Source organism: Schistosoma haematobium, chromosome 4 (genome assembly GCF_000699445.3).
Source record: "Schistosoma haematobium chromosome 4, whole genome shotgun sequence".
Classification (NCBI taxonomy): Eukaryota; Metazoa; Platyhelminthes; class Trematoda; order Strigeidida; family Schistosomatidae; genus Schistosoma; species Schistosoma haematobium.
Window position 1 is genome coordinate 29030579 of NC_067199.1, and position 72089 is coordinate 29102667.

General features: G+C 35.6%; 2 protein-coding genes across 2 annotated transcripts in view; both read right to left on the reverse strand.

The window, feature by feature from the left end:
* Positions 1 to 4134: 4134 nt before the first annotated feature.
* On the reverse strand, positions 4135 to 54324 carry JMJD6_7 (jumonji domain-containing protein 6; the record flags this gene model as incomplete). The annotated part of the gene is made up of 18 exons (XM_051219354.1): positions 4135 to 4214; positions 5445 to 5714; positions 6624 to 6815; positions 8992 to 9205; positions 13756 to 13945; positions 18135 to 18375; positions 19894 to 20188; positions 25789 to 25950; positions 28815 to 28869; positions 32666 to 32931; positions 36625 to 36788; positions 40588 to 40873; positions 42032 to 42230; positions 45088 to 45329; positions 47529 to 47789; positions 50070 to 50267; positions 50328 to 50506; positions 54294 to 54324. The coding sequence occupies 18 exons, from the start codon at positions 54322 to 54324 to the stop codon at positions 4135 to 4137; spliced, it is 3525 nt and encodes a 1174-aa protein (XP_051066714.1).
* Positions 54325 to 68853: 14529 nt separating this feature from the next.
* JMJD6_2 (jumonji domain-containing protein 6) overlaps positions 68854 to 72089 on the reverse strand; it is an 11826-nt gene continuing 8590 nt past the window's right edge. The window contains exons 6-8 of the mRNA XM_051216151.1: positions 70960 to 71214; positions 69939 to 70196; positions 68854 to 69026 (exon numbers count right to left, since the gene is read on the reverse strand). Coding sequence (XP_051066715.1) covers positions 68975 to 69026; positions 69939 to 70196; positions 70960 to 71214 — 565 coding nt within the window. The 3' untranslated portion in view covers positions 68854 to 68974. The remainder of the gene's footprint in view (positions 69027 to 69938; positions 70197 to 70959; positions 71215 to 72089) is intronic.

Sequence of the window (72089 nt, forward strand, 5' to 3'; positions counted from 1 at the left end):
CATAATCCATTGTGTTAACTTCCACTTCAGGTCTGATAGTTAAATGATAGTGAAATGTCTAAATAGATAGGATTACTTACGTCATAACCACACCAACTTCCGAAACCTATAGATCTACTGTAGGTTAACAGTTTTATTATTTTCATGAGAAGTCCCTAATTCGTTCTTATAATAAATTATCTAATGGAATTTTAATAGCAAACAGATTTGAAGCTAACTTCATAAAACAATGAAATGCATAATACTACATTCCACTAAACTCTGCATGTAGCTCTCCTAGAGATACCGCCGCTCCCAAGCCTGAGTAAAGGAGGAGGGTTGGGGATGAGGTCGGCAACCCTATCCCGTAGAAAAATGTCATGCTAAAATACGCCAACCAGATTCAACAAATTAATCTCTTCCCTGGGATTTGAAGGAAGAATTATGACGCCTCATGACGAATGAGGATATGTGTTAACCCAATCCATTGTGTTAACTTTCACTTCAGGTCTGACAGTTATATGACAGTCAAATGCCAAAATAGATAGGATTACTTATGTAGTAAAAACTTTCAATTCATTTGAAAACGTACATGACTTTTAAATATTCTGTTAGTCATAACATTTCAGAACTTTTTTTTACTATTGATTGTTAATAAACGAACTCCCATATGAATTATGAAGATTGGATAATACGTTGTGATCAGAAACACATATTGGATAGTATATTTTAAAATGTATATTTTCATATGTGTTACTTATTTACGCCTGTTACCCCTGACCATGAAGTTCATAATTCAACTTAACGTAAACCTGATTCAAGTTAACATTGCAAACTAGTCATTAAAACACCAAATTTTGTATAACCATCCTAAGTTCACATGCTATGACTTTAAACGATGAACACTGCCGTAAATCTGGTGTTAAGTATGTTTTCTATTCTCCATCCATATTCACTTCTCTCCGACTCTTTTGCATATTGTTTCATACTACTTATTTACATTCAGTAAATAGTAGTATTCCTAGTAATTCCTACACATATGCTTTATCGCAAGTTTGTCCTGTAAGATTCTGAGATGTTTACATATACTTATAACATCTATTGCTTTTATCATCATAATTACTTTATCTCAATCATTGTAACAGTTATCCACGATTTTGTACATTTGCTTAACCCTTGTTTAAACGCAACGGTTTCCACATTGTTTGCACTTGGTTCGGTTTTTGCTTGTTGATAAACTGTTACCAAGTTTAGACGCAACTAACAGCTGTCTTTTGCACTATCGAAGCCATTTCTTATTTCATACAAAAGGACACGGTAAACGCAGTAGACACCTCATAAGATGAGATTTGTAACTAAGTTTTGTATATTATTCAACAAAGAACCGCCATTTTAGACAAATCGTTGAATCTCCATTGGATGAATTGGACGCTTCGATAGAACTAACACCTCGCCAGTTTTCGCATTAATAACTGGCATTTATTCATTGAATATTCTCCATTCATACATTAGTCTTTTAATATGACGGGGATTTTTAAACAATATGCAAAGTACATTTTATCATAAGCTTTCACAATCTCATAATGGGTTGAAAACACCTAACACCTTTTCGTTTTTGTCCACACATTCAACATCAACCAGTATTTGTACGTTTTGTCATAGTTATATGTTGCATAGGAAACCATGGTGGATGTGTGAGTGAGAAACTGATTTCAACAGAAAAAGTCTTGCTAGAACCTATTGTAAAATTTTTATTTTTCTTCTCTTAACCATCCATCTGTAACTTCTTCAAAATATATAGCTATTTCAGATCAATTCGTGTTGCATAGCTTTGATAAAGCTGATTTTAATCCAGAAGTCAGAGATTACGAGATACGGTTTGTTACATTCTCGTTGCCTATCACTTATACTTAAAACGATAAACCACTACAATTCACACGCCGTAAAATAGGAACAAAACCGACTGGGACGAGTGAAGATCCATTCACTCGAAAAGACGATAAACAAAGTCGGAAATACCCGCACTAGCATATTCATTTGTAAATCAATTAGATTATTGATTACAAAATAGCCACATATGAAAAATGCCCAGAATCATGACAAATACTGCACCGACTAATCACCATACTAAATTAGAAACAGAACTAATGTTGAATAGAAATCACAATGAGTGGTAAATGTAATTTTTCTTCTCATGCCGTCATATCACGGTTTGCACATATTTTATACGCAATAAACACTTCCTTCGCGTTTTTCGATTGTAGAATTGAATGAAATATGTCTTGCACCAAAGTACAAAAACGTTTCTATATTCTAGCTGGTAATTCATAAATCATGCACACCTAAACTGCCTTCATTTATTTCAACGCTATTTTATTTATTAAAACCGAGAACTTCCTTAAACTATGAGAGAGCACGACTAAACCTTAGACTGACTATCTTTAGATCTTTGAGAAGTGCAGTACCTCAAGAATCAGCGCTTGTATAAATGCTCTCTCATGTGTATGTATATATAAATATATATACAAAGACCAGAATTGTTTTTATTCAGGGAATAAGACTTGCAATATATGCTGTTTAAATGTCTAGTTACCAAAAGAGCTTTCGATAAGAAAGATCATTTATCTCCAAATATTGGATATTCGAAATTCATAGTCAAACCGCAATCCAATATATTTCGTTCTAAGCTCACACCAAAAGCTTCGAAATGAAATTTCAGTCATCTTAGACATAGAAGGTTCCATCAGATCATATTGTTATTCTAAGTTCTTACTTTGAGTTTGTGAGCAATTTAGTTTCTTACGCTTCCAAGGGACAAGTTGGCTCTTACGGTCTTTATTCGTTCAAACTAATTATTCTTTTAAATGGATACACGAACTAATTGATCGAAAGCTTCCCATACTCCATATTCTATTTCAGAAATCGTCGAAAATGTGAGAAATTAACATGCGTTCATAACCAAATTTCATAACTGCGGAGAGTCTCATTCTTCACAAAGAGTGGAATTCTGGACAATAAATGCTTTTAGTAACACATCTAGGTATCTTTTATCTAGTGAGTGTACATTTGGAGTCAATCCTCGGTCCATTTCAAGCAATCCCAAATTATTTCAAATCCTGGATCATACGCAATGCGCAATATTGACAAGATAGAGCTTCCACTTGCACGGTTATAAGCTTTGAATTTAATAATACCTGAGCACAGAGACCAATCGATCCCTTGAAATGACTTCACAGTGGTAATGGACTGTGTTTACCCTTAATGAAAATATTCTCCAGGTGATACAAATTCAGTTGACGTAATAACTCTGAAATTAAATGTTTTTCAATAGGTGAGGTTAGTTTGATCATTATAAAAACCAGTCAGAAGCACCAATTCTCAAAAAATAATATACATCTGACATCCATATTGCATTCCTTAACAGTTTATTCCAACAATTTCAACAAGAGATATAAACTCATATCCGTAGAATTTTCAATCACTATTGAATGAGATTGTTAGTCTGTCACGGTTTTTAATGACTTCACAACCACGTACATGTACAAGTTTTTAGTTCGATATGACATGGTCACTAACTAGCATTTATATACGTTTCACATTTGGATGTCTCTCCTTCAATCATTTAGCATGGAATAACGTTTAACTCATTTCTTGTTGGAATTATAGTGACTTTAAAACAGTATAAATCTTTACTTTGTAAGTACATCATTTACTCAAATACATGGATTTTGTGCCGTCATTCCACGACAGAGAATCTAATCTAGGTCTACCATCAAGTGTGCAGTCATTTTGCTTTTCACTTTTACAGAGCTTTACATGACATCACTATGAATTTTAAAATCAAACTAACTATTCACTGAAACAGAACACACTTCGAAATTCGGTTCTTACATTGGCGAGTAACAGACCCAAAGGTTTAACTTTCAACTATTTTGTTACTCAAACGATATTTGTTATCATCAAAGCAAAAGAAACTGAAGTTTTACAAGCATGTAATTAATTAAAAATAGGTAAATTTTTAGATGAATAATAAGACAACAGTATAAATAGAAATTAACTGACAACTACATAATCGTATACAACCTGAATCTAACACGACTTAAATTCACCAGTGTTTAAGCAATGTTCGTATTTCCGGTGGAGATAATTGGTTGGTTAAAACAGCTTGATTTTCGGACATGTGTAAGTCCAATTAGCTAACAACATTTGGTTGGCATAGATTTGGTTGATGCAAACTAAAGGTAAATTATATGAAAACAAGTAAGATTATACTGTTCTGAACGAAATCACGTATGAGACCTACTTACTGATTTCCACGTTATGTGTTGTTTGTAATGGACAAACTTTAAGTCTAAATAATCAAAATTCTATTGAAGTAAGCTATTTAAGTGAACATATATTTGTTTGTTTATTATCATAAATACTATGTTTCTATCAATCCCACTGGTTTTATTGTATATTTAATAAACGAACTAGATTATCGAATGGATAAACACTGGTTATCAACATCCACTAATTTCAAAAGAGTGAATGAATCTCAATCTGTATAAACAATGGAAATTATATCACTTGTGTTTGTAGATTATGATAATGTGTCCATATTCAGTTATGAATCTTAACTACAGAAACTGACTCGAATAGCGACATATAAAGGAGGGTAGTATGACGAACATGCAGTACTAACGGTGTAAGTAATACTGTTTACCGAGAAAGAACTACACACTGCATTTACTTGTAAAGCAATTTGCAAAACAATTCATCGAATACACCATTAGCACATCTTCCTTGAATTATCTTTTACAAACTTCTTTGTTCTTTCATTCCCGTTATTACTCCAGTTCCTTTTGTTTTTCTTTCCTTGCTACGCATTTTTCTCTTCTGTCTGTAAGGATCCTACTTCCAGTTCCTGAAACATTCTACTTATATCTGTTCATATAAGTAGAACACAATACACCACATATAGTGGCAAAAATATTGTCTGGTTGCATGAACATTTTTCAGTTCGGTCCTACAAATTCGAAGGGAGACCTTGAACATTCAATTGATTGTGATCATTGAACTAACACACATGTTGATTTTATGGCCATTTATAGAAACCTTAGAAATCTACCAGGATCCTCAATACAAAAGCTTTAGTTATCCATTAGAGGAACTCTGAACTTTGTACGCAAATGGAGTATTTCCTAGTTTATCACTTACATTATCCTTAACTCATTGTAATTATCTGATTTTCATTTCACAAATGTCAAATTTTTTTATCAAATTATCCATAATTTTATCTCACATTTGTTTCACTTAATCCTTCTGGCACCTTCAACTATAAAAGCAAAATATATCAGATGTCCTACTCTACTCTGACTGATCCAACATCAGTTCATTCGCTTTAAGTTTTAGTTCATATTTGTGCATTCAATTAAACAGAGTGATGATATTTCCGCTGAAATTCGTAACTCCATATCCCTTACCATTCCATTGTTCAGCCACTCGCATCTTGCAAAATGACTCAAACAGTGTATTGTCAATTGATCCAGTTGATGAAATCCATGGTACGACACTTGCTGTAATGATTTCAGTTGACGTATTCAAAGTGTTTTGATACATGAATGAGTTGATTGAAATCCATGTTTTTCCAAAGTTCTTACTCATCATTACACCTCCACCATTTGCTCCCAAACCGAACAATATGCCAAGTGGATTTGTGTACGCTATAATCTGTTCAACAAATGGTCCCATGTCTAGAAATTAAAAGTTAGGTATAATAAGATTTCCATTATTCGTATCAGAGTATTACTGAACAGAATGTTTGACGAATATGTTTCTCGTAAATTCGTACTAAGAATATCTTCAATCAGTGAAATTTGAATAATATCAATGAACATACAATGTGAAAATCATTTCTTACTGAAGGTATTTTCTACCACTTTGTTAATTCGATCCTTCAAAAATCTGAATCAATTTGGAAATGTTCTTCATTTACATAACGTTTTAGCTTGTAGAGTTGGACAATTTTTTGACATCCGAATGTTCGCTATAGCCTCATGTGATGTTTATTAATCATTGTGGGTGATGAAATAGTGGTTGTTTATTAGTGACCAAATAATAAGTTTGAAAAGTCTAAATATGTACGTTCCTAACAAAATCAATATCCGTATGATTGTTTAGTTTGAACTTTGGTTAGACTAAAATAGTTCGCATATCCAGTATATTCAACATTAGCTAACACAAGAAGCACCGCAGAAGCAATAAATGGTTTTCTATTTAGAAAGGTCTATTTTTTATTCTAGCAAAGAAACATCCTTCAATTTATTTGTCTCAATCATCTTGAGATGCTAATACATCTTTAGATAATCTAGAAGGTAATATATTTCGATTCTAACCCACTAAAACACACAAAGATATAGATTAGATGTTGTATATATAGACTTTTATTTGTTAATTTATTAATGAATGAAGGCTAACATTATGGTGAAAACGACCATGTAATACTCACAACTTGGAGAAATTCAATTCGTCAAGCTTAGAGTTGTAATGTATTTCTGTCGAAATGAATATTATTGCAACGAATCCCTGAATAAACTTAGTCTTTCAACTATAAATAATAGCATTCGACTAATAACAAAACTGAAATTTCTATGATAACTTACCGATCCATATTCTGTCAGGTAATTTGCTAATCATAAAGCAACGTTTCTCCAAATCGAATGACCCCTTCATATTAAATGCACGTCCACAATAAAACAGACGATCACGAACATTTAAGAATGTATCTGACTGACGACTAGGCAACGGCACAGCAGGATTCCGCAATGCCTTGTAATGAGGTAAATCACATGGATCTGAATACAGAAGTTAACATCAAGACTAATGATTATCATATACCACAGCATCATAATTTGGCACTTGTTACTGATCCATTTCATATGAATAACATTATATGCGTGAACCGTTTTGTCGAAGATGAAACAAAATGATACTCAATAACATTCATTAACATATGATGGTCCTGTAACATGTCCAAACCTACTCACTCAAAAAAGTATGTGTACATCATCCTATAGTTCGGTAGTGGATATTAAATTTATTTAGAATCCACCTTTGTATTGTTTCATGGAAGTTCTCAAGTGTGTCTATCCAAACATGCGAAACTTAAATCTCCTTCCCTCCCTTAACTGTTCAAAAACAGGCTTCTGTACCTACATCAAACCTACCATAAAAAGACCAGTTTTGATTTACTTTCCAAAGTAGCGTGACTACTGTCTTTTTTATTATCTCGATTGCTTTATATCCTTTCCTCCAATTGACAAGGCAAATTACGATGAAGCAGTTAAGAACATATCGTGCTAATATATTGTATACTTCTAAATAACAAATTAATGAGTTCTGATGTGTATATTTTATTCAGTAACTATTACTGTTGATTTTCTAAGTTGGTTGGTACCATGTGCTTGAGAGTTATGCAACTAATGTTACGCCATAATAACATTCATTATTGAGAATGATCATCATTGACATTAATACACAATGATCGTAGATCTTGTTTGAAACTCTGAACTGCTAAGTATTTGACTATAAGAGGAATTTGCGGGATGTTACTTACTACTCAATTTATCGATAAATAGACTAGGAGAAGTTCAAGCAAAAAGTAAACCGTACTTGCAGTGCACAGAATGTTTTGAGAATATTTAAAATTTTGTCAAAATCTGTCCAAATGCATTTGGTTTTCTGTCTGATGTTCATCTTTGCATAAGTATATTGTTCCTATCCTGATATTTTAGTAATATCAGTCGGTTGACTATCGGTGACATTACAACACTCAGTTATACGAAATTCTTAACAAAAGGGAAAAACTCTGAATTATTTACAACTTTTGGTAAAATTAACAGTCTGTCTAGTAAACTGATGAGATTCGAAACAACTGGACAGACTATGTTGCATTGCACAGTTGTCTTGTTTAAAAAACCAAGATCCTTGACTTAATGTGAGAAATTTCGATTTTTCTAAATCATTTTGGCCAACACGGATAAATGTCTTAATTAATGTTGATATATCTTGTCAATCCAATTCCTTACAATACAGTCCAATAAAACGTTTACCACGGAATGTTTCCATGCTAAGAAATTATCTATACATTTGTCGACACAACTGGTTCTTAAAATCAAGTTGCGTTATGCTGATTTTATCATAGTTGAAAAGAGCAAGAACAAAGATTTTGCAGAATAGCATGAATTAATTTTATTTAGTAGGTTCTCGTCAGCTGCTTGCAACCTGTGATATTTAAAATTATAATGACATAATGCATTAAAGTTACTTACATGAAAGAGTTTGGTTGGAAGACATATTCATATAGTATAGCAAGAGTGTAAATTAAAATTCATAGACTAAATGTTGTAAATATATACCTTGTGTGAAATAACATTCTAAAATACTAATTGTGACAACGGTTCGAAGGGCTAGAAACAAGTGATTACATAATTCGTAAACATTGATAGGAATAAAACGAGTAGAGCTCAGTTGATAAAATGAGATTATTAATTTGGAAAATAGTTGAAACAAAACTCAATGATGTAATAAATGCAAGAAAGAGTTTAGAGAAAAGGAAAAAAAGATTAAACGAAAGAATATTAGTCACCAAGGCAAAGAGAGATTAATAACCGTCTCCTTTTGGACACATAAGTCAGGTTTCTGACACCTGATGGAAATGGCTTCAGCAAATTTCAGAAGCGAGCTCTACTCATTTTATTCCTATGGAAATAAAATGAATTCATGCTATTCTGCTAAAATCTTTGTTCTTGCTCTTTCCAACTATGATAAAGGGAAATATGTGTATGAAAATTCATCATGGTTGTAACATTGCTTTTGGGTAAAAAGTAAGATGGGAAACAGTCATCGAAATAGTGGATTTCACTTATAAACTGGTGAATAAATTATATGACATAAACTTATTTTTTATGTTGCATTCACAAATCGGTAGCTATAAATAGTTTTTAAATAATATACAGAAATAAAACTCACATGAGTATGTATGGTAGTCAAGTTCTACATGTATATGAGATCTAAATTTGTAAAATTTTGATCTTACACAGCCACTAAAGACAGAAATATTGCGTTCATACGGTTTACATACAACTTCGATTAGAACTGGGTATTTTTCAACAGATGTCCGAGACGATTTGAATTTCAATCGGAAGATAGCTGTGTAGCTTTTACCAAAGTATAAATGACCAGTCTAAATAGAGGAATAAAAGAAGTGATGACAAACAAGTGTTGTTTCTGAACAAATTGGACGTATATAAGTAGTTCAAATGATTAACAAATATTGAGTTTTTTTTTTCAATCCAACCATAAGTCTAAGCTAATGTTAAAAAAACCACACATATATCGGTCTATCAAGTGTCTTCAAAATAAACTGCCTAGAATAAGGTTAAATGAATAATTGTGAATCTCAAAACTGAATATGAACAATTCCATTTCATAGTATTATATGAAAAACTTAAGAATACAAAGACTACAGCTTCAGTTTTACAACAGTACAAATGATTTAAAACTGACATATGTAACTCTGTAGTAAATTGGTTTTCCTAAAATGTCAAATAAGTTCAGCTAAAAACGGACATAGAACATTACAGTAGGATTTCTATTGATTATTGTCAAACACGATGTATGTAATGGAAATATTGTATCGTGGCCGGGTTCGGTTTTAAAAATATTATCGCTTTGACTGTGATCAAATTTACCATGCCGTTCAATCAACCAATTTCGCATACAGACTGTTCTCTTATAAATATATATCTTCATGCTTGTATAAGGTAGCATTTATGACTGACCGTTTGTGAGAGCCCACGCACTTAGTCCTTTTATCCGCTTAATTTGTGATTGCTTAAATTTCTTGAATCTTCGCATACACATGCATATATGGTGGCTTGTTAAGCAGCACTCATTAATTGATCTTCATCACCTTGTGAGTATCAGTTGTTCTATTTGAGCGTTGCCTGAAATAAGCTTACTTACTTACTTACACCTGTTACTCCTCGTGAAGGAGCATAGGTCGCTCACCAGCATTCTCCATCCAACCCTGTCCTGGGCAATCCTTTCCAGCTCCTTCCAGTTGTTATTCATCCTTTTCATATCTGCTTCTATTATCCGACGTAATGTGTTCTTTGGCCTTCCTCTTTTCCGCTTCCCTTCAGAATTCCAAGTTAGAGCTTGCCTCGTGATGCAGTTTGACGATTTGCGTATTGTATGTCCTATCCATTTCCATCGTCTTTTCCTAATTTCTTCTTCAGCTGGAAGTTGGTTTGTTCTCTCCCACAAAAGGCTATTGCTGATGGTATCCGGCCAATGGATGTTGAGTATCTTGCGTAGACAGCTATTTATAAATACTCGTACCTTCTTGATTGTGGTTGTTGTAGTTCTCCAAGTTTCAGCTCCATACAGTAGAATTGCCTTGACATTCGTATTGAAGATTCTCACTTTGATATTGGTTGAAAGTTGTTTTGAGTTCCATATGTTCTTCAATTGTAGGAATGCGGCCCTTGCTTTGCCAATCCTCGCCTTTACGTCTGCATCCGAACCTCCTTGTTCATCGATGATGCTTCCCAGGTATGTGAAGGATTCTACATCTTCCAGAGTTTCGCCATCAAGGGTGATTGGATTGCTGTTCTCCGCTTTGAATTTGAGGACCTTGGTTTTCCCTTTGTGTATACTGAGGCCTACTGATGCAGAGACTGCTGCTACACTGGCTGTCTTCATCTGCATCTGTTCGTGTGTACGTGATAGGAGGGCTAGGTCATCTGCGAAGTCCAGATCGTCTAATTGATTCTGAGCTGTCCATTGTATTCCGTGTTTTCCTTCAGATGTTGAGGTCTTCATAATCCAGTCGACCACCAGAAGAAAGAGGAAGGGAGAGAGTAAACAGCCTTGTCTGACTCCGGTCCTTACTTGGAATGCATCCGTCAGCTGTCCTCCATGCACTACTTTGCACTGTAGTCCGTCGTATGAGTTCCGGATAATATTGACAATCTTCTCAGGAACTCCGTAGTGTCGAAGAAGTTTCCATAATGTCCTCCTATCTACACTGTCGAATGCCTTTTCATAATCAATGAAGTTGATGTATAGTGACGAGTTCCATTCAACTGATTGTTCGACGATGATCCGTAGTGTTGCAATTTGGTCTGTGCACGACCGATCCTTTCGGAATCCAGCTTGTTGATCTCGAAGTTGGGCATCTACTGCATCCTTCATCCGGTTCAGCAACACTCTGTTGAAGACTTTCCCTGGTATTGACAGTAGTGTAATGCCTCTGTAGTTTTCACATTTGCTCAGATCTCCTTTCTTTGGAATCTTGATGAGGTGTCCTTCTTTCCAGTCCATCGGCACTTGTTCCTCCTCCCAAATCTTTTTGAATAGAGGGTAAAGCATGCTTGTGGTTACTTCGACGTCTGATTTCAGTGCTTCAGCTGGTATGTTGTCGGGTCCTGCTGCTTTCCCGTTCTTGATTTGTCTGACGGCCATTCTAATTTCTTCCGTCGTTGGTGGGTTGACCTCTATAGGAAGATCTGTGTGTGCTGCTTCGATGTTCGGTGGATTCATTGGAGCCGGCCTATTCAGGAGTTCCTCGAAGTATTCTACCCATCTGTTTCGCTGTTGTTGAATTTCAGTGATTGGCTTGCCTTCTTCGTCTTTGACCGGTCTCTCTGGTTTTCTGTATTTCCCTGATAATTTCTTCGTTGTATCGTAAAGCTGTTTCATGTTTCCTTCTCTAGCAGCTTTTTCTGCCGTCGTTGCTAGTTCTTCAACGTATTTCTTCTTGTCGGCTCTAATGCTTCTCTTCACTTGCTTGTTTGCTTCTATGTATTCAGCTTGTGCTTGGACTTTCTCTGCTCGTGTTCGGCTGTTGTTAATTGCTGTCTTCTTGTTCTTCCTTTCTTTGATCTTATCCAGTGTTTCTATAGAGATCCATTCCTTACGATGGTGTTTCTTTAGACCCAGAACCTCTTGACACGTTGAAGTCAATGTTTCTTTGATGCCTTTCCAGTTGTCCTCCATGGTAGTTTCTTCTTCCTTCAGTAGATCTTGAAAGGCTTGGAACCTGTTGTTGAGAGCTATCTTGAATTCATTGAGTTTGACAGTATCTCGAAGGAGGGCTGTATTGAACCTTTGTAGTGCTGTTTGTCCACTTGTCCAGTTCTTTTTTAGCTTCAATTTTAAATTGGCTACAACTAGGTGGTGATCTGAAGCTACGTCAGCACCTCTCCTGGTTCTCACATCTTCCATTGTCCTTCGGAATTTTTTGTTGATGCAAATATGATCTATCTGGTTCTCTGTAGTGTGGTCCGGTGAGATCCATGTAGCCTTGTGTATACGCTTGTGTGGAAATATTGTGCCTCCTATGACTAATTTGTTGAATGCACACAAATTTGCAAATCCTTCTCCATTTTCGTTTCTCTGTCCCAGTCCATGTCGTCCCATAATATCTTCATATCCAGTGTTGTCTATTCCGACCTTGGCATTTAGATCTCCCATCAGAATGGTGAGGTCCTTTCTTGAGCATTTCTCTATGATTGACTGCAGCCGCTCGTAGAATTGATCTTTAATGTCGTCGTTGCTATCATTGGTGGGTGCATAACATTGGATAATATTCATTAAGATCCCCTCCTTCTTTGTTTTGAATGATGCTTTGATGATTCTGGATCCGTGGGATTCCCATCCTACAAGTGCATTTCGTGCTACTTTGGACAGCATTAGAGCAACTCCTTGAGTGTGTGGAGCATTTTCCTCTTCGTGACCGGAGTATAGCAGCATCTCTCCCGTAGCTAGCCTTTTCTGTCCAGCTTGGGTCCAGTGAGTTTCGCTGATTCCCAGTACTGCCAAGTTGTATCTCCTCATTTCCGTTGCTATTTGGCTGGTCTTCCCGGTTTCCCACATTGTTCGAACGTTTCATGTACCTATAAAAATTTTTGCTCTGGTTGTTAGAAGGGGCATCGGCCTCGTGGCTTCCGAAGGAACTCGGCTTTCACCATGAAGCGTCATAATTCTTCTAAATGAAGACCTTCTAACTCTCAGGGCAGAGTTAAAATGGTTTGAATTATTTTTTCTGGCAAGCGTTTTTTTAGCGAGTTAGTTTTCTACGGGATGGGGACGCTAACCCCATGCCCAACCCTCCTCCTTTACCCGGGCTTGGGACCGGCAGTAACTCTAGAAGAGCTACAGGCGGAGTTTGAAATAAGCTATTGACACTAATTTATTATTTCGCCTTCTGGAAATAATACTCCGTCAAGGAATTATAATGACGACGGTTACTCGGGCGATTATTAGAAATCGATAACGACAACAGAATGTTTTACTTTAAGCAATAATTTTTCTAGTAGAAATCTGACTGGTCATTTCAAGTCTGAAATGTTGATTATCTAACTCACAAGGATGCTACATTTTGAAATGTAAATGATACTTCATTTTCGAATAATTGGAAAACTTTAATATACTGCCATAAAGAACAACCGATTATTCATTTCAGAAAACCTATGTGAAGTTATTTCTCAAAATAGAATTCAGTTCATGTGAGACTTTGAAAAACTGTTTGCAAATCTTTAATAATATTTTTACAAATGACATGAATGTTACCAAAGATTGGGAACAAATCAAAACAATCGGAAGCAAACTATTTCTGCTTGTCAATGCCTTACGTTCCTTTCGTTTAATACAGTTTACGTTTACCATGTTCGAATCTGTGAAATTTTGTGATTTAACTTCAATATGCAACAAAACACATAAGCTTACTGTGAACTGAACCGACTTGGATACTGGATTTAAAGCAGTTTTCAATGTTATATCATCTGTATTCCCCGTTTTATTAAATACGTCAATTGACTGTATCTGTGGACTGAGATAGAATATTATTGACTGTCTTTCGCATTCCAATCCGGTACCGTTCATCATTTGAACCAGAGTTTGAAGATAAACTTCATCGCTGTGTACAGCATTAGAAACAAACAATTTGAAAATAAAGTATTGAAACAAGCTACCCTGATCATAAAATGTGGTAGTAATTGTACTACAAAATATATAATGTAAAATATAATATTGACTGAGAATTATGCACAGTTGTTTTTGTGGATCGATTTTAGAGGTCTAAAAATGACTAAGTATTCATCAAATAATTTGTATTATACTCCACGCTTTATTTGATCACGAATTCACACTTTAATTGTGACCAGTGAAGTTCAGTCTTTGTTGGGTGTGAGGAAAGTACTTGTCATAGACAATGGAAGGTCGTAACGCAATCTCGCTACTTGATTAGACATGTACATCATTATATATATGAATGGTTTAATGACCAGTTTTCTCATGTGTGCAGAAATCTAAATGTTTATGCTTGAATAACTGACAGGATTTTGAGATATAAGACATTCATTGAATATCCGTTAAATAAATGAGCTGCATTTCCCGCAGATAGAATTACCTCACTTGTTTTGATGTTCTTTTTTCTGAAATACAACTACATTTTTGTTGTCTGACCACTTACCTGTTTAATCAGATCACTAAAATCTTCACGCGTCCTCAACTATCTCAATATTCTATTAAACCAACAGTGTCATCATGAAGATGTTTTGAATGAAAGAGTAATAGTTTCAATAGAAGGTGTGTTGTTGACACCTTCTAAAAATGAGGAAGAATAAAAAGGTATACTTGATATCTGATTAAAAACCAACAAACGAAATTTCTGATGATCAAAGTGTTCTGTTAATTAATTTACGGTTGACTATGCACTTGACTGGATTGATCCACATGAAACAAAATTATAAATGTTAGTCAGGTTTACTTTTGGTATTATTCCATTGGTTTGGAAATCATATGGTTCAACATATCACAAACCATCCATAAATGGGACTCTATTTATATGACTTATAATTAATAGTAAATTTTGAAAGAAACCACGTCTAGTAGAGGATAAATTTTATAATTTTTTCTTGAGACATATTTCATATAATTAACAAATAAAGGTCAGACAAATTATCACAGCCATTGTATCCTCTCACATTTGATTCTTTCGACGATTATATTTTACGCATTCACCTCATAATGCTTCTGACCAGCTAGAATTCGGCTAAACAAACAGACCGAACAGTTTTAGTATGAACTATGAACACAATTGAAAACACATTCTGAGTTTGAATAATTTTTTCTGTCAGCGTTTTTTTAGCGAGTTAGTTGTCTACGGGATGGGGACGCTAACCCCATGCCCAACCCTCCTCCTTTATCCGGGCTTGGGACCGGCAGTAGCCCTCGGAGGGACTCCAGGAGGAGTTTTCCAGGCCTTTCATGATCTGCTCAATGGAGAAGGAACTACTGTGGAGAGCAACTGGAAAAGGATCAAAGAGGCAATCACTTCAACATGTCATGAGGTCCTGGGTCACAAGAAGCACCATCACAAGGAATGGATCACTGTTGATACACTGGATAAGATTCAAAACATGAAAAACAAGAAGGCAGCAATCAATACCAGCCGAACAAGAGCAGAAAAAGCCAAGGCACAAGCTGAATACACAGAAGTTAACAAACAAGTGAAGAGGAGCATCAGAACCGACAAACGCAAATATGTGGAAGATTTAGCAACGGCGGCGGAAAAGGCTGCAACAGAAGGAAACATGAGACAGCTGTATGACACAACAAAAAGCTCGCTGGGAATTATATTAAACCAGAACGATCGGTAAAAAGCAAGGAAGGAAAAGTAATCACCGACATTGAAGAACAGCAAAACTGGTGTGTAGAACATTTTAAGGAACTCTCAGGTCGACCAGCTCCACTAAACCCACCCAACACTCAAGTAGCACCCACAGACCTCGCAAGCGATGTTGGTCCACCAAAAATTGAAGAGATCAGAATGGCCATCAGACAAATTAAGAGCGGCAAAGCAGCAAGACCAGACAACATTCCAGCAGAGGCACTGAAAGCAGACGTAGCAGTAACTGCAAAGATACTCAACATTCTCTTCAGCAAGATTTAGGATGAAGAACAAGTACCAACAGACTGGAAAGAAGGACACCTGATCCAGATGCCGAAGAAAAGCGATCTCAGCAAGTGTGATAACTACAGGGGCATCGCTCTTCTCTCAATACCAGGAAAAATATTCAACAGTGTGTTTTTAAACAGAATGAAGTACTTCATAGACGCCCAACTTCGAGATCAACAGTCTGGATTCCACAAGGATCGATCGTGTACCGACCAAATTGCAACACTAAGGAACATTGTGGAACAATTAATTGAGTGGAATTCACCACTCTACATCAACGTCATTGACTACAAGAATGCATTTGACAGAGTGGACAGAACAACACTACGGAGGCTTCTTCGACACCACGGCGTGCCTCAGAAGATAGTCAATATCATACGGAATTCCTATGACAGATTAAACTGAAGCATCGTGCATGGAGGACACCTGACAGACTCGTTCGAAGTGAAAACTGGTGTCAGGCAAGGTTGCTTACTCTTAACCTTCCTTTTTCTCCTGGTGATCGACTGTATCATGAAGATCTCAACATGTGGGAGGAAGCATGGATTACAGTGGATAGCTAGGATACACCTGGACGACCTAGACTTCGCAAATGATCTGGCTCTTCTATTGCACACGCAACGACAAATGCAGAAGACGACCAGTGTAGCAACAGCCTCAGCAGCAGTGGGCCTCAACACACACAAAGGGAAAAGCAAGATTCTCCGATACAACACAACATGCACCAATCGAATCACACTTGACGTAGAAGCTTTGGGGGATATAGAACCCTTCACATATCTGGGGAGTATCATTGATGAGTACGGTGGATCTGATGCAGATGTGAAGGCGCGGATCGGCAAAGCAAGAGCAGCGTATTTACAACTGAAGAACATCTGGAGCTCAGAGCAACTGTCAACCAACACCAAGGTCAGAATTTACAATACAAATGTCAAGACAGTTCTACTGTATGGGGCAGAAACCTGGAGAACTACGAAAGCCATCATCCAGAAAATACAGGTGTTTATTAACAATTGTCTACGCAAAATACTTCAGATCCATTGGCCGGACACTATTAGCAACAACGTACTGTGGGAGAGAACAAACCAGATCCCAGTGGAGGAAGAAATCAGGAAGAAGCGCTGGAAGTGGATAGGACACACATTGAGGAAAGCACCCAACTGCGTCACAAGGCAAGCCCTCGCATGGAATCCTCAAGGTCAAAGGAAAAGAGGAAGACCAAAGAACACATTACGCCGAGAAATGGAGATAGACATGAGAAAAATGAACAAGAATTGGATGGAAATAGAAAGGAAGGCCCAGGACAGAGTGGGTAGGAGAATGCTGGTCGGCGGCCTATGCTCCATTGGGAGTGACAGGCGTAAGTAATGGCCATTCTGAGTTAAAACAGTATTCCTTACAATCAAAAACAGGTTAAGCCGGCGGAACAGTTGAATATATGACTTTATCAAGTAAGAAATCACTGATTTTGAACTGAACGATATAAAAGCCGAGAAACTGGAAATTTTCACATTATGCTGGTGTAGCAGAACCACACGAAATGTATTGCCTCCCGTCGCCAAAACAGTAGTTTTTATAATGGTTCTAACCTGAATAATTGATTTCGATTATTACCCTGACCAAGTGCAAACCAACACCGCGGACGAAAGGTTGGAATTATGTAGACTTAAATCGCTGAGATGATCTCAAATATAATATTCATGCAGTTTTTACATATAACTTAAATTACTAGTGACCTGCAGAAGGTGAATAAACTCATGTGAATTAGCAACACTGTGTGAAGTGAATGATTTGAGTTTGACATTAATCTGTATCACAAGGTAATTCGTTTTCAAATCAAATTTTATGACGTTGACTTAATGGTAGCTTGGTAGTCAAGTAACACAATAGACTGATTAAGGTATTTCTTGTGGTAGTGTTGTACAAATGGCTACGAACTGATGTCATTTCATACTGATATTGACATCGTAAGTTGTAGGTGATTTACACTCGGTTTAGATGCTGATAAATAGATCCTGAGATGCACTAGAAGACTACTTAACAGAATAATTAAAATCTACTATTGTAAAATCAACTCATTTGTAATAGGGAATCAATTATATGAAAGTATAAACACTAAACGAAGGTTAGGATATTTTGAACAAACCGATCAGGGCAATCATTGGATGCAACCAGTGATAATTGAGATGGTATAACTTTAATTGAAGGTTTTTCCAAGCCAGTTCTTACACAAGTTACAGATAAGTTGGTGAGTTTTGTAATATTATTGAAACGACCAGCAAACTGCAGCAACCAGACAGTCCCATTTTCAACACTTTTACTATCACTTAACTGGATATCCACTGAAAGGATGGCAGTGTTGCGCATTAGAGGTACACTAACGGTTCCTGTAAATTGGAAATAATGTTCTCATAAATATTTCGTGCAATTTAGATTCTAGGACAATGTATTTGTATTGAATTAATGGTAGGCCATCCAAGCAACACTTAAATTAATTGTATGATAATATAACAAAAAGCAGAGCAGACGTTCCTGGAAATCTGTCACTCATTTGGACATCTAGAACATGTAATGTTTCTGGCAAACGTTTCATATTGCAATCCGAGTGGATTTCAGATCACCTAAAGAAGTCCTGATCACAGGTAAATGGTTATTTCACTACAGAGAGTTTGCTGAGGTTATTGAATCTCATGGATTACATCATGGATTTTGTCATGGATTAATGTTAGATAAATAATGATTGAAAGTCAAGAAGCACTGAACGAATGATTCGTTCTAATACTGGATTCTTTGACAGCGTACATTCACGACCCACCTGGGATAGAACACGGACTCACAGTGAGCCCCTAACATTTAAACAACCGAGCTGGTATCCGGTGAATTCCATTTATACCATAATCTCGAAAAACTATTTGCGTAAATGAGTGTGTAAGTATCATCACCAAGGTTTGACTTGATAATTTCAAATAAATTGAGCATTGGGTAGATTGTTACAGATAAAATAATATATTTGTAATATCCCAATGAGTAGAAAAATGAGATTTTCTGACCTAAGCCTCTTCTTCAGAAAATTAATAGCCAGATTAGAATTAACCAAAAACTAATACCGCCATGGCACAACAGGAGAACTCCAAAGAATCTTAAAACAACACATAATTAAAGTATATTATAGAACAGCGAACACACTTCGAGATAATTTAGTTCGCTTGAAATAAATACTCCCCTTTATGTCAACAGAGAACTGTGTATACAAATTAGGATGTGCCGATTGTGATGCTTTCGATGTTGGAAATTCATCTCGCGAAATCTTGACTCGAACCAAAGAATATCTTAGGTACACAAAGAAACTATCGAATAATCCCGTAGAACTAGATAGACTTCAAATTAAATAGGCAATAGCAATTCACTCCATTTTCAACAACCACCAAATCGATTTCAAGAACATCAAAATATTACAAAAGGGTTTTTCCAACTATAAAGAATGGAGAGTAGCTGAAGCCTTCCATATAATGCTTAGTCCTACCGCTCTCAATACAAATGAACGCCTCAATAAACATCCAACTTGGATTATCTATCCATGACATCTGCTTGTTCAGACCTGCTTCTTATTGATCGCACATACTTTCTTGCGTTGTTCCTTTGTACTATTTAAACCTGGATTAATTTTAATTTCGTTATCAATTCTCCGAAGAAGTGGCTTATGCTGAGTCATGAAATGTCAGAAAATCTCATTTGTCTACTCATTGGGATATTACAAATGTATTAATTTACTTATATTTGCATAAACATTCAATTTTGTTCTGAGTCATAGGATTATCGTGGCAACTTAGTAGCTAATTTGTTGTCTAGAGAAGATAAAGAATATGAATCCCATCCATTAAACCTAAATTTAATGGTCAACTCACCGATATTAGAGATATTTTTAAAGCGAATTATCAGGTGATCGATTAGGCCTGTCTGATTATTTGGTTCATAGGTAGATGAATAAACAGTTGTCAGTGGGACTAAATTTGAACCCAAGCTTATTCTGAAATCAATGATACTTATTATGGTCTCATTGTTATCATTTGCTCCACCTCCACTAATTTCTACAGACGAGTTTGGATAAGTGGAATTCAGTGGAAATATATACTTCACAGTAATAGTTGTTCTTCCACCTGGCTGAAGGTTAACTCTGATTGGAAGTAATTCGACCAGTATCTGAAAGGAAAATATTTGAAGTCATATTACCGCAATAATGGTTGAATGTTGCTGAAACTTCGAATAGTTTTGTAGTTCAAATTTCCCAAATACCTTCTGTTATATGCGGACGAGAATAAATGAATGGTAACAGTTAGGAATTATTTATGGATTAATATTATATGTATATTCTAATTGTATGACTATTAAGTGATTATATATATATATATATATATATATATATATATATATATATATATATATATATATATATATATATATATATATATATATATATATATATATTCCTCTTATTATAAGCTTTTATTTAACCAGTAGACTATTACTATACGATTTATCATTCTTAAGTTATGTCAGGTTTATTAATTGCAGTCTCCCACAACCACAGTTACTTTTGGCTTGATCTTGTCCTATTCCCGAGAGTTAGAAGGTCTTCAATCAAAAGAGTTATGAGGCCTCATGGTGAAGGTCAAGTTCCTTCAGAAGTTACGAGGCTGATGCCCTTTCCGACAACCAGAGCAACCATTAATTTAGATACATGGAACGCTCGACAATGTGGGAGACCAGAAGAGTGTTCCAAATGGCTGCAGAAATGAAGAGATACAAACTGGAGTTGCTTGGAATCAGTGAAACACACACAGGTTGGAGAATATAGACTAGCTTCAGGAGAGCTGTTGTTATACTCCGGCCATGAAGAAGAAGCTGCACTGATGTTATCCAAACAAGCACAAAAAGCACTTATAGTATGGGAATCTCACGGACCCAGGATTATCAAAGCCTTCCTCAAAACAAAGAAAGAGGGCATTTCAATGAACGTCATCTAATGCTTTGCGCCTACCAAGGATTACAATGAAGACATTAAAGATTAAATCTACGATCGAATGCAGTCAATCGTTGAGAAATACCCAACAAATGACTTGGCCATCCTGATGGAAGAACTATATGCCAAGGCTGGAATGAACAACGACAGACATGAAGACATCATGGGACGACATGGACTGAGAAAAGGAACTAAAATGGTGAGAGATTCGCAAACCTATGTGACTTCGACAAACTGGTTATAGGTGGCACCATATTCCCACATAAATGCATACACAAAGCCACATAGATTTCACCGGATCACACTACACAGAACTAAATCGACCATATGTGCATTAATAAGAGGTTCAGAAGGATGATGGAGAGCTTAAGGACCAAGAGAGGAGCTGATATAGCCTCAGATCATCACTTCCTGGTTGCCATGATAAAATTGAAACTTAAGAAGCTCTCGACAACGGGATGGACAACATCACAAAAGTTTAATACAGTCGTTTTTTGGAATACTGATAGACTCGATGAATTCAAGATAGTCCTCAGCAATAGGTTCCAGGCCTTTCATGATCTACTCAATGGAGGGGGAACTACCACGGAGAACAACTGGAAAGGGATCAAAGAGGCAATCACTTCAACATGTCATGAAGATCTGAGCCACTGTTGATACACTGGATAAGATTCAAAACATGAAAAACAAGAAGGCAGCAATCAATACCAGCCGAACAAGAGCAGAAAAAGCCAAGGCACAAGCTGAATACACAGAAGTTAACAAACAAGTGAAGAGGAGCATCAGAACCGACAAACGCAAATATGTGGAAGATTTAGCAACGGCGGCGGAAAAGGCTGCAACAGAAGGAAACATGAGACAGCTGTATGACACAACAAAAAAGCTCGCTGGGAATTATATTAAACCAGAACGATCGGTAAAAAGCAAGGAAGGAAAAGTAATCACCGACATTGAAGAACAGCAAAACTGGTGTGTAGAACATTTTAAGGAACTCTCAGGTCGACCAGCTCCACTAAACCCACCCAACACTCAAGTAGCACCCACAGACCTCGCAAGCGATGTTGGTCCACCAAAAATTGAAGAGATCAGAATGGCCATCAGACAAATTAAGAGCGGCAAAGCAGCAAGACCAGACAACATTCCAGCAGAGGCACTGAAAGCAGACGTAGCAGTAACTGCAAAGATACTCAACATTCTCTTCAGCAAGATTTAGGATGAAGAACAAGTACCAACAGACTGGAAAGAAGGACACCTGATCCAGATGCCGAAGAAAAGCGATCTCAGCAAGTGTGATAACTACAGGGGCATCGCTCTTCTCTCAATACCAGGAAAAATATTCAACAGTGTGTTTTTAAACAGAATGAAGTACTTCATAGACGCCCAACTTCGAGATCAACAGTCTGGATTCCACAAGGATCGATCGTGTACCGACCAAATTGCAACACTAAGGAACATTGTGGAACAATTAATTGAGTGGAATTCACCACTCTACATCAACGTCATTGACTACAAGAATGCATTTGACAGAGTGGACAGAACAACACTACGGAGGCTTCTTCGACACCACGGCGTGCCTCAGAAGATAGTCAATATCATACGGAATTCCTATGACAGATTAAACTGAAGCATCGTGCATGGAGGACACCTGACAGACTCGTTCGAAGTGAAAACTGGTGTCAGGCAAGGTTGCTTACTCTTAACCTTCCTTTTTCTCCTGGTGATCGACTGTATCATGAAGATCTCAACATGTGGGAGGAAGCATGGATTACAGTGGATAGCTAGGATACACCTGGACGACCTAGACTTCGCAAATGATCTGGCTCTTCTATTGCACACGCAACGACAAATGCAGAAGACGACCAGTGTAGCAACAGCCTCAGCAGCAGTGGGCCTCAACACACACAAAGGGAAAAGCAAGATTCTCCGATACAACACAACATGCACCAATCGAATCACACTTGACGTAGAAGCTTTGGGGGATATAGAACCCTTCACATATCTGGGGAGTATCATTGATGAGTACGGTGGATCTGATGCAGATGTGAAGGCGCGGATCGGCAAAGCAAGAGCAGCGTATTTACAACTGAAGAACATCTGGAGCTCAGAGCAACTGTCAACCAACACCAAGGTCAGAATTTACAATACAAATGTCAAGACAGTTCTACTGTATGGGGCAGAAACCTGGAGAACTACGAAAGCCATCATCCAGAAAATACAGGTGTTTATTAACAATTGTCTACGCAAAATACTTCAGATCCATTGGCCGGACACTATTAGCAACAACGTACTGTGGGAGAGAACAAACCAGATCCCAGTGGAGGAAGAAATCAGGAAGAAGCGCTGGAAGTGGATAGGACACACATTGAGGAAAGCACCCAACTGCGTCACAAGGCAAGCCCTCGCATGGAATCCTCAAGGTCAAAGGAAAAGAGGAAGACCAAAGAACACATTACGCCGAGAAATGGAGATAGACATGAGAAAAATGAACAAGAATTGGATGGAAATAGAAAGGAAGGCCCAGGACAGAGTGGGTAGGAGAATGCTGGTCGGCGGCCTATGCTCCATTGGGAGTGACAGGCGTAAGTATAAGTAATAATGTATAAGACAAATAATACACAAAATTAGATAACCGATATAGTTCTAGGCAGAATACAAAACAAATATGCAGCACGCGTGCAAAAGTAGAAAAGTAGATGACTCACATAACTGAGCTGATAGGTATGGGAACTATCTAAATTACAATGACACTTGTTGCGACTTCTTTTGTCCGACCATAGATAGATAGATTTGTATTCATAATAGGCCAGAGGGACTTGGTATAATCTAACAATATAGAGCATTTACAATTCGCATCATGAAGTTGGTGTCACATGAATCATTGAGGTGATCAGTTATTTTTACGGCTACGTTTATAATATGGAATAATCTCTCAAACCCAGTGTCGTAAAATGACATTAATCAGGTGTTGTAGAAAACTATTCACTTGCATTACTTTCCATGTAAAAGGTGCTATGGCCTGAAAAGTATGTTTTGTGGTACATTTAGACCAAGGATACATAATAACTGAAATTGCAAAATTGTCTAGTACATTTGTATTATATACAAATAAATAGAATATTGAGTGGATTGAAAATACATAGGGTCGTTTGATCTATTCTCATTGTGCCATTTATCGCTTACCCTAGTGTAACACGTATCTGAACACAAAGCCATAATCTTGAGTTTAAGTGAGGTTGTGTTTTGCTTAAAAGAATGATATATCTTTTCGGTAATCTATGTTGTGTCACTAGGTGGTTTTCATATTTGTGACATCGTTTAAGTGATTCATCCGAAAATCTTGTTTAAATCCATTTTAGATTGTATTTTTTTATATGAAATTTTAGTTTATTTGGACAAGTGATGTACCGTTACATTTAGGAGACAGGTAATAAAAATCTTAATATTGCGATTTTCCACTAAATATGATATGATATAGAATATGAAAACCAGGATAGAATAAGACCAGGTAAAAGAGAAGGGTTGGGTATGGAACCAGCAAAACCATCCAATAGAAAACAATACTGCTAAAAACGCCAACTGGATTAAATAAATAAAAACATTTAGATTCAGTTCTCGGAGTTGATGGAAGAATTATGATGCCTGAAGAACAGAGAAAATCAAGGCAAAAACTGAATAAACTGAAACAAACAAACAAGTGAACATGAGCAATAAAGCTGACAAGCAGAAATATATGGAACACCTAGCAACGGCAGTGGGAAATGCTGAAAGAAAAGAAAATAACAAACAACCATATGACACAACGTAAAAACTAACAGGGAAATATAATAAACCAGAGAGGTTTGTCAAGGACAAAGGATGCAAGCCAATCACTGAGACTCAAGAACAGAGCAAGAGGTGGATAGAACACTTCGGGGAACTCTTGAATAGACCTATCTGTTTTATTCTATATATACCATCATTGCAAATGAAGATAGCCAGTGTTGCAGCAGCCTATGTATCAGTAAGCCTCAACATGCACATGGAAATAAGCAATATCCTTATACACAACACGGATAACAACAACGCTTTCACAGTCGATTGATAAGCAGATGTAAAGGCTATGAATAACAAAACAGGAACAACATTCCTGTAATTGAAGGACATATGAAAATCAAAACAACTGTCAGCCACTATCAAATACTCGAATTCAAATACAAACTTCAAGATAGTTATTTCTATTCTACGGAAATGAAACATGAATAACTACTTCAAGCATCAACAAAAAGGTACAAGTGTTTCTAAACAATTGTCCACGCAAGATACTGAATTTCCGTTGGCTGAATACCATCAGCATCATTCTAGTGTGGAAAAGAACAAACCAGCTTCCAGTTGAAGAGGAAATTGGCAAAATATGTTGGAGGTGGTTAGGATATATATTACGGAACTCACTAAACTGCATCATAGGACAAGCGCTTACCTGGAATCCTGATGGGAAACTGCAAAAGGAAGGCGGAAGAACACATTACGTTGTGAATTGAAATCAGATATGAGAAGAATGACTAGCAACTAGAAAGTGTTGGGAAGGATTGTCCAGAACAGAGTTGGATGGAGAATTCTGGTTGGTGGCCTATGCTCCTCCTCAAGGGTTAACAAGAATTAGTGAAATAAGTAAGTTTTCACTTTAAAAGGGCTTTTTTCCAAGACGTGTACTACCTATTTCTTATTACTTGAAAACAATAGAATTATTTATTTGACAAGTGATAAATGTTGTTAAACTGTTTTTATATAATTTAATACTTACGTCAATGTAAACTGGAAAATTTGGTATGACTACGAAGTCCATGCTGGGTGAATAAAGAGTGTTTTTATTACCACTCATATTATACCAGCCTGGGAAAGAATACGTTGTTGTCTGTGTTGTATTGCAATCCCCTAATATGTAAGTAGTAAATTGTATATCCATCTATAAAACGTAAACAACAACACTGAAGTCGAAAGAAACACTTACATAATAACATAAAAACGATTGTCTGAAGTTGTGAATTAAATGTTTTTTGTATCATAACTATATTACAGTCCTATTAACTAAACCTATGGTTAACAAAATTTGATTAAAGAATATACTTTAATTTATATCAGTGAGTGAAATAAGATTTCGTTAACAACATGAGTTAAGAAAAATTCAGAAGCAAATATTATTGTATTATTTATGAACGTATGCTGTTACATATTACTACTACCTGATGAACGCTTATGCCTAACTGGAAACTTTCGGGACTCTATTTTATTGATTGACAGATGTACAAATATTAAAATGAGTTTGTTGAGAAGAAGATTTTGATGTTTGTATTATTTTCTTTTGTATCATAGCTATAAACGGAAGATACAGAAAAGGATAAACATGAACTTTGTATGTCTCCAGAATACTACTCGTTTTTACGAAGACTTAAAATGATGTATACTCAAATTTTACCTTTTTTGTGTTTGTGTGATCCAGAAAACTCCTCATAAAAAGCCAGAAAAGCCTCGAAAAACGCTGAGGAACATCTTATCCAGTTAGCATTCAATAAAAGTTTTGCCAGAAACATCTAGTAAACGAAAAGTCGCATGTAGCATTTCTGATTGGATGATTACCTATACTGCTACTACGTTTGGTAACGTTCGTGAAATTTTTGGAAGTATAAGACCTTCTGAAATACGATAAATACCCTAGATTTTCTATACATAAACGAACCATTGAGTAAAGCGTTTCTTCCATATTTCGCGCATTTTCTCTCGTGTTTAAGTCTCTGTGTAGATTTAACCTGTGGGTTACTAGAAGAGCATAGGAACCGAATCTAGCGTTCAATTAGAAGACTTATCATTTTATATAGCAATAAACTCGATTGATCTCAATCTGATGTTTACGAAATTTGTTTCATTCCTGAATGATACCGACAGTTGGGCATAATCCTGCCAACTAGCATTATTTCTGTTCTGCCTTCTTTTAAAAAATGACAACATTTTCAAAAGACTGAAAATATAAAAATGCTCAAAATATTCTTCAGCCAATAAGCATTTAGATAGACTGAACTCAATAGTGTAAGACCTAGAATAACCGTTCATTTGTTCAAGCACTCGAATTTCATATTATCTTGGTAAAAGAAAAACACAAGATGAGAAAATCCAAATATTTAGACCGAAAGGACCAATAGTAATAGAAGCCGAACGTAGTTGAGAAGTCAACAGAAAGAATGAGTTCAATAAATAAAGGATATTCAGTAATATAGAGTTAATTGTTGCAGTTATATAACTTTTTATTTACTGATTTGTTTATTTAAACACATAAACATTGATACAAAGATGCACCATGTATTATATGTGCCGCACTTCGGCATTCGATTTGTGTGAGGGTTGAGACACTGCCCGGGCTCCCAAACTTATATATATTTATGAATTATAGTATATTATCAGACTGGGGATTTGTGGAGATTATGGCAATGTAAATAGTTGGATTCATGAGCTGATCTAAGCTAGACCATCACTGAAAACCTGGAAGCACTGGATGACGAACCAGTTATCTAGAGGTTAAGCGTTCGAGTGGGAGATTGAAGGTCCTGGGTTTGGGTTCCAGGTGCGGAATCGGAGATTCGCACTGTAGAGGAGTATCATACTAGGACGAAACGGGGCGTCCAGTGCTTCCAAGTTTTCAGTGGTCATCTAGCATAGATAGACTCGTGAATTCAACTACTAGTACAGTTTATTACTTTCACTAAATTTATGTATGCATCCCAACGTAAAAATTTTCGTCAGTCACATTATTGGTCTCTAATAAATACCATTGTGTAACTCTTTCTCAAAACCTTTCTTTTCTGAAAAATCTTTATTCACCACATATTTTGTTCAATTCATATCCATTTTTAATAGGTACGCTTCAGGCACTCAAAATAATAAACAACATACTGACGATCATCTATGAGACGCTATAGGTTGCTTAGTTTAGCGAAAACTCAATAAAACTTGGGCAAGCATTTTGTATTTTAGAATCTTTTTTTAACTAAGATACAATTTACAGTTGTCAATTCACTAGATCACTTCACTGCATGGTACTAAATTCAGCATAAAAAATAAGTGATGGAGCAGCATTTTTCACTCAAAAACTGTGAGGGTAAAATTTGGAAAACTGTGACTGTGCAAAAAATCTCATTTGTTCTTCCGCTTAGGTCATAAAAAATATATTGATGAGCTAAATATTATTTGGTTATTATTGTGGAATTTCTAGACTACTATTTTACATCTGGAACTATTTCTTTCATTTTGTGGCATCCATGTGATTCATGAAGTAGAAGGAGTTAGCTAAAAACAAACAATGACGAATATCTTGAGTTTTTAGGGATTTTGAAATCTTTTTCTGTTGAACAATAAATGAAAGACTATCGACGAAAAATAAGTCTGGAAGTGAGTTCAACAATCTTTAACTTAATGTTACAATTATATCTTACTAACTGATAGAAATTTCTGTAAATACGTAATTCGCAAAATTTCCATCAATTGTCTCATAATGACTCAGAATTCATTGTTCTTGCATTTTCATACAAATTGAATTCTGTTCTCATTCTTTACTGTTCGATCCTCTTGTCTCTTTGCTGCCAGACATTCCGTTCACGAGTAACGTCATATACTACACACCACAAGACTACTTACGACTGAAATACTTAGTTATAATTTTAACATATGTACATTAATATTCAGGTAACTTAGTGTAAACCTATTGTTTGAAACACATAATATTAGCAGCTAGCCAGAAAAACTTTGTCAAACCAAGAAGTAATTATGCGACTGACTTACGAAATAATTAGCTTCATATGTAGGACACACTGGGCCGAAATCCACTCTCACCAAACTATGAAAATAAACAAAAATCTTTTGTTGTCTACTTCGCTTGCATAAAAGAAAAGAGTAATGCAAGATATTGCGAATTAAATAAAGTTCTGGGGAAAATAATGATAGATTTGAAGATACCGTTTCTTAGCTAAACATTCACTTTTTTTAAGGTACTAGTGTGAACAAAGACTGGAAACTTCTCAATACACACTCAATAGTAGCCTATCAGATGATTTATGAAACTAGATAGATAACGAAAACATTTATAAATTCTTACTTGATTGGTTATTTTGAAAATATTCCACGGTTGTATTAGCATTACTCATGTCCATTCACTTGAATATCTATCTTCTTGAAACTTAGTGGCAATGTCACAAATGTACTCTAATCAGTTATTTACTACGTCATTTTCAGTTCTCCAAAATGTAGTTATTCCGCAATAACTTGTTCAGTTAAGATTACATAACAATCACATTTATAGCTGTGGATATATTTTTCATAATTATCAAAATGAAATATCACTGGCTATTATTTATTTCATTGAGAACTAACACAATAACTTACACAGACAGATATAATTGTCAAATCCAAAGCTTAATTAGTAAAAGAACAGTATTAAACAGTTTCAAACAATTTTACACATGTAATATGCATGACTAATGAGTAAATCATACCATTCTCAATTAGTCAGCTGAAGCTTTCAAGTGGAGCAACTGCTTACCAAAACAAATGCAGTCTTTGATGCCCCAGATTCGTGTCTTGATAATTTCACATGCTTCAGTGGCCACAGAGAAGGTAACTAACCATAGATGTTGGTTATACAAACATAATCAGTAGCTTATCTCTAAGCTGTAATTAAAAATTGAGATATTTTAGTGACCGACTCAATTGGACAGAAAATAGCCAACTGGTACAACACTTTATCCCCAGGTTCTTATTGCTAGTGTGATTTAACTTGACCTATTGACTGACAATATAATTAAGAAAACAGACTCCTATATCTGGTTCTGTTTCGCTTTTCCCTGTCATTCACAAAGAATATTGTAAAAGGATAGACACTCAATAATTCAAAACGACTTACACCAGTCATTACATCCAAGTGAAGACATTGGAAGTAGTATCACGCTAATAATTATTACGGGGTTTACAGATCATTTTTGTCTGAGCTGATGTCTAGACTAAAGAAAAGATTGTACATATGCTATCTCTAGGAGAGGAAATACTAGGCGAACAAGTTCAAGGCCTTGACAAAACTTGACAAATGATATTCTGTGCATTTACTTCACTTTGTATCCCACCTTGCCCATACATCTGGAAGCCATGCTATGGTGGTGATCTCACCTGCCTTACTCCATATGTCCAGATTCAGGACAAATATGATGAACCAGTTTGAACTATGGTATATAATGTGGCTATTATATCTTATTCTTCTACTGTCCCACTTCGAAATTTCATATAAACTTCCATAATTAATGTACTTTAATATCTGATTTATAATCTTATTAGGTGATTTGTGGTACCCTACTATTCTTGTATTGTTGGCAGCTATCAACCAATGTGCTTTTAAACCGAGCAAGATCCTCCAATGAGGTAGGAATCAAGTCAGTTGTTTGTGAAAATAAATTCTCAAATTGTACATCAGTATCTAATTGGTTGATTCTATGCCTACTTACACAGAATTTAGGTCCCAGAGATAAAGCTTCTAGCTGTATTACATCTAGTTCAATATTGGAAAAATTATGTACGAACCGTTTCGTGTCGAAAGGAAACTCTTTTTCTGGCTTTTGGTTTTCCAAAGTTTTCATTAGTTTTGTTAACGTTTTCTCAGATCTGTTCTCGTAAATTTTTCTAACATAATCCATAAAGATTGACTGAAGCTCTGGAGGCCGGTTTTTAATGGAATATTGTCTCGGAAGAAGATTCCTTTCTAATTCGCAGATATTCATTTTTAAAGTATCAATTTGATTCGACGCATGTCTTTTAAATGTTTTTGCATTAGGATAGATTCGGTTACGACGTAAAGACTTCCAATATATTTTAGGATATCTATTAGATTGTATACAATTATTAGCAAATTCTAAGCTCGTTTTCGCTTCTGTGAGACGTGCATTAAACTTCAGAAACTCATTAAGTGTCTTAAATGCAACACGGTCCACGCGATTTTAGAATATTAAAGATTCCCATTGTGAAAATTAGAACTAATGAAAACTTTGGAAAACCAAAAGCCAGAAAAAGAGTTTCCTTTCGACACGAAACGGTTCGTACATAATTTTTCCAATATTGAACTAGATGTAATACAGCTAGAAGCTTTATCTCTGGGACCTAAATTCTGTGTTAGTAGGCATAGAATCAACCAATTAGATACTGATGTACAATTTGAGAATTTATTTTCACAAACAACTGACTTGATTCCTACCTCATTCCACCAAAGCCGAGCCGCTGTATAAGTATGAAAGAGGGTGAATAATGTGGGAAATAATAATAATAATAATAATAATAATAATAATAATAACGACAATAATAGTAATAATAATAGTATTAATAATGACAATAATAGTAATGATAATTATTTGAATCGATTGATTGTTTTTGTTTTTCGGAGCGATAAAAGTAGTTGCCAAAGACATAGAGTTCATCGTATGTGTGTGGGCTGTGATACTGCCCGGGTGCCCAAACCGAAGCAGGTGGTTTTCTTAGGGGCCACTCCCCGAGCCTTTGACCTAAAGGTCTAACCCACAAGGCAGTGGAGCATCGTAAGGAGATGCAATCCCATGGTAGCCGTTGACCAAAGATTGGTTCATACGCCATTTGTTCCCGCAGGATACTGGAGCCCATGTGCACCATTGGTTTGGGATCCGGTTAAAGCGCCGGACATTCGCTTTTCGTCCTCTCATTTTCGTAAACAACACCCCCGCCACGAGAAGGCAATGAGTAGGACTTCCTGGCAGAGGCTGTATACGCGCGGCCGTGTGAGAGTATTTCGAGAGGAGAGCGGACTCACCCCACTCTCGGCCGTACCAGGGCATTCGGGGCCCTTAGGTTTTTTCTTTCTTTGTATTCCTCTCAATTTTCATTGTTTTGTGTGGCGCATATATATTGGCGCTCCTGTACCAATATTCATGTGTCCAAATAAATAAATAAATAAATCCTACCTCATTGGAGGATCTTGCTCGGTTTAAAAGCACATTAGTTGATAGCTGCCAACAATACAAGAATAGTAGGGTACCACAAATCACCTACTAACCAAGCAGCACCGAGACTCTTTATAATCTTACTGTTTGTTGTTTATCTAAGCTGAGTTTAGCTTATGAATAGACTTAAAGTAAAACAAGCTCAGTTTATTCCACGACTTTTGTTCACAAACTAAGAGAAAAATGTTAAGAGCAAGTAGCACTATTTTGGTGTTGTAGGATTTTCTAAAATTTTCACTAATCTTTTGGGTGTGAAGAAATTGTGCGTTACGAAAAATTCAGAAAGGCATAATAGTTAGTCAGGCTTACGAATAGAATGCAGAAACCAATGTTCATATAGTTTTACTCGAAGTGAATCTCAGAAAATTTTCGAAGTTTCGTGAGATTAAAATGCACTCAAGTAGGAAAGTAAATAATATTATATATCTATGTACAACAAATCAACTTAATATCACTTGAATTAAAGGGGATCAATCTAAGCAACGTACAGACTATCAGATGTCATAAATTGAAAATACGCTTTGACTAAAAACAATCAAAGATCAGTTTCATAGAAAAAAAGTTAGGAAAGTCAAGATTTACAGCATTTTAATAAAAAGTCGATAATATTAAGTTACACTTTACCTATCCACATAGGTCATATTAATGGTAAATCCTCTTGGTATCCACACACCCCCACCATTCCGCGACAACCACACCCTAGATATATTCAAGGCAATATTGTTATTTAAAAGCCGATTTATCCATTGAGTTATGTATGAGCAACGCTTCTCCTTTGGATATGTAACTGCTATTATATCAACCGGTTCTCCAGTGCACATTTTGGTATATACAGATTTGGGATCATCAAAGGGAAAACGATAAAATGTATAGATAGACGGTACGATTACCTGTATTAGGAAAAAAGACGTATAGAATTGGAATACTGTAAGTAGCATGAAATTTATTGCTCCAGATTCTTCAAAGTTATGAATTTTCATCACACAAATGCCTCATTCGTAAATATTTAAAATTTTGACTTTTGAATTATTGGAGAACCCTAGATTTACAAACAATTCTCCACTCAGCCGTCCACATACTAAGCAATCACAGAAGTATATTTTACTCATATGACATATGTTTAAACAGAATAGAGAACTGCTGCTTTCAGAGATGGTCATTTACTCAATGACTCATACTGATTAGGTAACTCAGTTGTTAGGAAACGGGTACTAGGTAAGGATGGCAAATCCATTGATGAAGTAGTGAAACTTCATCAGTTGAGATGGCTGGGACGTGTGTTACGTATGCCCAACCACCGACTACCCTGACGTGAGATGCTTTCTGGTGTAGGAGTACGTTGTAAGAAAGCTAATGGCGGTCAGACTAAAACATGACACAAATCCATGAAGTCACTGACAAGTGAACTGAGCTATGTTGGTAGGTGTAAACTGCCTGGTTGGGGTCTGCGAGATGATAGCAACCGATGGTTAGAGACGTTGAATGACATGGCTCAAAATCGTTGGCAATGGCGCAGGTGCATACACTCTTTGTGTTCTCCCAAATTCTAATCTTCTGAATTCCTCATGTCCCTTATTTTCATTCCAAATTTCTTTCACTGGATTATACTCCTTGAATAACATCTTAAAACCCTAATCTTTCCGATTACTGCTTATACTCTTACTATTTCAACCACTACGGGATTTGGATCGACAACTGCATCTCTGTGCTAATGTGGCATGGCAATTCAAACTGATTTACGCACGTACGAAGTTCCACCTTGTTACTGACTGATTGAATTATGGACTATATCCCATGAATAAATAATTATATTTATCTAATTGAACTAAAATTCAAAACGTATATAAAATAAATAAAATGTGGTGAAATAACATACAAAATGGAATTGATCACGTCTAACGTATCAGTAGCTTACTGGCCTACTCTTCATAACTCTCGTTGAGAATCATAGGCACCAACCAGTATTCTCCATCCAACTCTGTTCTGGACAATCCTTCCTAACACTTTCTAGTTGCTAGTCATTCTTCTCATGTCTGATTTCAATTCACAACGTAATGTGTTCTTCCGCCTTCCTTTTGCAGTTTCCCATCAGGATTCCAGGTAAGCGCTTGTCCTATGATGCAGTTTAGTGAGTTCCGTAATATATATCCTAACCACCTCCAACATATTTTGCCAATTTCCTCTTCAACTGGAAGCTGGTTTGTTCTTTTCCACACTAGAATGATGCTGATGGTATTCAGCCAACGGAAATTCAGTATCTTGCGTGGACAATTGTTTAGAAACACTTGTACCTTTTTGTTGATGCTTGAAGTAGTTATTCATGTTTCATTTCCGTAGAATAGAAATAACTATCTTGAAGTTTGTATTTGAATTCGAGTATTTGATAGTGGCTGACAGTTGTTTTGATTTTCATATGTCCTTCAATTACAGGAATGTTGTTCCTGTTTTGTTATTCATAGCCTTTACATCTGCTTATCAATCGACTGTGAAAGCGTTGTTGTTATCCGTGTTGTGTATAAGGATATTGCTTATTTCCATGTGCATGTTGAGGCTTACTGATACATAGGCTGCTGCAACACTGGCTATCTTCATTTGCAATGATGGTATATATAGAATAAAACAGATAGGTCTATTCAAGAGTTCCCCGAAGTGTTCTATCCACCTCTTGCTCTGTTCTTGAATCTCAGTGATTGACTTGCATCCTTTGTCCTTGACAAACCTCTCTGGTTTACTATATTTCCTTGCCAGCTTCTTCGTTGTGCAATATCGTTGTTTGATATTTCCTTCTTTTACAGTTTTTCCCACTGTCGGTACTAGGTCTTACACATACTTTTGTTCGCTCCAGTGTATTCAGCTTATGACTTGACTTTCTCCGTTCTAGTTCGACCATTATTGTTAATTGCGGTCTTCCTGTTCCTCCTTTCTTAGTCGTGTCCAGGGTTTGCATAGAGATGAATTCCTTATGATGATGCTTGTTGCGGCCCACAATCTCCTGCCTGATACGTTGAAGTTAATGCTTGTTCGATACCTTTCCAGTTGTCCTCCATGGTAGTTTCTTCTTCTTTCAGTAGATCCTGTGAGGCTTGTGGCGTGTTGTTGAGAGTTATCTTGAATTGGTTGAGTTTGCTAGTATCTGGAAGGAAGGTTGTATTGAGTGTTTGTAATGCTGTTTTTCCAGTTGTCCAATGCTTCTTTCGCTTTAGTTTCACCTTGATCACATTCAGGTAGATGGTGATCTGAAGCAATGTCAACTACTCTCCTGATTCTCACGTCTTCCATCGACCTTCTGAATTTTTACTGATGCAAATATGATCGATCTGGTTCTGTGTAGTGTGATCCGTCGAAACTCAAGTGGCGTTGTGTATGCGTTTGTGGTGGAATAACAACTTAATTGAATGCACATAGATTCGTAAATCTCTCCCCATTCTCGTTCATTTCTCCCAGTCCACAGTCCATTTCGTCCCACGATATGTTCGTATCTCATGTTGTTCATTCCCACTTTGGTATCTAGGTCTCCCATCGGGATGGTCAGGTCTTTTCCTGTGCATTTCTCTATGATTGATTGCAGCCTCTCTTAACACTGATTTTTATCGTCGTCATTGCTATCATTGGTGGGTGCATAACACTGAATAATATTCATTGTGATTTCGTCCTTCATTATTTTGAAGGATGCTTTGGTGATTCTGGATCCGTGAAATCCCCATCCTGTAAGTGCATTTCGTGCTTGATTGGACAGCATCGAAGCAAATGCTTGAGTGTTTGGGGCATTTTCCTCTTCGTGACCGGAGTACAGCAGCATCTCTCCTGAAGCTAATCTTTTCTGTCCAGTTTGAATCCAATAGTTTTCACTGATTCCGAGTACTGTCGAGTCGTGCCTCCTCATTTCCGTTACTGATTGATTGGTCCTTCCAATCTCCCACATCGTTTGGAAATTCTATATAACTATAAAAATTGTTGCTGTGATTGTTAGGTGTGACATCAGCCTCATGAATTTCGAACAATCTCGGCCTTCATCCTGAGGCATCATAATTCTCCTGAATGAACATCCTTCAACTCGGAGAGTAGAGTTTAAATGGTTTAACTTGTTTAATCTGGTTGTCGTCTGTTTTAGTAGGATTATTTCCTACTGGATGTGGTTGTTGATCCCATGCTCAAATTTTCTCCTTTATCTCTGCTTTTGACCGGCAGTAACCGTAGATAAATTCTAGGCGGAGTTATCATTTATAGTATAAAGAGTCTCTGTATCAAAAAAATTAACTGATAATTATAACCGAACATTTGATTTTTCTTGACTACATAATCACTCTTATACATAAGCGTTTTCAATTTCACACTTTTTTTGAATTTTATTGTGATTTCACAACTCAGATTAAATGATCATTGTCGGATCTCATATCTGTTTACTTTAAATAAAGCAAAGCGAATTAATTAGGTTAAGAAAAGCATTATCAGTAAGATAAAAATAACAGTTTATAAGCGGACACCGTATACTGATTTCACCAAACAATTTTTCAGAATTCAACACATTACATAATAATTATGCAGATTAAAACGTATAATATGAAATAATTTATTTCACTTACTGCTGGAGTAGTAGTAATAAACATAAAGCTACCAGAAGTAGAATAGGAACCAATTGTCATATTGTAAGTGAAATTTATCGGTACCTTGTTATAATTAGCAGTAAACATTGGAATGTGATAACTTATCTCATTTGTTAGTGATAATGTTGAATCATTTACAATTCCTATACAAAACCAAAACACAAACTAGCAATTAAAAGTTAATTTTCCACAGTTATTTATTTTTATCTCAGATAAGTTGTAACCAAATGTGGACGAAGAAAAACAGTGTTAATTGTATGAAGTGTACAATGTGATTAATCATCTGTCTTAGGTTATTGGTTGTAATTATTTGATAATTACAAGAAGAGCTTTATCACTTGGAATTTACCATGTAAACAAATACATCACATCATCAACATCTAGTAATTCTTGAACATGATGAATATGTAGTTGTAAACAGCAAAAAGACGACATTATTGACTTGCTTCAGTTACAATCAACAAAAAATCAGATTTATTTCACTAAATTTGACAAAACGAAGTATTTGGTTTTGCATTTTGTAACAGTTCGGTGAATTTTATTCTGTTAAAAACACATGTTGATTAATCAGTACAAAAGTTATATTCAAGATCCTAACTCACTACAACCAATCAAACAATAAAAATACAATCTATGATACGTTTATTCAAAAATTTCCCAAGTGATTTATAGACCCTTTTCGAAATGACAATGGATTTTCCAGTTGTCTAAAATATTCGTTGATCTTCCTTTTCTTCAACAGAGTATAAATTAATATAGTTTTGCACTTAATTGAATATACTCAAGATAATTCGTAGAGTAAATTTAGTTTTTCGATGTAAAATCAGGTTACTAACTGAGAGACTAATAAAAGACTAACCGTTTTACCAATTCACACAACTCTATTTATACAAAATGTGTTTAATTGTATTCAAACATAACAATTTTCCAAGTTTACATATCAGCCATTCATGTGTCAAATTGAGAAACTAAGTGGAAAATATAATTGTGAAATATAATCATTTAGATTATATTTGTAATCAGTGCATTCGTGAAATCACAATAAAATTCAAAAAAAAGTGTGAAATTGAAAACGCTTATGTATAAGAGTGATTATGTAGTCAAGAAAAATCAAATGTTCGGTTATAATTATCAGTTAATTTTTTTGATACAGAGACTCTTTATACTATAAATGATAACTCCGCCTAGAATTTATCTACGGTTACTGCCGGTCAAAAGCAGAGATAAAGGAGAAAATTTGAGCATGGGATCAACAACCACATCCAGTAGGAAATAATCCTACTAAAACAGACGACAACCAGATTAAACAAGTTAAACCATTTAAACTCTACTCTCCGAGTTGAAGGATGTTCATTCAGGAGAATTATGATGCCTCAGGATGAAGGCCGAGATTGTTCGAAATTCATGAGGCTGATGTCACACCTAACAATCACAGCAACAATTTTTATAGTTATATAGAATTTCCAAACGATGTGGGAGATTGGAAGGACCAATCAATCAGTAACGGAAATGAGGAGGCACGACTCGACAGTACTCGGAATCAGTGAAAACTATTGGATTCAAACTGGACAGAAAAGATTAGCTTCAGGAGAGATGCTGCTGTACTCCGGTCACGAAGAGGAAAATGCCCCAAACACTCAAGCATTTGCTTCGATGCTGTCCAATCAAGCACGAAATGCACTTACAGGATGGGGATTTCACGGATCCAGAATCACCAAAGCATCCTTCAAAATAATGAAGGACGAAATCACAATGAATATTATTCAGTGTTATGCACCCACCAATGATAGCAATGACGACGATAAAAATCAGTGTTAAGAGAGGCTGCAATCAATCATAGAGAAATGCACAGGAAAAGACCTGACCATCCTGATGGGAGACCTAGATACCAAAGTGGGAATGAACAACATGAGATACGAACATATCGTGGGACGAAATGGACTGTGGACTGGGAGAAATGAACGAGAATGGGGAGAGATTTACGAATCTATGTGCATTCAATTAAGTTGTTATTCCACCACAAACGCATACACAACGCCACTTGAGTTTCGACGGATCACACTACACAGAACCAGATCGATCATATTTGCATCAGTAAAAAATTCAGAAGGTCGATGGAAGACGTGAGAATCAGGAGAGTAGTTGACATTGCTTCAGATCACCATCTACCTGAATGTGATCAAGGTGAAACTAAAGCGAAAGAAGCATTGGACAACTGGAAAAACAGCATTACAAACACTCAATACAACCTTCCTTCCAGATACTAGCAAACTCAACCAATTCAAGATAACTCTCAACAACACGCCACAAGCCTCACAGGATCTACTGAAAGAAGAAGAAACTACCATGGAGGACAACTGGAAAGGTATCGAACAAGCATTAACTTCAACGTATCAGGCAGGAGATTGTGGGCCGCAACAAGCATCATCATAAGGAATTCATCTCTATGCAAACCCTGGACACGACTAAGAAAGGAGGAACAGGAAGACCGCAATTAACAATAATGGTCGAACTAGAACGGAGAAAGTCAAGTCATAAGCTGAATACACTGGAGCGAACAAAAGTATGTGTAAGACCTAGTACCGACAGTGGGAAAAACTGTAAAAGAAGGAAATATCAAACAACGATATTGCACAACGAAGAAGCTGGCAAGGAAATATAGTAAACCAGAGAGGTTTGTCAAGGACAAAGGATGCAAGTCAATCACTGAGATTCAAGAACAGAGCAAGAGGTGGATAGAACACTTCGGGGAACTCTTGAATAGACCTATCTGTTTTATTCTATATATACCATCATTGCAAATGAAGATAGCCAGTGTTGCAGCAGCCTATGTATCAGTAAGCCTCAACATGCACATGGAAATAAGCAATATCCTTATACACAACACGGAGAACACCAATTCTATCACACTTGATTGTCAAGCACTTGGCGAGATGGAATCTTTCACGTACCTTTGTAGTATCATTGATGAAAGAGGAAGATCATAAGAATATATAAAGCCATGATAGGCAAAGGAGGTACAATTGTCTGAGCAAGATACTTATCGTCCATTCGCCAGGCATCATCAACAACAAACCCTTCTAGCAGAGATCAAACTAGATTTTTGTTGAAGACGAAATTAGAAAACGATGCTGGAGGTTGAGTGGTCAAACATTGCGGGCCTCATCAAAGTTCATCACGGAGCAAGCCTTAATGTTGAATCGTTGAAACCAATAAAGTATCCAGACCCAAGAAAACGTTGCATCGTAAACTGAAGGCAGACACCGAACTGATGAATAATATTTAGCAAAGACCGAAAAGAAATGCCCACGACACAGTTGGTCGGTGAATTCTGGTCGTTTACCTGAGCTGTACGATAATTAAGCGACGTAGGCTCATTTCTGGGTAATTTCAATGATAAAACATAATATTTATCAACTTAAGGCAGGAACACATCGATTCCTCTTTTATCATAAATTTATTGTCTCTCCTCTGCACAGTGGTTCATATGTCGTCATATTTTGGCTTTTCGAATAAGTTACTTCTTATCGATTAGCATTACTGCTAGTTTTTTGTCTATATTTCATCTGGACTTAATACATATTACCGAAAAATCTCAATTTAATCCAAACCGAATTCAAGTGTTTTCCTTGAATAACTCTTAATATAATACTGCATCCTTCGAGAAACCGCTTTGCATTCGGACCAATCCTGTCATACAATATTCGAAAGAAAAACTTATTGACAGTTTTCTAAGAGGGAGTATTTCACGTAAAATTACAAATGCTTTTACTACAACAGTATTTGTAGAAATAAAATCATAAAAATCAATTGATGAAGAATTATTTTCATAGGTGTCGTAATTTACAAATTAGTTATGCAAAAACATACTATTAATTAATAATAGGAAATCTATCGATGACAACTTCGGTCAATAAAATGGTTAAATAAATACAAACAAACCTTCATAATAAGTTCTCTCCACGTTAATATAAACCATATTATCTATAGCAGTTGCTGATAAGCTGATAAACGGTAATGTTGAGCATTGAGTTTTGAATCGTGGATTTAAAAATATGTATTCTTTGAAGGAACCTGGTGCATAAAGTCGAAAATCTATTGTCCCCCATAAATTCGGTTTTGGAATTAAGGATAACTTTAGCCACGTATAGGCGTTCGGTACAAGTTGATTTTTAGTAGTCATCGGTTCAAGGGATACTAACTGCACTTGCGGTTCTTGGCTCTTTGGCTTTAAAACGATCAACAAACGTGAGTTAGTGTTGGACATTTTCAAAGGAAAATAAAGTAGATTTTCATTTTCAGTAAAACATAAAAGTAAAAACACTACCATAACATATAGAAGAGTCGTTTCAATGCTTTACAAAATCCTAATTGTAAGGCGTAGTCAATACATATGATCATGAATTTAAACTTATTCTGAAAAAAACTGGAAGTCTATTAACTTTCACTTCTCCTTACTCATGCATGTTGGGCTTCATGAGGTCATCATCCTGAAATCAAAATTTACATCATGAAATTCAGTCCCTAACAAGCGTCTCTGCCTAATTCTGATATCCAGTCATTTCGGACTAACATCTGTAACATCAAACCAGTCTTTATTACATACAGCTTTGAAATGGGATTCACTAGGAATGCTAGTATTGATCAAGTGAACATGGTTCATTACCACAGCTATAACAATATTTTCATAAACATGAGACCCTTCTATCTATTGGGCATAAATTCACTGGCAATAAAAATCAATGTGAGATCGTTGCCCACTATCGTGGATTCATTGAAGTTAGACTTGTACACTATTGGATTCCGACTCAGCGGTCTAAAGGTCAGGCGTTTTCGATCGAGGCCGAATGTCCTGGGCGCGATTCTCAACTTCAGGCTAGCGGATGTGGGTTCCTGAGAGATCCTAAACCGTAATGAAACAACTGTCCAGTGCTACCAGTTTTTCAGTTGCTGTCTAACTTGGATCGGTTGGCGACTTCAATAAAATCCAATAATCTCTACGACCCCAAACTGACAATACGGTGTTCCTTTAAAAATAAATGTTACCATTAGTATGTGACAACAAATATGATTCTATAACTCTAACATGTTGGTGTTAGAGTGATCTGCTTTTCATGAAACCAGTACGGCATGAATTGTAACATGTCTTAATTCACGATGCTTACTTCCGAAAATATTATCAAAGGATTCACCTTCAAAAACTAAGTAGTTCTGATACTGTTGTCAAAATTCACAACACCTAGTCGAGCTAAAATATAAAAGTCCCCCCTTCTGACTCTGTAAGCTGTGCGTGTGTCTGTTACTCACTCGTAGCAATAAGCAATCAATGAGAAATAGTTCTGAGACAAAATGTTGAATAAAATTGAGATGAAAATTTGAGTCATACCATCTGAATAGAATAGTTAGTTTGAGCAGTGATTGTTAATGTCTTCGTGAACAAAGATCCAAGGGTGGAAAGCTTGAAGGTGATAACGAATGGCTTTGTGGTGATTGGCATTACTGAATAACGAAATGCTATATCACACTGAGAGTCAGTACATGTTTCGTTAAAGTATACCGTGTTAAGTTGTGCTATAATTGAATCTCTGTAATAATCAAGAAGAAAATACTGTTTATAGTAATAATAAGAATATTTATTATTAACTTTCAGACTAATCAAGATATATTAACGTATTTATTGATTTTTTAAATTTTCTGGCTTACAGATAGTTTAGTGTTCAATAAAACTACTTGTGAACGCTGATTTCAGATGAATAACAGAGAGTAGGTGATTGTGTCTAATTTAAACATGATTGTTGTAAGAAATATTATTCCCAATTTAAATATCAATATTTATGATCATTGAATGATTCAACTCTACGAGGTACTCCAAAACAGAGTTTTTAACTTTTTTTCTTTCATTATTAAGATACCACACTGAAGAGCATATATTCATCAATCACTGAATGACTTAATTTCACTCTTTATTATGTTGCAAATCGATGGCGTAGCAATGGGAAGCCCACTAGGTCCAATTATGGCAGATATTTTTATGGGTTATCTTGAAAACATGGTACTTAAACAGGCAATTAGTGAAACAACGGAATACTCCAGATATGTGGACGACACGTTTATATTATCTGTAACAATAAACAGCATGCAATCCACCTGCTCAAACTTTTCAATAACGCTCACACTAACACACATTTCACTATGGAGGACGAACAGAACGACATGTTCCACTTTCTTGATGTTGCCATAAAACGCAGGGGAGACGGGACAGTCCAACGTTCAGTTTATAGAAAAAGTAATTGGAATGGCCTCTACATGAATTTCAATAGTTTTTGTCCAATTAAATACAAGAAGGCATTGGTTAAAACACTATTTTACAGGGTAGAAAATATATGTACCACCGACAAACTGGAAGAAGAATTAATGAACGTAGAAAAATGTCTAAAAGACAACTTTTATCCACAAAAGTTTATTAACAAATATAAAAAGCCCAGAAGAAAACAAAACGGAAATAACTACGGTTAATAAAAAGCCAATAGATATAAATCTTAACTTTAAAGGTGATAACGTCGCACATATAATCAACAGGAGACTGAACACTGCTCTGGCCAGAACTTATCCGGCTGCTAAACTTTTAACTCTCTATAAAACAACATATTCAATAACCCAATCAAAGATCGATAAGCAACCCTTTCATGTTACCGCCAACTGTATAAATTTACGTGTATCTGCCAAAGCAGCTACATCGGCCGAACTGAAAGGAGAGCATATCTTAGGTTTTTCGAACATGTTCCAAAAAGTCTTAGAACAAGAGAAAGAAAGACTCTGAACAGTGCAATCACCAAACATCTTCTTGATACAGGACATCAGGTAGATACCTTACAATCCTTTAGGCTGATTAGTAAACAGCCAAACTCCAGTCTTCTGAAGCTTGCTAAAAACTGCCATCAAGCGTCAAAAACCTGACCTAAGTGTTCAAAAAGAGACGGTGGTTAATCTTTCCTTGCCCTGGTGACAAATATTCCTTCACTGCACCTTAAAAAATTTTTTCTCTTTTTTATTTTGTATTTATTACATCATTGATTTTATTTTATTTTTTCAACTATCTTTCAAATTAATAATCTTTCAACTCTACTCACTATATTCCTATCAATGTTTATTCATTATGTAATCAATTGTTTCTAACGCACTTTTGAACTGTCGTCACAATTAACGTTGTAGAATATTCTTTCACATTAGGTATATATTTACAATATTCAGTAAGCAATTTAAACCCATTATGTAATTATGATTTTTAAATATCACAGGTTGTAAGCAGCTGACGAGAAACTACGAAATAAAATGAATTCATGCTATTCTGCTAGAATCTTTGTTCTTGCTCTTTTCAAAATGATAAAGGGAACTATGTGTATGAAATTACAGAAGTCGGTCAAAATCTCAGTCTTTGGGTATCTAGTCAATTCCGGCCACTCCACCCCATCGGAAGCCTGCTTCAATATCATACATACGGTCAGAAGATTTAGCTCAACTGGAATGCGAATAAAAATCCCATGTACAGCAGAGACTATTGCCGTCCACCAGATTAAACATAAACATTGCGTACACAAACAGTATGTTCAGTCCCTCATTCTTCCATGATCTTAACCACCCTTCCTATCTTCCATAATCTATTTTTTTATTTTTATTATATTATTCCTATTTTCCAATTGTTTCCACAACTGCCAAGTAGCAATTATTACACATTTTAAATGTTCTGTTCTTACTCGCAATCAAGTGGACAATTATCTTCACTACTTTTTATCAGACGATTATTACATAACTTCCTTTCAATATCTGATTCTCAAATCTTGACAACATGCCACTTCAAGTTTATAAATCGGTTAAAAATAGATTCGGATATGAAGCTGAATATGTGTAGCTGGAGTTGTGTATATTTTTGCACGTGCATTCTCCACTAATCATTCGAATTTCTTTATACAATGATTCTAAAAGGTTTCTGTTATTTATTTAGGAGCGTTTTTTATCTACAAGCAAGTTTAAGTTTCCGCGAATATTTTAGTTTAGAAATATAATGAAAATGCCTTAGTCAGTTTTTAAATAATTACCACTCTAGTGATTTCTGATCAAAGCCTATCCACACAAGCAATCACTATACCCTTCAAGATGTATGAAGGAAAATTTGAAGTATTTTATTTTGTTGGATTTGTGCAGATGAACGACGTAGTTGAGTGCTAGCTAGATGTTTCTTGATGACCATTTAACATATCATTATTCTACTTCGTCTGAGCTTCGTCGTTTTTACTCTTCTGTGCTTAATAATCTTGATTATGAAAGATCCCATTTTATGAGAACTGCTTTGTTTGTTGTTGAAACTTGAAACAGTAAGGGATAATTAGACATATAATTATCATAGAGGAAATAAAATGGGTACACTTAATTGCTATTACTTACGGTTTCGTAATGTAAGAAGGCGAAACAGGAGCCATAGTTCTTAATAAATATCCAACTGTCTGGATATTTTTTCTAATTATGATACCATAAGCTGGATTCGCTTGTATCACGAGAGTGACTGCTGTGTAAACTAAATCCTCAGAAAATTTCACACGACATTCAACAATGGCGGCAAAGTTGACCAGTGGTTGTGAATTTCGTGGTTCTATTTTTTCAATCGTAAGTGTTGGAACTTTGGACGGCTGTATTCAGGAGGAGTTTACAAACAGCAACAATGAGGCAGATTATAGTTTATAAAGTTCTAAAATTAGTTTACATTCGTTTACAGTTTTTATGGGTTTCAAGTCGAGTGACAGAAGCTTCTGTAAGCCGAATTTGTTTCCGTCTAACACTGGTAAGCATATAATTAAATAGAGGAAGTGACCACAAAAGCGAAAACTTCCATCACAAATACTAGTATCTTTTTTATTCGATTAGTGACTTTCTTATGAAATGTCATTCTTTAGGCAGATAAATAACAGTTATTTCGATGATTCACTTTCCGTAAGTATAACAGCAGAATATTTACAAATAAACTATTGCATAATAATTGACGTATTTACAGATATAAGGAATAGGATGAACAAATATTTAATACTAAAGTCAAAATAATTTCAGAAAGAAAAGATATCTAGGTCGTTCTTTAATCTTTATCGCCATTCTCATACAACTTTTCTTTACCAAAGAAAACGATGATCAAAATATGTAGCAGTGAACGGTTATATTACAGTTGTTTCGAACTGCCACTTCATTCTCACTATGGGAGAATTCAGAATGTTTCCATGATTGATTTATAATGAGCCAATCAATGTTGCTTTATAGTATACATCATGTATATGGCCCAGTTAAAACACAGTTAAGAATCTGAAAGCAGTGGGCATATTCCCCGTTCACGTATATGTATTCACAATTGCATCAATGATTGAATCCACAGTGTTGAATTCTGCCGTCGGAGTTTTAACCTTTAGATCACTAAGTCGTAATCGAATAGTTTACACTTACGACTTTAATGGATGTGTGAATTGTTTAGGATAACCCAAGGCAGTAATACAAGTATTTGGTGCAAACAAATGATTTCATCAAACCTATTAATTTAAAACTATAAATACCGATAAAATTAGCACCACTCTCACACATTGCACAAATCACATTTTCTCACACACTCGGATACAGATGACTACATACAAATATTCCTAATATTAGATCCAATTTGACCCGACTGGCATGACAATAGCATGATCAGACTTGTTTCCTTTGTACTAAATACGTGATTTGTTCCTCTGCAGTATTTAAACTTGTACTGATATGATTCATTGGTCTATTCTATGAAGAAGTAATTCATGCTGATTCGTGAAACATCAGAAATACAGTTTCCTATTCATTAGGCTACTACAAATATATCACGGAAAAAGGATCCCATGTTATTTCGTGAGATATGTGATATTGCAAGCAATGACTAAATCACAATCGGAGTACGACTGACATGTGAAATCGGTCGTCTGTGATATTGAATCACATTTTGAGGAGTAATTCTATAACTCAGTTAATTAGTTACATATGTTGGTTATAGATGCTTAATTGTATGATATGGTAAATCTGTATTCGCACATTTAATTCTTAATTACCTGATAATAAATACTCCTCAGTTCGAATTATGCAAATCCGTCAGTTAATCTGACTAAAGAAATCATATAAGATGTAATGTATTCATATATTATTGTAATTTATATGCAGGGTCAAATAAATCCTTACCACCAGTCTTTGTGTTTTCAATGTGTATCATCGAGTTCGGGGTATCCATACTGAGCACATCTCAATAAAGTATTCCACAAACATATCACTTTACTATCATAAACAATCTACACAACGCTCATTTCAGTTGAAATCATTAAATGGCATGCTGGTGATGATATTTCAAAGTAGACAAATTCAATTTAACATTCTATTTTATGGATTTGCATTCTATTAATTTTTATTTTTTCAGTTTCTCAGTCACCATTGAATATTCAGAGCTATCAATTTAACATTTCATTTGTTCGAAAAGTTAGTAAAATTTCTAAATTGTCAAGTTGTTTTAAGGTCTCTGCTATAATCTGTTTGAAAAAGTAGTAAATCAGGAAAAAAGCACTTTCAGGATTAATCCAGTAATAAAATTATCAATTAGATTGTAATTACATTGATAACTTGGTCAGTTATTCCTTATTCCATCTCGATCCACTAGTCAATTACAAAAACATATAGATACACTATATTTCAGTAGCAACTCGATCATTAACTCAAGATATGCATGTAATATATATAGGATAACATCAGATGAAGTTAGATGTTTAAACGAAATATATTATCGAAGTATGTGCTTTAGATTAGATTAGACTAATAAATAAAAAATGAAGTAAACCTACAGGAATAATCGATGGTGGTTGGACCATAGAATTTATTGAAAATACAACATTCTGTGTATTCACAGCCAATTTATCTGTACTTAAAGTAAATTGTATTTGGATCACATCACCCGTTACGTAACTGGTGTCATAGCATAACTTGATTCCAAACACAAAATTATAAGTGATATTCCGGGCACTTTTATTTTCGAATATACCAAGTGGTGTACTACTCCCACTTCTTCGTGAGTTCAATATAGTGTATTCTGATATTAATCTAACCTGTAGTGTTTGTAAGTGAGTTGAAAGGAGAAGAAAGTAATCAAAATGTTGTACAACGAAATTACTTAGTGGACAATATTCATTACAGGCAAAGAGGAACAAATAAAAGTGTTGAATTGCAAACCTCATGGAAGTGTTAACCTCTTTCTGAATATTACTGGTATCGGATATTATCGTTCAGAAATAGTTACCTTCTATTAACAGTTTCTGAATGTTTGAAGTATGACTTGAATATTTTGAGAATTGTTGAAATAAAATTACATGTGAATTCGTGTTATAGTATAAAGATATTGATAATTCAATGAAATTGCTTTTGTTATATTTCTCATTTACTAGATGTGAAGTATGGGAAACGAGTTTTTTTCGATTATGCAAATGATTATACTACATTTTTCCACAATAGGTGGTTTCAAGCAAGATGTAAACCAGTAACACGTCCTGTGACTTCATTTCCACTCCATATAGCTAACCTTTGAAAATCACTCTGAACACGCATTTTAATCGCTTTCATCAGTAGGCGTTGTTCCATGCAAAACGTTATAATCTTGTAAGCAATAGAATAACTAAATTTCTCCAGTCTTTATTAAGATTATTAACACCTAGGATAGTTAAATCAGTTGCTTTCCACTTCCAAAATCAGTAGTCAGAAATTAAACTGGTATTTGACGCCTGTCATATGCATTTAGTCGATAGTCTTCTTTCACCTTCCACTAATGAGTATACATATGCCGAATTCCAGTCCTATTGATTTGGTATTATATCATAGCATGAAAATAATGACAATACTAATATTCACAAATAGAAATGGTAATCAGTTAAGTTATTCTCGTTTTAATGTTCGCTTAACGAGATTTTACGACAGGTTATCTTGCAGTCATATCCTCCTAATATATTCGATGGAATACCTTCACAATAAAATATTCCCAGCTATTACATATTTGAGATAAGTGGTACTATCTCCATTTACCATACTTTTACATAACTGAGGATTCATGTTTACTGGTCTCACTTATTTATGGTGAACTGACTGGGTTGTTTCATTTCATAATTACAATCATAATGTATTCATTTGAGTACAATGTCATAATGTTTGACGTTTTAATGGTAATTTATTGTTTCCAGGAAATAAGGTGATTTTGTTAATGTACATCGGTAGCGTTATTTCTGTCGTACCTGAGTCATTTAGAAATCTCCGAATCTAAAAATGATCTCTTGGAATTTCTTTTAAATTTCGCAAGAAGTTCTATAGAAACCGAGAAAAATGTTGGAACCTCTTTGACGAGTCAACACACATTGGAACTTTCAAAAAAGTCAGAGAATGAATTGATCATGCTTTATTCATTCGGATTCGATAAACAGATTTTTCGTATTAGTGAAACCGAGGGCACACATATGGGCTTCGCCAAATGGTTATGTCCTATACACCATTGTTGACGTCCACATCAAGACAGGGGCCTAGTAACTGTCATTTTAAACACAAATGCGTTCTGTTCTCAACTGTTAAGTTTAGATAACTGTTAGCTTATTCACTGAGTACAAATTCATTTTTAAAGACTTACTTTTTCCTTTGCTGATATTAAGGGCTGCGTTCGATCAGTTGTAGTGACCTGCTTTTATCAATAGAACGCAATTGGTGTAATGGAAACAATTATTATTATAACCATTTGTACCAGGGATTGTATTACCGTACTTGTTTGTTTAAGTGTACCAAAATACATACATTCTTCCGTTGCTCGTGACCTTGCACGAATTCGGTTATGCTCAGTAACCCAATTTGTAACCTGGCACGATATCGGTATTCTTTCGATACCACGAGATCGCCAACAAATACATCTCGACTACAGCCATCAACTGCCTTCTGATATTTGGCCTACGAGGGATCTTATCGGTTAACTGGCACATAGTTTTCCTGTAGTGGTGATCATAGTCAACCGCGACTCGACGCCACACTACACAGTCTTCATGTTAGTTGTGCATATTGAGCGGATTGCCTCGATATCACTTTTCCAAATACCTATAAATAAATTACTACGTTTATTACCAATTTGGGGCTTTTTCCCAAAGCTGCTAGAATTATATGGTCAGTCATAATCTTGTGGATATTCTCGTCTTCTCTAACTAATTAAATCTTCATAGTGAAAACTTTTTCATGTTTCACTGCTTTTGCTTTCAGTTCAAGGTTCAAAAAAGGACGATTTCTGAGGGCCAGTAAATAGATGGGAAGTCAGTGGCTCGTCGATCAAATGTATGATTTACCGAGATGCAACACAGTAAACTTACTTTTCGTGTTTGATTGTTTTCTTCTAGCAAGTAATCAATGTAACACACTTCTCCAAGTATTTTATTTTGGATTTTGGCCTCAAGAATATAGTAAGAATATGTATTTGGTGTGACAGTTAGTTGAACTGTGAAGAATTGAGTCTTTTCGACCTGATTCAAGACTGGAATATCCTTTATTGAAATAAAGTTTTTTCCAGGCTATATATTTGAAGAAAAGAGGTAAGTTAATTTTTACAGAAAGCTTAAAATTAATCTTACCGCAATGTAATTTGTAAATGAGGAGACTTGACTCTCACAAACATTCACCGTAGAATTTTCTCCTGTCGGTGAGACCTTTGCTTCAAACCTGGTTGATATTAAGCCATAGTTAGAGATCTGAATAAAAACTGTTAGAAGAACTGAGCGGTTGGACACTGATAGAGAAGTATCATAAGCCCCTACATGAAATTTGGAAAAGCAAAATATATATGAACATGTAGTTTTCCAGACATGAGCAACCAGTCTGAACAGAAATACTTGAAATTTATTGGAAATAATTATAAAAAGAAACTAACTGAAAAATAACGATCATCTCCGTATACTATTGAACGATGTTTCAGGAAAACAGAAACATGATTGTATAGGATATGATAAAGTGATTTCACCAGTATTTCATTGATACTCAGTTTAGTACTAATCAACTTTCAACAGTTGAATCCACGAGTCAGTCTAAGCTATACCAGCATTAAAAACTTGGAAGCACTGGATGGCCGTTTCGTCCTAGTATGGGGTTCCCCATCAGTGTGTATCCACACACTGATAATAACCGACTTATTAGTGTGATCGATTATCAGTTAATAAGTTCATTTATACTCGATGGAATGCTACATATTATCATTTCATCTAAAATGGTTAAATGAGAAGTTAAATTCGACTTAGCTTCTATTAACTCTGAAATGATAGTTGATAAAATGTAATATCTTGTTAATTGGAGGTCTATAATAAGCCTCTAAATATTTGAATTTTCATCATCGTATTTATATTGCCACAAGAAACTAATCATCTTTTATTGTTATTGGAATAATCTTCATTTAGTTCACAATATATCAATTTAGATATATTCTGTTACGTAACTGAGTAAACTATGGTGTTTTCAGTATGTAAATCTTATATAAATGGACAATAATGTTGCTAATTAGATCCTCATCAGGCATTACTCTAATATGAAATGATATTTATATGCATATATGGAAATATTAAACCAATCAAGGGAGTTTGTGATTCAAGGATAACAGTAGAATAGATCACATAAATAACCATAATAAGTAAAAAGTACAAAAGCAAAGAATATCTGTGGGAACAATCATTTTCAGTAACTTCGTCATCAGGCTCTATAATTATAAATTCATAATATTTGTGTTACATTATAAAGGATAATATAAGGCATGCTAGTTAATTAAACAATGTTGGTGAACTTTGCATCGCTTACAGCATAACTACTTCAAAACTGCCACAAGTAAATTAGATAGATCACTCAATAAATGTCAGAATGATTTGTTGTAAAGTGTCAAGTTACAATCAATATGATAGTGATACGATAAATCGTGTGATAAAGTGCATAGTAGGATAATTTCGTCTTGATGATGGAGATAATAATAACAATAGGGATGATAATAATAATAATGAACAACTTAGTAAAATAGAATCACATTAAACCGATTGTGGTTAAAATTTGTATTCTCACCTACTCACTCTCTAGTCCCTTGTTTTTAGTGTCGTTTGAGAACATCTTCCTACCTTTACTTGCAAGATATCTAACTAAGTTTCTCTTGCAATGAATGGGCACAAATTTTAAAGTGTGTACTGGCTTCCTGAAGAACTTCTTCCATACACACTTCTAGTGATAGAACCGTTTTGCTTTCTGTTTAATAAGACGTTAGAGAAATGTAATTTGTTATCAAGTTTCTCTTCACATGTGAATCTGATTACTGAGTACATATTTTTAGTCACTTTCATAGTTATTCTTTTTCAATATTTTGATTGACGATAGTAAAGTATCACCAATCTAACGGCTATTAAATTCAAGCTTCTAACAATCTGTTTTAGAGGTCCGCTTTCTAGTTTCAGGAAGGACACGACCTAGAAGAGAACCCATTGACATTTCATCGATGTATCTGTGATGTGTATGATTGAAGACAAAATGAAGGTTCATTGTACATTTCAAAAGTAATTCTATAAAGCTAACCCCGGAAATTCCAATATTGGTTTATTATTTGTGTAGCTGTCGACTCACTGATTCAATTGTTTCCGTTTACGTACATTGGTGGGCTATGGTGCATCATCTAGAGACATCATTTATTCCGCAGTTTAGTCTTCATGTTCTCCTTTAGAAATGAAATCAAAAAAACCTCTAGCGCTCCTATTGACGATTATTTCGTATAGGCGATACAGGATTCCTTGTTGATTTAACTGCACTCAATTCCTTGTCGGTAGTTTATATCAGTAAGTTACCTAGTTTATTTTATTATAACTAAGTTCCACATCATTGATTTTTGTATGCCATTTTGTTTAAAATCATTTCTAAGTGACAAACATCTAGAAGTAAATTGGAATTGCGTTCTATTCAATTAGTGTCCAGTGTTTACTTTTATTTGATAGCTATCTGAATAACTTATGAGTTTATGACCATCCTGTAAAAACTTTCACTTAACTGATAAACGGTTTTGTTCATAAATGATAAATTGAAAGACCCTTATAGTAGATGAATTGACGGTGAATATAAAGTTATAGTAAGGTGGATAAAATAAAACGACTGAAAATATGTACATTCTTGATTAAAAACTGATGTAGAATAAGCACTGAACTAAGGTTTTTTATCAGCAATGATCAAAAATGTTTTGTTCACTATTCTGAAACATTGAATGCATCTATTAACTGCATTCCTTGATGATAGAATTTATGAGAATTGGACTTTGCATAAGTGCGTTTCAGATAGATGATAAAATCGCCTACTAAGGTTTCGGTGACCATATACTTAATTTTATAACCAAGCATTGTGAACATTCTTAATAATACTGATAATTTTAAAATAAACTTACCTAGACTCAGTAGATTTGTAACACTTACGTAGCCGAAAGTTGTCAGTACGGCATTCGATGTAACGAATTCCTCCGTATTTATTTTGTAGCCTTCTGGATAGGTAGCAAATGTTGGAGGTAGAGTTAAAGATATATGTCCAATCGAAGCACTGTATTGATCAGTGCTGAATGTGAACTATCAAACAAATCAGTACATATAACTGGTAAGTTTGTCTGTATGTGGTATTCGATAATGAGAATGTTCAGTTTTTTGATGATATTATGAATGAAGGGATATATATATATATATATATATATATATATAATTTTAATACCTGACACATTTATTCACTATCCTACAATAAACTGAATAATTTTCGAGCTTGGAGAAACTACTTTTAGGCAATGAATTTATATAATTCATAATCGTCTAATGTAAATCGAAATGATTTGGTAATATACATAATAATTGAACTTTATATTAAAGTTTATTTGCGATTAGCGAAACAATTTTTCATTGACTGCATCTGGCTAGTGCTGATAATGGAAGGTAAGTAGAAAACCTTGGATACATTTCTATACTGCTTCTACTGTATGGTGATTCTGTCTGCGAAGAAAATCTACTATGGAAATGTCTTGTGCATTCAGTTCACATGTGTTGTTGTATGTTTATACTGATTATCTGTAGATCGAAAACAACAAGGAACATGTTTTTGTTTTTTTGACGGATAATTTTGTGCAAAATGTGCACGATTTAAATGAATAAAACTGACTATAAGAATCAATGAACATTTACTTCTTGATTCTATGCATTACAAGTCTTCCGAGATTACTTTCCAAAACCGAGATAGTTCGACAATTTAGGTGTTTCGGTTAAGTTAACCAACATTGATGAACTCAGTCTTAAAAAGAGAAAAAGGGTTATAATTAATTAAATCACTCCAGTTTAGCTAGGTAACAATACTGATTGATGAGAATAGTTTGGAAATAATCACCTCACTTAAGCGACTCCTGTACACTATGAAATATCCATTAATGAATCAAGTATATACATGGGATTAAAAAATCATTAGGCAATATGAATAAATTTTGATATTCATATCTTGTGGTTCATTCAGTGAAATATGTTTGTGAACAAAATCAGAGTAGGATTAATTAGATTGCTTACACTCATTATAAGTTTTGCAATAATCTAACATAGTGTAACAGTGAGATATGTTTCATCTATGACCATATGATCAAAAAGTACATCCATATATTACATAAATTTATAAATCGTTTGAATGATGCTACAAGTTGTCGATTGTCGATTTCTATCCAAATAACACTATCATATAAACATGATAATATAGGAGACTGAATGCAAGTGATTTAGAGGATTCAAGAAGAATTATTAATAATTATTATTTATTTTTATTAGTATCATTATTTTTTATCGAAATCAGAGTACTAATAGGTTATGAAATAGAAATCTAGTTAGCAAGTCATATACTTAGAATAACCATCATCGAATTCCTTTGATATCCAGAAACGATTTTAACAGGATTTATTCTGAAACATCACTAACTGATTCCCAGTAACTTTTTTCACAAAAACCCTGTTTTCTAAATTGATCCATTCCATTTTCTATTCTGCAGAGAATCTCAAATTCGAAGGTATGATCATATAGAGCATTAAATAAATATCATTCCATTTATTTATCAATATGACATTGATTTATTCAAACTGTTCTCTGTCAGTTTTAATTCTAACATGGCTGACCCATTTTTCAACCAATCAGCTCTAATTGATGAAAGGAAGCTAGAGTATCCCTATTTTAAGTTTACATACATATACAACTGATATTTTGTTATTTTATTCCTTTGAAATATATATATGATTTTGTGTCAGTGGTGTTTAGAATCAGGAGCCAGTCAAGTAAATTGAAGTCTCCAAGAATATTAGACAGTAGAAGAATTCGAAGCATGATAAGAAGACTTAATACTTCCCAGCATCTGCATCTCTGCTGAAACATTGTGGGCTTTGATACGGCAATCGACTTAACGTTAATGATAAATGAAAGTTGATAACTTGAATAGTTTGAACTGTAAGAAGTAGCTTATTTACGTTAATCAACAGCAAGATTATATTATTGCAGGGTAACAAACTACGAAGATACAATCACGAATATTGGTTGTATGAGAAAAATGAGTATTACATTTAACAAATTAATTGACATACTTGAAATAAATATCGAATAGCAACACTGGCTGATTCAAATGGCTAAGTAATCTAAGTAACCTACAAACGGATTTTATTAAGTAGCCCCATCTGAAAGAGAAGTTAGTGTCTGGTAGTGAGAGAAAACCAACCTTCATTTATTGTTCAAGTAAACTATCTTTCAACATGAGACTTAAGTTCAGTATGATGAAGTGCGAAGGGATGTTTTACATCGACCTGTATCATAGTATGAAACTATTGATTATATGGTGCTCTTTGTAAAACCTCTCTGTATGTTAAAATACATCCTGAAAAACACATCATGTAATTCGATAAAAGCATTATGCAAACAACAAAACTCTTATGCAAGTATATCAATCCTAACTTACCGTATAATCTCCTATTGGTCTACTTATAAAGAAGTTCACAGAATAATCATAGACTCCACCATAATTAACCGACTGAGGACACTTTATGAAATTAACTGCATCATATTGAGTTGGACAGTTTGAAGAGACAACCATGGAAAAATCCACGGTAATTTTTGGAGTCAGTAATGCTTCCGTTGTAACTACTAAACTGGCACCCATTGGAGGAGGCGTCCTTTCAGGAAAAAGACCAGTTTTGAATCTCATCCTAATACTGAAGTTCTTCTCATCATCCGCAGGAGCAGATGAAACGAGTATTTGACTTGTCATTACGAAACTTGAAGGCTAGGAGAAAAGCATTAGACGATATATCAGCTTCATGAGAGACTGTTAACTAAGGGTTATACCTATACACATAGTGAATTCAGAAAACCTGATTGTGTCTACATAATTTAATTCGAATTATCTAGGGATTTCTCATTTTTATACACATTTAATGCTTGTTAGACGAGGTGTATTTTACTGTTAGTAAACATGAATCAAACTGGTCTGTTTAATATGTTTCCATGAGAAACGTTTATGTACATAACCATGTGCTTTAGAAACCTACTACATATGCTTCATTATTTGCTGAATTGTAGTATCAATGAATATCCATAACCCTGAGACTTTCACACAGTTTTCATCAAATCACAACGAACAACCTCTAGTGACAGGAATCAAGCGGAGTCATATGTATATTTACTTGTACATTCCCTGTTACACATACATTTACAATCTCTAACAGAAAATGCTGTAAACAGTAAAATTAATCAAACTACATTCATATCCTTACCGAGGAATTCTTGTTCAAGTATGTGAGGTTACTGAACTTCACAGGATAATTATTTGCTATATTTGAACCGTTGTAGTAAGCAAACAAATATTGTATATATCCGTAATAGACATTATTTAGAGACGGACCAGAAAATTTCATGATCAAACTATTATTTCCAGGTGGAAGGACAATTACCGAATCAATAAACCATGTATCGAATAGACAATAATTTGGATTATCTTGGATGTATACTCTGGAAAATGTGACATCGATAGTATTCGGTGGAAGTATGGCGCCCTATAAAGAAGAAAAAATGACATTACTCATCTGAAAACCTCAAATCATAATTATTCTGGATAGTACACATCATGGTTCTATATCTTACTGTGCACATTTGCTTAATCGTATCACAACGTCCTGATGAAAACACTATTTTATTTCATTAACATCGGAATTATTAAATCGAGTTCATTAATGAATGAAGGTTGCAATCTGAAACACCACATTGTTTTGTAAGATAAATCAATGTGAAATACATACGAATTCAAAGACGATTATGCCTACTTATAATTCTTATTACTACCATTATTTTAAATAGTTTTCATACTTTTAAGTTAGCATTTTTGACAAAAATAATTATTCGTAGCGTTTTATGAGAGTTTGACGTTCATCTGACTTGTAGGTTATCTCCAGTGGTAGCATACCACTAATCGCGTTGATATTCTGCTGTTGTTGTTGTTGTTGTTTGAAAATCAAGGCTCAGAACTATGAGATAAGATTTGAAGAACCATTGATCATATTATTATGCTTGTTTCAAAGGAACAGGTTACTACAGTGTCAATTGAAACAAGTCATGAATCTCTTTCAGTGACAGCTTACCAATTGTGAAATCAATGACAAAAACTGCAGTTTCATTTTAAAAAATACTACAATGAACAAAAATCATACCCTCTTGACTGCAGTGATTTCACTTCCTGTTTCTTCGTCAGAATAATTTTCATCAATTAAAATGTTGACCGTTGCATCATCAGATATATTTAGTGAAGTATTTGCATTCCTAACTGTCACTTGAAAAGTGATGGTGTGATTATTCTTCATTGTTTCATAATCACTTTCAATTACTTTCAAAATACCAGTTGTTCCATCGATAGCTACTGGTAAGTAGTTTGAACCAGATACAATGTTAAATCGAACACTTCCACACGATGCTAAGGAGGAGTTTTCATCACTCAGAGAAAGACTACCAATCAGACTTCCATTGATCCAGATAGAAAACTTGGTTTCGAAGGTGAATACTGTCTGAGTGAATTTTGGAATTCTATGTACTAGAATGGTAAGAATATAATCTCTACAAAGTTAATATTTCACAATACATATGTAAATGAGAAATGAGTTATGAATCATGGAATGGACAGTATTTCTTCAACTGTAACCAATGCACAATGCAAATGATTGAACGTTTTTACATATAGATGAACAAATTCATGAGGAGATTTTGCTTTTAGTTGACCAACTGTTGATTTTCCAAGATTTCTTATAACAAGATGCGAAGTAAATTTGACTACAAGCTTATCAAGAAGTGTGAATTATTATCCATTCAGTGTAATGTTTATTTCTTATACAAGTAATGTAGTTAATAAAGAACTCGGGTGTGGAAGACAAATTTATTGTTCAATGCAAAATTACAGAGCTTTTCCATGAAATGTGAAAACCATACATTGAACACTTCATTTCCGAATCCTACATCATTTATCCTTACCTCATTCATGATTCATCCATCTCTCAGTCCCTTCATGCTTCCCCATTCTGTTTTTTCAGTGCTATTTTCTCAAGCTTCTTTTGACAGGCATCCAATTTCTGATTGGTCTATATACTACTTATGTCAACAGGCTAAAGTAGAATACACCTTATGAGCTTCAGATAAGAGTATTTACCATCATCTCGAAAAAGAAAAGGATAGAATGTAACCAAATATTTATAAAACCGAACAGAAAATTATCTTGTTATTAGTAATATTGACTAGTTAAACCATAAATGACTGACTTACCTCGTTCTTCACAGGTTTTCCCGATCCAACATGTATTACATACACACGTTCCATTAATGCAGTGACCATTAACACAGTTCCTAGTAAAAAATATTGTGTATTACGATCTTATACACACCAGTAATTTAGAATATGTATGTAAGTGAAATTTGTTATGGATGTTTCATTAACATTAGTTTTAGTGCGTGAAACCGACTTGCGAAGAAAAACATTTTTATGTTAATAAAAATCAGTTATTTGAGTCTGAAGATGTGATAACAAGGTGTATACTTAGTACAACAAACTTTTTTCGATACATTAGCTAAATATATCGGAATTTGTACTATTTGGATATGACCTGGTCATCCCAAAATCGTAATTTGATGAATATCTCTGCATAGTGTAGTACTTCTACAAGCTTCTCCATCTTGCAAAGTTCGTGAATCGAAACTAAGAGTAAAGGGCTTTGAATATGATTTCAATACGAAATCGCTGACTGTAGTTTCTACACAATCAACAACAGATGACTAAGATCTACGGTTTGTTCATTCAGTTCAACCACAAACGAAACCGAAAATAATGCCAATAATTAGCCCGAAATTCTTGAGAATTGTGCTCAGCTTACTTTTAACTATCATTCTTATACACTATTGATGTGATATTCCAAACAAACAGAAGCGTCAGCAAACATGCTCATATCAAGATAACGCATTAGCATTAATGGCTGACTAAAGATCAACTAAGTCCCATCCTTATTTTAGACAGTCTAAATATTTTAAATTGCTTTTCGTATATTACTGGACAGTTTTCGCACTTACCAAAAATATTAAGATTATTAAAATCAACAATCAGTGAAACTATTTCCGAAAAAGAAACTGATTTGTTAAAGTTCAAAATCAAGCAACTGAATTTATGGATACACTATTTCGAGAAACTTTATCTTTAGCACTGTCTTTCATTGGACGTTATATTGAAAGTTATATCATTCAAATGGTAGGTCTTCAGGCCAATACTCTTAATTAGTTTAGAACCGTCATTTAAACTAATCAAGTCGAGACGTGTTTAGTAGTTCTGATTACTTAAATCTTTTCTATGGGCTTTCTATGTGTTAGCTTCTAGAGGTGATCCTTTCCTCATTTGATTTGTTATCAATTAGTTGCCTGTCTTTAGGCAGAGGTACCGATTTAAATAGTCTGGTAAAATGTTTATGGATAGTTTGCACAGTAATCATTTGCAATTTAGTTCACGTATATCGAATGGTAGAACAAACCTGTTTGGGATGTAGTATTGATAAAGAAAATTGAAGATATTGCTCTACTACTTGTTTGTAACACAGTTTAATTTGACTGTGATTATAGTTGACCGCTTCCTCTATCGTTTGAGTCACATTAATTCAATTTGACTAGCGATTCCGAATTCTATACATAAATAGTTAATAACTGATGTCTATACTGTATACCACAAGTGAAATAAATGTCATGTAACTGCTCAGTACAAACAATTATACCACATTTTGTGTTACTTATGCATCTATATCACACAGAAATTTGTTAGGTGGTTGAGGATAGTCGATAGGAAACGCTGGTTGTGTATTGTTCGGGGCTTGTTAGCAGCTAAGTAAACCATAGATTTAGGTCACCACTAAGAACTAAACATACATGTTATTAACGATTATTCTATAACCAAGCAGTGTAAGCAGATGACTACAGATGAACAATATTAACAAGAAAGTAATGATAAATAACTGATGTCGACTGAATACATTTTGTCACTTATCTTCTGATTTCTGTTTATTAACAAACCTCTAATCAACTAAGGACACTTAAAGAGAAAAGTGTAAATATTTATTACCATCACTACTATGATCATAAACCATTAATATTCTATCAACAGACTTACGATGAATTATTTTCACACAATTTTGAGGATTGTTCAAATGATCCATGAACTACTGAATGCAATATATTAGTTTAAACCTAAACAATCACTCATCAACTTACAAACAGTATGAATCAGTATAATGATCAAATCTGTTGGAATTCTTTGATAGACGATCATTATGTATGTATGTGAAAATGTAAGTCAAACGAAGGTGATGATGATGATGAAATTTTGGGTTCAACTTTGTTTAAAATATTTTCGGATGATTTAACTAATTTCAGTCAGTAGCTAAATTAATTTCAAGTAAAGCTGAATTCATTTAAATAGTTGCAAAATATGTAGTCGTTTCAGCCAATCAGAATGCAGTCACTGGGTTTTGGGTAGTTGCATCTATTTATTCTAATCCCTAATAACAAAAGAAATCTATTGACAGTCCATATATTTGTCATATGAATGGATTTTTCAATAAAAAATCTTAAACACTCCAATAGCAACAATTATTCTTACATACTCTTATACTGAAGATGATTGACAAGTCTTTAGTATTTTGGGCGATAGTGAGTTGAAAGTATGAAGTGAACCTGAGACTGAACTGTGATACACTGTACTACTTGCAAAGTTGTCCTTAAGGTAAATGAAAAAAGCTAACACTTTGGTAACCAGGTGATTGAAAATAACAATGTTTTACGTTGACTTGATAAGTGAGCAATACAAAATGGTGTTCTATAATAGGTCGTTGATATCTTGTTTTATTTAATACAACCATGGCTCTTTACTGAAACAATTCATATCTGTCATATTGTAATAAAGCATTTTTATTATTAAGCGTGCACGTAATTTAAGGACAACAAATTGAATGAATATAAGACACCGGTATTTAAGCTTTTCTATTGTCTATCTGGAATGCTTCAGTGAATAAAGTTTCTTTCACTAATATTTCCATTGTTTATTACGTTACGGAGAAATAGTAATTAAAGTGAATTAACTCTCCGTGTCACACGTTAGAATTGTTTGTAATAAATAACTACAATAAGGAACAAGAATTAAGGTGATCTACCACCATGTTAAACTCACCCTTTATAATAGTGTGGTTAAAACTGTTGGTTGCTTTTATTAATTCAACTGAAAAATGTATTTATATGTTGGATTAATTACAGTCAATTAGTTCCCACTGTTTCATTCCGAGTTTGAATTTCTCAGATGCACCAATGTAGTTCAACTAAGAGAAATGTTTTCCAGTCAAAGGTGTTGCCATCACATGTCTCATTGAAAACACTAAGTAGTGAAACAACACTTTGCACTCTTGCTCAGTTTGAGTTACTGGATATAACATAGATGACCACAATTCTGTGAAATAGGGGTAGAAAATGATTATAAAGATCAAGCTATGTTTAGCACTGCATTTGTGAAAATATTTAGACAAATTTATGTGGATTTCACCAGTAAGAAATGGTCACGAAATAGGTGACGACAAAATTCTCGACCATCATAGCTTTCTGATACGCCACTTGTCTCATAAAGACGTGATTTGTCAGAACAAACAAACAGCAAAATATTGCATACGAAATTAATTGACAATAGGAAAAACACAACCTGACCTCCGAAAGCATGTGATCTGGTGACATTGCTGACAAATCACTGTCAAACATCTGAAACACGTTCAATTAGATGTGTATGATTTTCTACTGTCAAATCTCATTTTCGGATTTAGCAGTTCAGAAGTCCACATTATCTAGGGATTTTAGACTGTACATCTTAATCTCAATCTAGATATTTTGTTTCTTTCTATTTATCATTTTATATGCACATAGTCAGGACTACTTATCTAGGCAGTAGAACGGAAATTTCATAAACTACAAAATTGTATTTTATAGAATCCAACACCTGAGTAGTACTGATTAATCCTAACGTTTCCAATCACAATAACCTAAAAGCTATTCAAAATCCGATTTACAATTTCACACTAAGTAACATTGACTCTCCACACTCACATATTTTGGAATACGACTATACTTTCACAAACAGAAAAACTTCATTGTCAAACGCTGTTCAGTTAGAACTTATACTCGTAGATAAATCACCTGAACACACACGAAAATGGAAAGTTTGGGGATGTTTGTGTTATTAATGAAGACATGTATTAGCATAATCCATTGTGTTAACTTCCACTTCAGGTCTGATAGTTATATGATAGTGAAATGTCTAAATAGATAGGATTACTTATGTCATAACCACACCAATGCCCACCAGATTAGACAAACTAAACTCTGCCCTGGGATTTGAAAGGAGACTTATGACGCCTCATGACGAAAGCAGAGATTGTTCAGAGGTCACAAGACCGACGCCACTTTTACCAACCAGAGCGACAATTTTTATAGGTACTCAGAACGTGTGGACAATGTGGGAGACCGGTAGGACCAGTCAAATAGCAACGAAATGAGGAGATACAACTTGGCAGTACTCGGAATCAGTGAAACCATTGGACCCAACCTGGACAGAAAAGAATAGATCCGGGAGAGATACTGCTGTACTCTGGTCACAAAGAGGAATCTGCGCCACACGCTCAGGGAGTTGCGCTAATGCTGTCCAATGAAGCACGAAATGCATTTATATGATGGGAATCTCACGAGTCCAGGATCATCAAAATATCATTTAAAACAAAGAAGGACGTAGTCACGATTAATGCTATCCAATGCTATGCAACCCCCCCCAATGATAGCAACGACGACAATAAGTATCAGTTCTATGAGAGCCTGCAATCAATCATAGAGAAATGACCTAAACGCCAAAGTCAGAATGGACAACACCGGATATAAAGCTAGCAAGGGAGGACATGGACTGGGAAAAAGAAATGAAAATGGGAAGAGATTTGCAAATCTATGTGCATTCAACAAATTGTTTATAGGCGGCACAAAATTGCCACACAAACGCATACACAACGCCACATGAGTCTCACCGGATCACACCAAGGAGAACCAGATCGATCATATTGTATTAATAAGAAAACCAGAAGGTCAATGGAAGACCTGAGGACCAGTAGAGCTGAAATAGATCCAGATCACCATCTACCTGAGTGTGATCAAGGTGAAACTAAAGCGAAAGAAGCATTGGACAACTGGAAAAACAGCATTACAAACACTCAATACAACCTTCCTTCCAGATACTAGCAAACTCAACCAATTCAAGATAACTCTCAACAACACGCCACAAGCCTCACAGGATCTACTGAAAGAAGAAGAAACTACCATGGAGGACAACTGGAAAGGTATCGAACAAGCATTAACTTCAACGTATCAGGCAGGAGATTGTGGGCCGCAACAAGCATCATCATAAGGAATTCATCTCTATGCAAACCCTGGACACGACTAAGAAAGGAGGAACAGGAAGACCGCAATTAACAATAATGGTCGAACTAGAACGGAGAAAGTCAAGTCATAAGCTGAATACACTGGAGCGAATAAACAAGTGGAGAGGAGCATTATAACTGAAAAACAGAAATACGTGGAAGAGCTGCGAGAGAAGGAAATATCAAACAACGATATGATACTACGAAGAAACTAGTAGGGAAATATAGTAAACCAGAGAGACCGACCAAGGACGATGACGGCAAGACGATCACTGAGATTCAAGAAAAGAGGAACAGATGGACAGAATACTTCGAGGAGCTCTTGAATAGACCAGCTACATTGAATCCACTGGACATCAAAATGGCACCTACGGATCTCTCTATTAGATATCACCCCAGCGACGGAAGAAATCAGAATGGCTATCAGACAAACCAAGAGTGCAAAAGCAGTAGGACCTGAAAATATACCAGCTGAAGCTCTGAAGTCAGACATAGAAGCGACTGCAAAGACACTCCACGTTCTATTCAGGAAGATTTGAGAGGAAGAACAAGTGTCGACAGACTGGAGGGAAGGACATCTCAACAGGATACCAAAAAAAGAGATTTGAGAAAATGTGAAAACTATAGAGGCATCACACTACTATCGGAACCAGAAAGTTTTTAATAGTGTTGCTGAACCGGATGAAAAATTCAGTAGACGTCCAACTACGAGACCAACAGTTTGGATGCCGAAAGGATCGATCGTGGACATACTAGATTGTAACATTACGGATCATTGTTGAACGATCAATTGAATGGAACTCGTCACTATGAACCAACTACCTTGACTGTGAGAAGTCGTAGGACAGTGTGGAGAGGAGAACCTTATGGAACCTTCTTCGACGCTATGGTGTACCTGAGAAGATAGCCAATATCATACGGAATTCATTCGGCGGACTATAGTGCAAAGTGGTGCACGTATGATAGCTGACAGATGCATCACAAGTGAGGACCGTAGTCAGGTAATACTGTATACTCTCCCCTTTCTCGTTCTTCTGGTGGTCGACTGGGTTATGAAGACCTCGACATCTGAGGGAAAGTGCGGAATACAGTGGACAGCTCGGAATCAATAGAATTGGACTTTGTGGATGACCTGGCTCTTCTACCCTATACATACGAACAAATCCAACTGAAGACAACTAGAGTAGCAGAAGGAAAAAGCAAGATCCTCAAATACAATACGGAGAACACCAACCCAATCACACTTGATGGGGAAACTCTGGAAGATGTCGAATCTTTTACGTACGTTGGAAGCATCATCGATGAACAAGGAGGATCGGATGCAGACGTAACGACGAAGATTGGCGAAGCAAGAACAGCATTCCTACAATCGAAGAACTTATACAACTCAAAATAACTCTCAACCAACATTAAGGTCACAATCTTCAACGAGAACGTCAATACAGTTAGTTCTGGAAAGAATTGCCCAGGACAGGGTTGGACGGAGAATGATGGTGGGCAGCCTATGCTCCTCCAGAAGAGGTAACATGTGTAAGTACATTTCACTACTGAGAAGGTATAAAACGACGATTCTCACCAAGATAATACTTTTGTAGAAACTGAAATGAAATAAATAAACATATACTCGTTACTCAACGAGTTTAGGATAATTTCCTGTCAGTATGGAGCACCAGTACTTGCTTATTCTATTACTAACTTTCATAAAGATCTGGCCCTTTTCCTGATAGAAATAGTGCTGGACAATGCATAGTATTTTTGGTGCAAATGTTAAAGGTAGAATCACTGTTAATTGATGTACAATTCTAGGATTTCAAGGTTACTTCGAAATACCGTTACCCTTAATTAAAAACAATATCCTGTGCGGTGTCAATCTGAATTACTATTTCTATATTTCATCTTTGTTTGTATACAGTTGTTGATTGGTGTTTTGAATCCGATTCCTTTACTTTTCACCTTGTTAATTTATTTTCTTCGTAATGATGTTAAAATTACAAGTGATCTTAAAGTAATTTACAGATACACTGACATTTCAACTAAGGTCAATCCGTAGCTGCTACCTTGCCTATCGTGATGACGCAACCGAGCTATATTGGCTGGAACATATGTTCCTGCAGGTTCTACCATGCCAGGCAGGTCGATTGGAGAACGGTAAGACTAAAAGCAGCAACTCAAGGTCTGAGGGAAGTCGTACTGCTGACTGTAGAAGAATGTGACAGCACTAAGGTGTTTTCCTCGGACAACCAGCATCTGCAGCGGTGCTGCCTTCTCACGAGGAGGGGAGAGGTTAGAAAAGGTCGACCCTAAAAGTGTCACACCTCAGCTTACCTCACGGATTTCCGTCTCCAGCGGTAGGGCCCTTTGATGAACGGAGCTAACACATTAAAAACCTTCCACGAAAAGGCCGTGCGCAACTGGCCTCAAGCAGTTGTCCTTCGGGCTCTGAGGTCACGCTCCCAGGTCGTTAAGACCAACACTAATCCAATTTCCTTTTCAGATTCCTCAAGAAATACCCTTCCACGGTGTAGGCAGCCGGGAAGTGATATCAGCCCTCATACCCGTAACAACACACAAGACCAAGTTGGTCACATTTAAATCCTCCCTACACCTCCTAATACCTATCTTATCTCCATGACTAACCCTCCTCGTCTCTTTATCACCCAGCACCGCTAGGGCAAACGATTAGAGTACGCGGAACGCTATTCATGGTCATGGACATCCGAAAAACTGTGGAAACAGTAGTGACGTCTGCAAGTACGGTAAACCATAAGGTAAGGGAGAAACACTGGATCACAGCAGCATCTACAGCACTGATAGATGCTAGAAAACTCTTCCCATTTGGCTCTAAACATGACAAAGAGCGGAATCAACTTAAGCGCAAGCTGACAAGAAGTCTACGCAATGATCGTGAACAGTGGTGGGTAGCGAAAGCAAGAGAGATGGAAAAGGCAATGGCAATAAGTAACAGCAGATAACTGTTCAGACTTGTCAATGAAACCGGTATTAGGAAACCGACTGTTAGCGAAACTATCTCGGAAAAAGATGGACATATTATTCATTCTCAATCCAGGAGATTGGATCGATGGGCAGAACACTTTAGGGATCAGTTCAACTGGCCTTCAGCCACACATCGGTTTCCCACGATCTCCAGTCGACCTGAATGGAAAGTTGACGTAAGTCCTCCAACTCTCTACGAAGTTGAAAAATCTATGGGGAATCTGGAGTGAGGGAGAGCAGCAGGTCCTGACAGGTTTACCCTTGAGATTTTTAAGGATGATGTTTCAGTATTAGCAGCAAGATTGACTGAGGTCTTAAGCAGAACCTGGGAACTGGACGTAATCCCATCTGACTGGTCTCAATCACTGATTGTGCCGGTCTATAAGAAAGGACAAAAGTTCTCTTGTGACAATCACAGAGGAATCAGTTTGACTAATATAGTGTCTAAAATATTAGTTTCAATAATTCTTCGACGCCTAACTAAAGCTCGTGAAGAACAGACTAGAGAAAATCAGGCTGGTTTTCAACCTGGACGTGGTTTTATAGACCAGATATTCACACTATGTCAGGTCCTAGGACATAGACACACACTCAGACGCCCCACAATCGTAGTATTTCTCGACTTTAAGGCGGCATTCGACTCTGCTGATCGTTTCTGCGGAAGTGTTTGCCACTGAAAGGAGTACCAAAGAAGTACATTAACCTTGTAAAGGCTCTCTACTCGAACACAACTGGTAGAGTGAGAGCTTATGGCGAACTGTCATCAGAATTGATTACCTCAAGTGGTGTTCGTCAGGACTGTCCACTCTCTCCATTCTTGTTTAACTTTGTCGTTGACGTGCTTCTAGAGATAACACTTTCCTCATCTGAATTTCCAGGGGTTGAACTTCTACCAGGAGATTCACTTGTTGACTCAGAATATGCTGATGACATAGTTTTATTTGGTGAAGACGCTGACAAAATGCAGTCTTCTGACCACTCTAAGTAACAATGCAAGCATGTTCGGGATGCGATTCTCTCCCTCGAAATGCAAAATGTTGCTTCAGGATTGGGTTACATCGACACCCGAACTAGTGATAGGCAGTGAAGTAGTTGAGTGTGTCGACCGCTTCACTTATCTTGGAAGTCTCATCAGCCCTTGCGGTCTGGTGTGTGACGAAATCTCAGCACCGATACAGAAGGCTCGACTAGCTTTTGCCAACATGCGTCATTTATGGAGTAGGCGAGATATCCGTCTATCAACCAAAGGACATGTTTACTGCTCAGCAGTTCGTTCCGTCCTACTTTATGGCAGTGAAACATGGCCGGCAAGAGTAGAGGATATTCGTAGGTTACTAGTATTTGATCATAGGTGTCTTCGAAACATTGCTCGTATATCCTGCGACCACCGGATAAGTAATGCAGTTGGTAGGAAACAGGTACTAGGTAAGGATGGCAAATCCATTGATGAAGTAGTGAAACTTCATCAGTTGAGATGGCTGGGACATGTGTTACGTATGCCCAACCACCGACTACCTCGACGTGAGATGCTTTCTGGTGTAGGAGTACGTTGTAAGAAAGCTAATGGCGGTCAGACTAAAACATGACACAAATCCATGAAGTCACTGACAAGTGAACTGAGCTATGTTGGTAGGTGTAGACTACCTGGTTGGGGACCGCGAGATGATAGCAGCCGATGGTTAGAGACGTTGAATGACATGGCTCAAAATCGTTGGCAATGGCGCAGGTGCATACACTCTTTGTGTTCTCCCAAATTCTAATCTTCTGAATTCCTCATGTCCCTTATTTTCATTCCAAATTTCTTTCACTGGATTATACTCCTTGAATAACATCTTAAAACCCTAATCTTTCCGATTACTGCTTATACTCTTGCTACCTCTACCACTACGGGATTTCGATCGACAAATACATCTCTGTGCTAATGTGGCATGGCAATTAAAACTGATTTACGTACGTACGAAGTTCTACGTTATTACTTACTGACTTTAGACTTTATCAAGTCATGTTGTAATATTTCACTGGGAATAGGAGTAGTGAGGACTTTACAACAAAGATATTTTTGATTACCACTTACAACGAATAAAATAATTCTGTAAGGAATATGAGAGAAATTTTATTTTAAAAATATGTCCTTGGTTGATTTGAGTATATATAAAAACAAAAGTAAAACTAGTCCCTGACAAAAACGTCCCTCATTTATTTTGAAATACCCACATTGTCATCGTCTACGCTTTGGAGTTGGTGACCGTGAAACTGAATGTAGCCCGGACCTGCTAAAATAATAAACAAAGATAAACTATTTAAATTATAGATTTTCACATAAACAGGAAAAATACATTGATATTTTCAGGTAAAGACTCCAGAGAATATTACGAAGAACTTATATCATACAATCAAAAAACTAAGATGAAATTTTTAACAAACGGTCGTTCCTATGTACTGATTTCCATGTATTTCTTATTTCTAATTATCCAAATGAATACGACAAATATGCTCAATAAATGTAAAAATTTCATGATTTTCTGAAGATTTTATACTATTTGAAGGTAATTGTCACCACAGACTTATATTAACTAAGCCATATGGCTTTGAGTTATCTGGTTGCTCTTACCGAAACATGTACAGATGGAATTAGAACCTGTTACTTAATTGTTGAAAGGTGGGTTTATTCATCATTAAGCCACTGATCTCAACGGCACTGGACAAACATTTTGTTTCAGATAAGTGTTCTTCAGCCGAGGACATTGATGACCCAACTAGTTCTTTAGCAAAACTTAGTTAATGGTGAAAATTATTCTCGAATAAACATGATTTACGTTTTTGCCTAGGCATGATGCTGAGCCCAACGTATATGATTGGTTTACATCAATCCATAGCTCCAAGAAATGGATATTTTTGTCATATACTGTAAAACTACAACTATTGGTGTTTCTACATGAAAGAAATAGTTATCGATTGATCTATATTCTTTGTAAATCAAATATACCTCATGAGTATACGAACTGCAATGTATGCATAGTGAGTGATGCATTGTTACGATTAAAAAGGTATTAATCAACTGAAAAATAAACAATACTTATATGATTCAAGCACATTTTAAGTAAGATTCAATTGCTCAGAAGTCAGTCATTAAGTGAGGTGCTTACTTGACATGAGACAACTATACAAAGTATGAGACTTACGTATTAGATTGACGCATCTTTTCGGGAGACTGATTTGTAGAAGTGCAAGTTGAGCAATATGAAGAGGAACGTGAAGATGAGGATGAACAAGATGATGATGAAGATGAAGGGACATCTGGAAAGTGCTCGGAGAGATTTATGTTGTCTGCGATCTTCGCTAAATCAGGTCGATTAATTCTGAGAGCAGCTAACCACCTTTTAGCAAATTTTGGTCTTTTCCGTGCAGTTTTGTGCCATACAATAGGAAAGTTAGTAGAACTAGAATTATTAGGAAAGAAAAACTGAGTGGCCATTGACAAAGAATATATTTATTTGAACATATAAACATTGGTACAAAGGGGCACAAAATACATATGCACCACACAATAACAATGAGGCTAGTAGCAGTTATCATTAATTTGTGTGAGAGCTGTGATACTGCCCGGATGCCCAAACTGAAGCAGGTGGTTTTCTTAGAGGGTCACACCCGGAGCCTTTGACCTCAAGGTCTGATCCACAAGGCAGTGGGGCATCGTAAGGAGATTCATTCCCATGGTATCCAGTGACCAATGATTGGTTCGTACACTATTTGTTTCCTTGGGATCCTGGAGCTTATGTACACCATTGGTTTGGAATCAGGGTTTTCCAAATCCCCTAGGTGGACCCTCCGTGTCCACCGACCCGGTTAAAGCGCCGGACACAAAATCCCCAAACCAAACTTCGTAAGAACATTTTCCACAACTAGGCTGCAATGGCAATCAAGTGTATTTAATCCACAAAGCTACTTATAATTTGCCTGTTAGTTTTTGATATGAAAATATAACATTTAAAGCTAACAGGATAAAAATAGCGAGTTCTTTGTCATATTGGTTAAGGGGATTTACATCACAGGAAGGTGAGTTATCACAAGTCATCAAAACATGTAGTCTTGATGTGCATCATATAGCTCTGGATAATCTAGTATTTAGAAAATCACATTATGAACTATCGACCACGCAAATGTGAAACCTTTACAAACTTTTCGAATGGGTATCATACTAACCTGCAAAAGTTTTGCGTAACAGCGATGGTGTTAGTGAGGTTAAGAACAACATGCCACCAACCACCAGGAACGAAGACCGTCTCCCCAGGACATTGAAGTATTTCAAGAGGGGCATACTCTGTTGGCCAGTCAGATGCTTGTGTGCGTGGATATACATACACGAACCAAGAGATGGCTTCGTTTCGATTCTTGCCACCATCAGACGGTTTCGGTTTAACCAGTTCTTTTGGAGTTCGCGGTGGAAACAAACACCACCTAAAAGGGATTATAGTTGATACGCATTTTGAAATAAGCTTGAAACAAAAAGAAATAGACATTGAGAGTGAACGAAGTTAATTGAAGTGAGATAACAATGAAATTCTTTTAACATAAACTAAATGTGATTATCCTTGATGAATTTAAAAGCTGACGAAAATGGCTATTTGTTCGGTACAATTTACACAAAGTACTGCTACTATTTAAACATACATAAGGATACTTTACAGGCTGGAGATATCAAATGTACAAAGTGCATCATAGCAATCGGGTACGGTTACACACCTAAATTTGAATAGATGAATTATTCTAATCTTTCCACTTATTATCACTCATATATTTGTCTTTGTCAATTACTCAAGTGTAACATTAATTATGTTTTATAAATCTTTGAACGATGAGAGTGTGTCGATTTGAATCCTATATTATTCACAACTTGGAAAACTGAGTCAACTATAACTCTCAGAATCGGTAGATAGATAGATAGTCAATCACAACGTAGAATCTGTACATCTGTCCAAGTTGCCATACCACATTAGTACTGAGATAAACTTATCAGGTCAAATCTCAGAATAGTAGAGGTAGTAACAGTATCAGTTGTAATAGAAAAGGTTAAGCATCGAAGATACAACTCGAAAACGAAATATAAATTAGTGAAATGAAAACAAGTAAAGTTACAAGAAATTCAGAATCGCAGGATTTGGGCGGAAACAAATAGATAGGACAGATATACAGGATGGGGTAGGACATTATAACTTGTGGTCTTGCGCCCTATTAATATATAACCGATCGAACCAAATGACGCATAAACCCGTACGAGCAGTCTAGAGTCTTTATCGGTCCTTCTTCCTGTCTAGACCTGCCCGTCGAGTCCA